General features: G+C 37.0%; 6 protein-coding genes across 7 annotated transcripts; 5 read left to right on the top strand and 1 right to left on the bottom strand.

The window, feature by feature from the left end:
* The first annotated feature begins 2,260 nt into the window (after positions 1 to 2,260).
* On the top strand, positions 2,261 to 6,789 carry LOC130731008 (uncharacterized). Its single transcript, XM_057583186.1, has 7 exons — positions 2,261 to 2,669; positions 3,369 to 3,671; positions 3,784 to 3,992; positions 4,096 to 4,144; positions 4,250 to 4,339; positions 4,578 to 4,640; positions 4,782 to 6,789. The coding sequence occupies exons 1-7, from the start codon at positions 2,502 to 2,504 to the stop codon at positions 6,432 to 6,434; spliced, it is 2,535 nt and encodes an 844-aa protein (XP_057439169.1). The 5' UTR covers positions 2,261 to 2,501; the 3' UTR covers positions 6,435 to 6,789.
* A 1,533-nt stretch (positions 6,790 to 8,322) lies between these two features.
* On the top strand, positions 8,323 to 18,001 carry LOC130731007 (uncharacterized). Of its 2 annotated transcripts, XM_057583184.1 has the most exons (20): positions 8,323 to 8,555; positions 8,642 to 8,907; positions 9,019 to 9,136; positions 9,227 to 9,309; positions 10,352 to 10,569; positions 10,664 to 10,778; positions 11,219 to 11,301; positions 11,923 to 12,123; positions 12,271 to 12,630; positions 13,108 to 13,279; positions 13,554 to 13,745; positions 13,904 to 14,107; positions 14,227 to 14,319; positions 14,834 to 15,048; positions 15,128 to 15,697; positions 15,818 to 15,898; positions 16,000 to 16,085; positions 16,313 to 17,023; positions 17,362 to 17,512; positions 17,600 to 18,001. In XM_057583184.1, the coding sequence occupies exons 1-20, from the start codon at positions 8,411 to 8,413 to the stop codon at positions 17,661 to 17,663; spliced, it is 4,128 nt and encodes a 1,375-aa protein (XP_057439167.1). In that variant the 5' UTR covers positions 8,323 to 8,410; the 3' UTR covers positions 17,664 to 18,001. The 2 variants fall into 2 exon arrangements, with proteins under 2 accessions (XP_057439167.1, XP_057439168.1); XM_057583185.1 differs by lacking the exon at positions 8,323 to 8,555 and having other exon boundaries at positions 8,796 to 8,907; positions 9,016 to 9,136.
* A 900-nt stretch (positions 18,002 to 18,901) lies between these two features.
* Positions 18,902 to 20,167, top strand: LOC130731006 (uncharacterized protein At4g04775-like). The gene is made up of 2 exons (XM_057583183.1): positions 18,902 to 19,566; positions 19,666 to 20,167. The coding sequence occupies exons 1-2, from the start codon at positions 19,342 to 19,344 to the stop codon at positions 19,996 to 19,998; spliced, it is 558 nt and encodes a 185-aa protein (XP_057439166.1). The 5' UTR covers positions 18,902 to 19,341; the 3' UTR covers positions 19,999 to 20,167.
* On the top strand, positions 20,058 to 26,231 carry LOC130726410 (uncharacterized). Its single transcript, XM_057577670.1, has 3 exons — positions 20,058 to 20,063; positions 20,450 to 21,148; positions 23,450 to 26,231. The coding sequence occupies exons 1-3, from the start codon at positions 20,058 to 20,060 to the stop codon at positions 23,624 to 23,626; spliced, it is 882 nt and encodes a 293-aa protein (XP_057433653.1). The 3' UTR covers positions 23,627 to 26,231.
* A 5,165-nt stretch (positions 26,232 to 31,396) lies between these two features.
* LOC130731005 (S-adenosylmethionine synthase) lies at positions 31,397 to 33,977 on the top strand. Its single transcript, XM_057583181.1, has 2 exons — positions 31,397 to 31,553; positions 32,583 to 33,977. Exon 2 carries the CDS (start codon positions 32,591 to 32,593, stop codon positions 33,770 to 33,772), a length of 1,182 nt encoding a protein of 393 aa, XP_057439164.1. The 5' UTR covers positions 31,397 to 31,553; positions 32,583 to 32,590; the 3' UTR covers positions 33,773 to 33,977.
* A 10,856-nt stretch (positions 33,978 to 44,833) lies between these two features.
* LOC130731004 (squamosa promoter-binding-like protein 1) lies at positions 44,834 to 52,430 on the bottom strand. Its single transcript, XM_057583180.1, has 10 exons — positions 51,684 to 52,430; positions 51,343 to 51,527; positions 50,457 to 51,043; positions 49,589 to 49,663; positions 49,394 to 49,501; positions 49,161 to 49,278; positions 48,660 to 48,801; positions 48,352 to 48,496; positions 46,769 to 47,404; positions 44,834 to 45,643 (listed from the first exon to the last, which is right to left on the bottom strand). Exons 1-10 carry the CDS (start codon positions 52,220 to 52,222, stop codon positions 45,197 to 45,199), a joined length of 2,982 nt encoding a protein of 993 aa, XP_057439163.1. The 5' UTR covers positions 52,223 to 52,430; the 3' UTR covers positions 44,834 to 45,196.
* Positions 52,431 to 56,633: the final 4,203 nt, after the last annotated feature.

The following is a 56,633-nucleotide window of genomic DNA, read 5'->3' as shown; positions in this document are numbered from 1 at the left end:
TGTCTGCTGGTTTCTAATTATGTGGGCTTTCATGACTACACTTTGGGCCTTGTATCAAGTTTGTTTTGGTCGCTAGACCGCATGATGTGGAAATAGAAACAAGCAATCTTTGACCAAAAAAAGAGGCAACTCAATTTGAAAAAAAATAATTCTTGCGAGAGAGATTTGAAAAAGACAATAATTCTTACGAAATATAAATTACGTGAGGCACTGCGCGCGCGCACGGGAGAGAGAGAGAGATTTGAAAAAGACAATAATTCTTGCGAAATATGAATTACGCGAGTCACTGCGCGCGCGCGCACGAGAGAGAGAGAGAGAGAAATGTGCTCTAATTTGGAAGATTTTTCAGTATGTGCATCCTATCAGTGGACTAGTGATATTAGCATATTTCTTCTATGTTATTTGTTTAGGGTACCTTTAGGTAAAAGTTTATTCTGTTGATATTCACCTTGTTGGTGAAGATTGTATACCTGTATTTGCTATGTTAATTCCTGATGGTTTTAGGAGGACTTGTGGTGTACCCATTAATTTCTTAGTGGAGAATTTTACTAGCTTGGTACTGTTGGTTTTTTTCCCCCTTTTGTGGGTTTTTCTCACGTTGATCATTCTCGTGTCTCTAGCATATTTATTATTCTTTTATGTGCTTATAATTGTTGTCTAACTGTTTTTCTAGAACTTACTTTAATTGCAATAAGGAGAAAAGTTGATCCAAGAGCTTCTGCTAAATTGTTGTTTATTTTATGATCTGTCATCTTTCCCCAACAGAGGTTTCCTCATCGAATTGTGCACATATCCCAATTTCTTTTCACTCAATGGTTTCATACATCTGTCAGGTATAATGTATTTTTCACGATCACTTAGCCTAACTCCCAACGAATAAATGTTGGGACTTGGGAGTTGTTAAATGCTCATTGTCATAAGTCATTTTTTTACCCTTTGTTGTAAATGGTTAGTATACGAATGCCATATAAATCTCCATCGGTATCAGCTTTAAATTTAGGCTTATCTTTCTTAAAAAAATTCTAGTGCGCATATTTGGAACCCCTGACCCAATCACCATGATGCATGAATAGTGCTCCTCAAATTTGGCTGAATGAAGGAATGCGAGGGTGACAATACTTTCAACCACTAAAATGATAAGTGTCACACTCTTCATGTCTGTAACCCTATCAACAAGGACCGGAATAAGATACACAAACACATCTGTCTTTGTGCAATTTATGTCATAACCATTGTATGTAAATTTTAAATTGTCAACAACTGCACCACGAGTATTAGCATGTATAGGCAAGCAGTCCCGACTGTAGTTCAACAATAAGGCAATGTGTTCAAGCTCCACATAAGAATTTTTCAGTTAAAAAACAAACTACACACATGCAGCACATAACAAACATTGCAAAAGATCAACTAAAAAATAAAGACTCCAACATATTAACCATCAATAAATATCAAAGGAAAATTATGTTTAAGTCCAACATTTAATTAATCCACTATCAAATCGTGTCTAGGGTTAGTATAGGATGCCAACTAAAACTAAATTATCATGATAATTCTTTTTGTCAACTCTTGAAAGACCAGACGACCACGGCGCCTCTAGAAGTCGAGGATAAGCTGTCGTCTGCAAATGTACGTCACTTAGTGGAACAACCGAAAAAGAACACACTCATGAGAACCGTAAGCATAATGGAGACCAATCGACAGATAACACAGTTGTGGAAACCGTAAACATGCACATGAGTTAGTCGAACATTACTGAAAACCACCCAACGACAAGAGAAAAACAATAACTTTATTCATAGTAATGAAACATTATTAGGCTGGGAGCTGGGTAAGCGGGCCGAAGTCCACGGGCTAGCCCACGAGACAACAGACTAATGCGGGCTAAGACCTGAAAAATAAAGGACAATTAACTGCAGGCTAGTGCGTGGCGGGTCTACGAGGGCAAACAAAGGGGTAAGAATCCAAAGTCCACAGGTCGGTCAATGAGACCACGAACTAGAGCGAGCTATAGCCTGAAAAATAGAGGATCGCTTAACCGCAGACCTACGCGGGGCGGGGCGGGCTAGCCCACGTATCCAGCTCTATTTAGACATATACACAATTAGTATTTCTTAAAGTACGCTCACAATATTTTTAACTCTTTAAATAAAATAAAGTAATACTATATTGTAAAGTAATTTTTTTATCCAATCATGCTTTATCACCAAAGTATTTTAATCTCCAATTATAAAGCTAAACACAAACATGATATCATAATTGGTTCCATCCGATTCTTCTCCGAAGTTTCAGTGTCCGGGAGCGATTGATTTATTACTTTTGCCCCACGCTCGTCAAAACTGACGGTTGAAATTATATAAAGACGAAAATCCCCGATCAACACCCAACCGTTTCTTCAAACCCTAGAAATCCACACGATCTCTCTCTCTCTCTCTCTTACTGTGTAATCCGCGCGCGCTCTCGAATTAGGGTTCGTGTTGAGGAGTAATCGAAGAGCAGAAGCCATGGACGATTGTTGTGCTGTTTGCGCCGAGCCCTTGGAATGGGTTGCCTACGGACCCTGTTTGCACCGCGAGGTCTGCTCCACCTGCGTCGCCCGCCTCCGTTTCATTTGCGACGATCGCCGTTGTTGCATCTGCAAGACCGATTGCAACCTCGTCTTCGTCACCAAGGTATGGTTCCTAATCGCCCCCAATGCTTCCGTGTTCCTTCCTCGATTCGGTGAATTCTTTCATATGTGCCTGTTGCCCTAAACGATGAGCCTGTGCATTGAATAGCTTAAGATCTTAGAAATGCCACATTCACATGTATTGTTTATTGTAATTCCACTTTGACGACGTGCATATTGTATCAATTGTTATCTATTCAGAAATTTCTAGCTGTCTTGAGCTATGAATCAAATCGTGAATTTTCCACTGCTTAAATCACTGTCACTTCCATTGTATTTTTTGAATATTTGATGACAAGTTTCAACACGGCATGCTTGCTTTATGGGGTTTTGTTATTGAACTGATGTAATGAAGTGTAGGGTATGTTATTTTAACTTGAATATTTGCTGTGCTTTATTTTTTCATTAAGTTGTTACTTGTTAGTAATGCATCCGGAATAGATTTTTCTCTTTGAAATTATCTACGTCATGTTATTTCTCAACAACCCAACTGAACTAATCTGTTCATGGCTCGGTAGACTGGCTTGGTTAGGAAAGCCATAGTCAAACTCATTTCTCAGGAAAGCCCTAGTTTTCTTTCAAAATTGTAGTTTGTTTTGTTTGCTTTAACCGTCGTGAGTAGGGCTTGATTTGTTAATTTTATATTATTTTATTGTTGCGGCGTTTTGATTCTGTTGATATTAAATTTGCTGCATTTTCCCAGGCTCTAGGAGATTATACAAGGATGATTAATGATTTTTCATCCTTGCCGGTTGAGGTAAGGGAGGGCAAGGTTGGATCGTACTGGTATCATGAGGATACAAACACATTTTTCGATGATGTGGACCAATACAAGATGATCAAGGCTATGTGCAGGCTTTCATGCACTGTGTGTGACAAGATGGAGGAGCAACCACAAGATGTTCCAAGGAGACGAGAGAGGTTTAGGAATATAGGGCAGCTGAAGGGTCACTTATTCCACCGTCATAAGTTGCATATGTGCGGTTTGTGTTTGGAGGGAAGGAAGGTAAATTTTTTATTATTCGCCACCAAATGAATTAATGATAATTTGTATTCCCCCCTCAACAACACACACATATTTGATTGCGAGTCCTTTGACCACCATTTCTATCATACAGGTATTTATATGTGAGCAAAATCTATATTCTAGAGCACAGTTGAATCAACACATATGCACAGGTGATTCTGAAGTGGATGGAAGTGAGAGTGACAGAGGTGGTTTTATGGGGCATCCTATGTGTGAATTCTGCAGAACCCCATTTTATGGGGACAATGAACTGTACACGCACATGTCTACAGAACATTATACTTGTCATATATGTCAAAGGTAACATCTAAGCCAACAATGTGTCCAAAACATGTCTTTATACTGGTCGAAACTGTTAGAACTTAGAAATGTAACACTCATGATATTTGTACCTTTAATGCAGACAGCATCCAGGACAGTATGAATACTATAAGAGTTATGATGACCTAGAGGCAAGATATCTGTGTTGTGCTTTTATTTTACTCTTAAAAGAAAATGGCTTTGCTAGATGTTTCCTGTTGTTTGAACTGAAAGTATTTTAATGTCTTTTGGTGCAGATCCACTTCCGTCAAGATCACTTCTTATGTGAGGATGAGGCTTGCCTTGCTAAGAAATTTATTGTTTTTCAATCTGATTCAGAGATGAAGGTGACTGGTTACACATTACTTATATAACACATTGATCTTTTCCTGTTTCTTAATTTTTTTTTGTTAAATAACATATTTGGGATATGTATGTGTGCAGTACATGCACCTTGTTAATGATTCCCCATGTTTATTCATTTGGATGCTGACTATTTTTATCTTATACTGTAATATTGGATGAGTCATTATTGTGGGGGTGTTCCTTCATTATTGAACCTCTTTTTCCTTGTTTATGGCTTAGAGACATAATGCTACTGAGCATGGAGGGCGAATGTCACGGTCAAAGCGTAATGCTGCTCTTCAGGCATGTACATTGACAAAGATTTCTTTTTGAACTTACTTTTTTGTACTGTTGGTATTCCTAGTTTCCAATGACATGATTTACTTGCCAGATCCTTCCCGCTCCCTTATAGAAGTTAAAGTATCTTTTGTTCTTTCCTTACAGATACCGACTAGTTTTCGATACAGACATGGTAGTGAACAGGACCAACGCCGTGGAAGAGGTCGTACGTTCCGTCGAGATTTTTCTGAAAATCAACTTTCTATGGCCATTGAAGCCAGTTTGCAGTCAGCTAATGATGAGTATCATATTCCATCAACATCAAGTAATGGACAAATGGCTGCTGCTGATGGGAGTGATGACATTGATTCTATCATCCAACCTTTTGAATCGTTAGCTACAGCAGATTCTGAATCATCTGCAAGGTACCTTCAAGCCTTAGGCCACTCAAAGAATGGAGTTCTAGGAGATTCTTCCTTTCCTCCGCTTTCTGGAACTTCCAGCAATGCTCCGCAAATATCCAAAAATGACTTGGAAGGTTCATCTAGTAACACGATGGCAGCACGTTTGCGTCGGCATGGCAAGAGAAGTGTATCTGTTGTTAATTCTGGTAATGCCTGGTCTGTAGCAGGCCGTGGACCTGTACAACCATTAAGCAATCCTTCACAATCAAAACCGTCAACAAACCTTGGTCTTGGAGTGTCTCGCAATTCTGGTCAGATGAAGACGGGAACTAATAGTGGACCTTCACCCTCTGGTCAGATGAAGACAGGAACTAACAGTGGACCTTCACCCTCAACTTATGCTAGCTCCATTCAGGCTACACAAAGAACTTCTCATAGACAATTACCTGCTGGTTCATTGAGGGACGCACGTGACAATGGTAGAATAGTTCACTCTGCATCTGCTCCAAACCTCATTGAGAATAATCCTGTTGAGGTTTCAATTTCAGATTTCCCTCCAGTTTCTGCTGCACAAGTGAGCAAGTTACCTACAAGCAGTCAGTCTCTGTTGAATGTGGAGAACGTTAAGTCTGCTAACAAGTCATTGGTCGATAAGATTCGCAGTGCTCTTGATTTTAATGAAGAAAGATATACTATATTTAAAGACATATCTGCGCGATATCGTCAAGGCACACTAGATACTGGTACATATGTGGACTGTGTGCAGCAGTTTGGCTTGTCTCATCTTGTACTTGAGTTGGCAAGACTTTGCCCAGATCCTCAGAAGCAGAAAGAACTTGTTGAGGCTTACAACGCAACTTTGCAAACAAATAGTTTTCAAGATAATAACTGGGCTTCTGGCAGCAGTAGCACCCATCGCAAGGACAGTAATGTCGGCAAGAAAGGTAAAGGTAAGACTGTAGATGGTGGGGCAGAGAGACTAGCAGATAGTTTTTTAAGTACTGTGCATCAACTACAGTCGAGTTATGAACCTTCAGAAGAGAAGTTGGAGGTCCTATCAAAGGGCGATTACCGCACTGACAGAGGCAAATCAAAGATCAAGCAGCCGATTGATACTAACTCTGGTAGTCAACCTAAGATGAAGGATGGCGGGCAGGCTAGAACATCAAATGCCAGCTTATCTAATCAAAATAGAGAGGATGGGGGTGGCGGGAACAAGCAACGCAAGAAAAGTTCCAAGTTCCTGAGAGTGCGCCTGGGTGATGGTTCTGCTTCGACCCTTCATGAAAACCAACACACCGAAACAGGTCCTGGAACAACAGACAATTTAGAAGAGAACAGGAATGGCACTGGAGGAGGGCTGCCTGTGAGAGGTGTTTGGCGAACCGGGGGTGTTCACAAGCTCTTCTCCTAATTCTGCTTCGCCGCTGCTTTGAAATGTGAAGTAGCAAATGCAAGTGAACTGGCATGCGTGAACCATAGTTGAACTAGTATAATCATAAAGGATCCTATTTTAGCTTTTGAGAGTAATGATATCCATGGAGTCTGATTTGAGTTGGATTTCAAGTATAGCAATCAGGGATATCAATTTTGTTGTCATGTTGGAAGCCAAACCGTTGCCTGAATGGGCTCATTTTGTTCGTTTTGAGGTATATTTGATAAAGTGTTAATAGGAAACTGTAGTGCCTGTCAAGTGTACTATTTACAGTATCAAATATCTTTCGGTGAGTGTTTTGGATAGTTAAATTTAACAAGGTAATGTTGCTTAATTTACAATGTCTTGTATGGATTTCAAGTATGAAAATTAGGAAAATATCACTGATTTTATGACTAAATTTTTCAGAATTTTTTAAATGACAATATTAAAAATGTATCATTTTAATTTTCAGTATTTTAAATTTCGTCATCTATTAGAAGTATAGGTGTAGGTCTAGAAATAGGAAACTCTTTGTAATATTTCATAATCATTTTCAATATGAATTTTTAAAAACTAAAGACTGCGTTTGATTGATCATAAGAAAATAGAAAAAATAGAAAATTAATACATTTTGAGACACTTTGTCACTATAAGTTGAAGTCTAGTGTTTCGCGATGTTATTTTTCTCATTTTCATGTTATGTTTTCTAACAGTAAATCAAACGAGCTTTACTGGTTTGACATGGTCTTTGACTTGTTATGACAAGTTATTTTCTTTTCAATAGCAAATCGATTAAGGCTCATTCTTTAGAATGTTGCTAATGGTATTTTGCTTACCAATGAGCAGAGACTAAGACGATATATGACTACTTCTCCTGCTTGTCCCAAATGTCCTGATGATAGTGAATCCCATGATCATATTTTCAGAGGGTGTGGTGTAATGTCGTTGATGAGGTTTGGAGGGTTTTGGTCCCTGGCAATCTTCTTAGCTTCGTCTTTTCCTTCGACTGGTCTTCTTGGCTTTTGCCTAATCTTTCTGATTTGAGGATTTATAAGTGGAACATTCCTTGGAGCCTACTTTTTGGTGTCAAGCTAGATGCTCTTTGACGATCTAGGAACGAGTTGGCCTTTAATACTGTTGGTAGCTCAATCTCCACTAAAATCTCCATAATTTTCAAGCGTATTAGTGTGTGATGGTCTCTCTTCTAATAACTTTAATGAGTTTCAGCCCTCCTGTCGTTTTAAGAAGGAATATTTTCTTAGATGAGGCCCTCTTCCCGAGTCCTGGGTCAAGATTAATAATACACATGGTTCCTTTGCTCCCTTGGTAAATAATTGTGCTTGTCGGGTATCATAAGGGATCATGAGGATAAGTTCTTGGTGGGGTTCTCGGTTTAATTAGACAATTGCCTCATTCTTCAGACTGAGTTATGGAGGATTATTCACAAGTTAAGAATTGTCATTGTCAGAGGCTTTTCCAAGATCATTGTTGAATTTGTTTCTTAGCTAGCTATTGATTTGTTGCTGAAGGGATGCTATGATCCTCACCCTTGTGCTCATCTTGTCAAGGAGATTAAGGGGTTAGCTAGTAGATGTGCTCATTACCATTGGAAGCATGTGTTTCAAGAGGCGAATTCAATGGTGAACTCCTTTGAGAATAACAAGTTGTCCCCTTTCATGCCTTTGTGGATATACGAGTGTCTTCCTTCTTTTAGTTCTATTCCTTTTATGTTTGATTCTTATGATACTCTCTCTTCGTAAAAAACTAGTTTCCTTTTCTTTGGGACCTGACCCCAAACATAATATATTTTTTCTTCAATTGTTACAAATTAATTTTTTTTTTATAATATTGAATTCCCACCAATGTTACTAGTTATACTACAATGAAGGTAAACCTCTTTCAAGTTCAATTGACTCCTTCTTAAACCCTACCTCCGTTACCGTTCACCGACTGAGAAACACGCGTCGAGGCAAATGGATTCAGCGACCGGAGCAACGGTGGCGGAGGAGGAGCAACACCTAACTGAATGGCGTCTGCACCGTGGCCCCTATCTCGGAGACATCTCAGCTCTCTGTTTTCTCCACCTTCCCAATCACCCTCTTCCTTTCCTCCTCGCCGGTAACTACTCTTTCCCTCGCATCACTTTCAATCTCAACGTGCTTTTTCTTCCCTTCATTCGTTTTCACCCTCAATGCTTCATTCAGGATTGGGTTCGGAAATTCTGTTGTACGATTTAGAACTCGGAAAGGTCATCAGATCCTTCTCTGTATTCGAAGGGGTTCGTGTTCACGGAATCACTTCCAGTAGCTTCCAACAAGAGGCACCTGCACCTGTAACTGTAATTGCTGTGTTTGGTGAAACGAGAGTCAAACTATTTAGCTTCGAATTTGACAATGGCAATCCACAGTTGAAGCTGGTTCATTTGTTGCCAAAGTTTGGTCACTGGGTTTTAGATGTTTGCTTCCTCAAGGTGACTGATTACTCACCATGTTCCGATTTCGATTCTAGAATAATGAATGCTTCTTCTGTTCTTCTAACTTGCAATTTATTCTTCTTAAATTTTGTGATTGCCATGTAGTAGGGTTGTTTACCTCATTCCAATGTGGAGAGTCATTTTCTTGCTGTAGGATGCAGCGACAATTCGGTTCACGTTTGGGACATCCCTAACTCTAATACTGTTCTTAAGGTTCAATCTCCAGGTTAGGTTCAACTTTACTACGGGGATTGGTTCGTTAATGGTTGCTTTTGTTTCCTTTTAATGAGATATACTATTTGTTATTGGATCATAGTGCGGTGTCTTCTGTACTCGATGCGGTTATGGGGTCACAATCTTGAAGTTCTTCGTATTGCATCTGGTACAATATTTAATGAGGTAAGGAATTTACTGATAGTCAATGTTCATAGTTGAGCTTGAATATGCCTAAGTAATAAAAGTCACAAAGATAGTTTGGAATATATTTGTCTTGATCTTTAACGTTCTGCTTCAGTCCTGCAAGTCTCTATTTGATTCTTTGAAAATAAATTATTACCAGATGATAGTTGTAGAGGAAACATGATCCCGGTCTCTGATTCAGCCTATGTATTTCCTTCTAAGACACCAAATGGAATTCTTTCCCTCATCCTTTCTTTTTGGTGAATGCTTCCTGGGCTTAATGTTGACAAAGGTGATAGATGGAATATAGGCATAAAATAAGTTAAAAAATTTTAGAGATCATGCGCTTCATGAGTCATCTTACCTTTGGAATGATATAAATAATCATTGCCTTTTTTGTATAGTCTCACATGCTGGATGTTATACTGGAAGATCCAAGATGGAAAAATAAGGAATTTTCGTATGTGTCATAAGTGTGAACCAAGATAGCTGATTGAGCTATCGATAATTTCTACTCCCTCCTTGTCTCCATCCCTGGTAGCATTTTCGCTGTCATTTGATGTTGAGTCCAGATGCCTAGTAACGGATTAAAAATCTTCTATTTGCTTTCTCATTTATTACTCTAAATTTGGCTTCTGCAGCTCCAGTAGGCCGGTGTCTGGAAAAGCCTCCATATTAATTACCAAACAGAATCCTTGTGCTGCTCCTTGATTTCCATATACTAGTACCAAAACTCAAACAGCAGAAACACTACAACAGTTTTAGTTAATCGTAATTATCATCCTGGTGAAATATATCTTTAATTTCTGTGCTACATGCATAATATGACACTACATGACTACCTAAGTTATTTTTATTTTATCATGCATGAAGGATCTATTTTTCGCACTATTTATCTTTATGTTTTACTGAAAAAGTTCATATAAGTATTGTACTTAATAGGCTTTTGTGTATCCTTGTTAAAATTTCTTTCTGAACTGTTGTTCAATGTGTCCACATTTCTATTTTCTTTTAATTACATTAAAAAGTTTGGTTCAAGCAGATTGTTGTTTGGAAAGTGGCCCCTCAGCGTGATAAATCTTCAAGAACTCAAGAAGACCATGATCATCAGAGCATTTCATCCTCCAATTTCAGCCTACTAAAAGATAAACAGTATGAGGCTGTTCATGTATGGAAGCTTATTGGACATGAAGGTTCAATCTTCCGACTAGCATGGTCATCTTGTGGATCTAAACTGGTCTCTGTCTCTGATGACCGTAGGTGAGTTAGGTTTTCAAATCATATTGTATCAGACTCATGCTCATTCTTAGAGAGTTAATGATACATTTCATGGTCTCTTCTTCTTTTATCACAGTGCACGTGTCTGGACTTTTCAAATTGAAGGGGAAGATTCATTGTGCCATGATCCCATTGCCCTTGTCTTATTTGGACATAATGCTCGAGTTTGGGACTGCTGTATTTCTGATTACGTAAGCCATTCAATGCTGTTCACGATTTGCTCTTTCTCAAGTGAAATAGAATATTTTTTGCAAATAAAACCCACAAATAAATGTGTGGGTTTCATTCATTTCTCACATGAAAAACTTCATCTTAAAAAAATTAGTTTTACTTACATTATTTAATTTCCATTTTTTGTTCACTAAATCATGTTTTGCTCTTCCCCCGCCCAACAAGAAAGGGAAAGTTATTATATAATATCATTTCATAGTTTTTCTAAATCTGTTCCAATCTTATTGTTTTCTGAACTTACCTTGTCCAATAATCACTACTAACATATAAGCTACATTATTCGTGTTTGATGTAATTTATTTCATCTGAAAACCATAATGGGATTTATTTCATCTTAAATTTCCATTTATTTTTACTTGTGGAATTGAAATTTCCAATTTTTAATCATGGTTTTATGCAGTTTATTGTTACTGTCAGTGAGGATTGTACATGCCGTATATGGGGAGTTGATGGTGAGCAGCTGCAAGTCATTAAGGAGCACATGTTAGTTATCAAAATGAATTCTTGATTTTTGAGAATTAAATTACTAATTGCCAATTTTTGGATTTTCTCTTCTGATCAGATAAACATTAAAGATAATTGATTGTATGGAATTTGACGTTCTGTGAACTGGTATCTACAGAAAACATCTGTTATGTTTTCTTGAATCCCTTGGACTCGTCATGACATTCGTGGATCTTATGTTTACCCCCTTAAAGGCCTGGCTCAACTAAATTCCACTTGTTGATTTTTGTTGCTTTTTTCACTTCACTTTAATGTTGCTGCATTAGGTTTAAATGAATCAAGGAATTTCCTGACCTGAATGTTGGATATTCCTACAAACAGATGTTTCAATTCTCTTTCCTAAATGTGAACATTTGTTAGATGAGTGATATGGTCTAAAAGCATGAACAAAACAATGAGCTTTTTTTATTTGCCTCATATCTTGCAATTCTTGTGCGCTACTGCTTCAAAAGAGTCATAACCTGAGTACTACCTGAGTTTTTTTTATCTGTTAGGTTTTGTGACACCGAATCCATCCTTATTATTTCATGTGTTATAAGATTCTTACAGTCTCACTAGTTAGAGGAATTGATGAAATATGTGCATTGTTTGCTTGTACAGAGGAAGGGGTATATGGAGATGTTTGTACGAACCAAACTCGTCACTTCTTATAACTGCTGGGTTTGACTCTGCTATTAAAGTGCATAGGCCTCATGCTTCTTTGTCCAGGGGCTTGGCAGCAGCACAAGGGTTTCCTGGCAGAACAGAGATGTTTTCCATTGGCATCCCTAATGTGGTAGAACATATTGGATTAATGGACAGGTAGGAATATTAAACTTGAGAAGCACAGTTGGGATGCCCGCTAACATGATAAATTTTTGAATTGATTTTCAGATGCCTTTGTCCATAATTAGTTGTGTTTACCAAATTCCGTGTTGACTGGCCTTTTTACCTCCTTATTTGTTGCAGCAAGAGTGAATATGTTCGTTGTTTGCGTTTTTCCTGTCAGGATTCTCTTTATGTTGCTACCAACCATGGTTATCTCTACCATGCTAAATTATGTGACACTGGAGGGGCTCAGTGGAATCAACTTGTCCAGGTCAGCAACAGGACACCTATTATCTGTATGGATTTATTGTCCAAGGACTCATTTAAACTGGATTATGGTGCTGAGGATTGGATTGCAATTGGAGATGGTAAAGGAAATATGACAGTTCTTGGAGTTTCTAACGATGGTTGTACTCCTTCAGTTAGATTGAGCTTTACTTGGAAAGCTGAAATAGAGAGACAGCTACTGGGTACATATTGGTGCAAATCTCTGGGATGTAGGTAATGGATGTGACCTTACTTTATTATTCAATAGTAGTGTCTAAATTATTAATGAGGTACTTTGGGCTTAACCCGCGCACAGACAGATACATGATACAATTGATAAGGTGTCAACTTATCCTTCTGTAGTTGCTATTTGAAAGGCGTCATGGCCTTGCTATTAAAATGAGGCAAAAAAAAAACTCATATTCTACACACTAGTGAAATTTTTATTAGGGAAATGAAATACACCTGTAGCTAATGCAATTCAAGTAATTTCTCTCTGGTTGGTTGACTGACTATAAGATCATACCAAGTCAAATCACCCCATAGTTTTGTTCGTCTTGCCATGCATATTATGTAGTGCGATCAAATGGGAGATCGTAATATGTTACACAAATATAGCTTACTTCATTTGGTTTCTTATATCATTCTTCTGTTTTATTCTTATTTGTTCTGCATTGTCTCAAATTAATGGATGGTGACACAATTGTGTAGGTATATCTTCACAGCTGATCCTAGAGGAAGGTTGAAACTCTGGAGGTTGCCTGACCCTTCAGAATCTGATCTTGAGAGCTTCATGAGGTGTAACAGTGTATCACAAATAGCAGAGTTCATATCGAGTTATGGAATGCGGATAATGTGTTTGGATATATGCTTGGAGGAAGAGGTATTCATCATCTTATATTCTCCCTTCTTTTTGGGGTGAATTGTGGTGTTTCGACATGTTCAGTATTGCTACTTGGTAGAATCTGACTATATCAAAATAACATTTTAACAGAAGTTGAGGTGGACCTTGATATGATATGGCATTGTTCAATAGCTTTTTATGAGCAACAGAGATGAGAGATATATTTTATTTAGACTTTTAAGATGTTATTCTACAAAGATAACAATTTAAAACTGGAAACTCATTTGGAATCTGTACATCCATGGCTTTGCAGGTCCTAGCCTGTGGAGATGTACGTGGTAATATGCTTATATTCCCTTTGCTAAAGGATCTGGTGCTGGGCACATCTGTTGCACCAGAAATGAAAATACCTCCAGTAAATCATTTCAAAGGAGTTCATGGAATTTCAAGCGTCTCCAGTATTTTTGTGACTAGGATTGGTTACAATCAAATTGAGATATGCTCTGTATGTATAACTATTCATCCTTCTTATTATAGTGATTCAGATTTAAACTAGTTTCCAACGCATAACATCTGGAGCACTGTCAATGTTCAAACCTACTAGTGCACATAAGGATGTGCTCTACTTCAATTTCAATTGTTGATTTTCATTCATATGTTCAGACTGGCGCGGATGGTTGTATATGCTATCTGGAATATGATCGAGAAATGCAGAATTTGCAATTTACAGGGATGAAACAAGTGAAAGAGTTGACTTTGATTGAATATGTTTCTATGGATAACGCTCTTGATACATTATCAGGCAGCTATGCAGCTGGTTTTGCATCTGTAGATTTCATAATATGGAATTTAGTTAATGAGAACATGGTACTTTGACTACTTTTTCTCTTTCCTGTGCTAAATTAATGTTAACATTAATCTACCTGTTGCTGTATACATTTGCTGCTGTTATAGCTGTGATGATTAATTACATATGGCACTAGCAGGTGGTGAAAATTCCATGCGGTGGATGGCGGCGTCCTCATTCCTATTATCTAGGTGATGTCCCAGAGATGAAGAACTGCTTTGCCTATGTCAAGGTTTTCTTTTTTCTGTGAACTCTGACTATTGAAAAAAAAAGCTAGCAATGGGAATTTCATTAAGCTTTATCTATCCTAAAGTATATGACTCCTGCTCATTAAATTTTGCTGCTCAAACTCAGAGAGTTGCTCAAGAACATCTTTTTAGTTACTAGTTTGTTATTTTTTAGATCATTTTATGGGTTTGGCTTGAATTGTAAACTCCATAAGATTTTATTTGTTTCAAGGCCTCCCCTTTCTTATTGGTTGAGCCTAACAATGAGGATGGACAGGATAAAGTCAAATAAAATGCCATTTGAAATCTGATTGCCTTTCTGATATGTGCATAATCTTTATATTTTAAAACTTATCCAACCATAACTAAGGGGATCTTAAAGGAACATTTTGTCACATAGTCATATGGTTTAGCTTCCCTTTGCAAGTTATTAGGCCTATTTGGTCCTGCGTGATTGTTTTTTATTATCTCAAACATATTTTTCTAAATCGCGCAAACATGTAATGCCGATTATTGCAGGATGAAATGATACATATACATAGACACTGGCTTCATGATAGAGATAAGAAGATATACCCTCAGAGTTTGCATATGCAATTCCATGGTAGAGAGATACATTCCTTGTGCTTTATTTCTGAAGATATGCTTCTTAGAGATAATTACAAGCATGCCTTAGTTTCCAAATCAAGTTGGATTGCAACTGGATGTGAAGATGGAACTGTGAGGTTGACATGGTAAGACTATTATTATCTGCTGTCTGTAGAACTCACTTGAGTACCTTATTAACACTTACTGTATGTCTGTTTGATCCAGGTACTCCTCTGGTATTGAAAATTGGTCCATGTCAAAATTACTTGGTGAGCATGTTGGAGGATCAGCTGTAAGATCAATTTGTTGTGTGTCAAAACTACACACGTTTTCATCAGATACAACTGATGTACCTAATGGGCGGAGTGAAGTGAATGCTGCTGATAAGGACAAAGATAGTCCGACCTTACTGATATCAGTGGGTGCAAAGCGTGTCATAACTTCTTGGCTACTAAAAACTACGAGTCGGGACAGTAAAAATGATTTCCTAACTGATCATCAGTATAATTCTAAAGGAGTCGATGATAAATTTGTTTCAAGTTTGTCTTCATCAATGACATTCCAGTGGCTTTCCACAGACATGCCAGCCAAATATTCAACTACATACAAATATCCAGAAAATAATGTGAAGAAAGTAGTTGGTGTTGCCGAAAATGTTTCTAATACAAAAACTGATGCTGAACCTGGATCATTGGTTCCGGATAGGGAAATGATGAACTCGACCAGAGATAAGCATGAGGATGACTGGAGATATCTTGCAGTCACTGCTTTTCTTGTTAAATGTGCTGGTTCCAGGTGAGAGGATATGCTTAATATTTACTTCCTTGGTTTTGAATTGGGTTAAACTCTGAAATTAATTTCACTTACAAAAAATAAAAATCTGAAACTAATCTTCCATTTTTTTATATCTTTCAGGATATCTGTCTGTTTTGTTGTCGTTGCTTGTTCAGATGCTACACTTATGTTGCGGGCTTTAATTTTGCCCTTTCGCTTATGGTATTTACATTTATTCCTATTAAAGTCTATGATTATCTTTTATCTGGTTTCTTTTGTTTCCTATTACATCTCTCATGGCTGGCTCTTTTACCTGATGGCAGGTTTGACATTGCATTACTTGTTCCTCTACCGGCACCTGTTTTATCATTGCAGCATATCATCTTTCCCATATGTAGGGCTTATAAAGGTTTGTATGAAATTCCATTCCAGTGATTGGTGGCTAGAGTCATCCTCAATATATAAAATGACAGAAGTTATATGTTAAGATGAATGCGCTGTCCCTTCTCATGTACTTTTTGAAATACTCACTAGAATAATATTAGAGGTCTATTCATGATTCCTCAACTATTTGCTGTCTATGATCTATTTTCCTGCTTTAATTTAATTCATCTTATTCTAAACTTCCTTTTGCAGAGAAAATCCAAGTTGGAAATGTATATATTGCAATTAGTGGATCTACCGATGGGAGTATTACTTTCTGGGACCTGACTCACAATGTTGAAGCTTTTATGCAGTGGGTTTCAGTTTGTGATGTAGAGAAGTTCTTTGATTGTCAAAAACGACCCCGCACTGGAAGAGGAAGTCAGGGTGGTAGATGGTGGAGATCTTTTAGCAGTGGCTTGTCAAAGAAAAGACCAGATAGTATTCTGGTCACTTCCAAACCCAAAGAGGATATCGATAGCATTAGTGAGGCTCCACATGGGACATCTTCAGTGCCAAATGTTTCTGAAGCCATGCATCCAGATCCCGAGTTAGAATTTAAGACTGATAATTCGTGCATGGAAACATGTGAAATACAGCCTCTAAGCCTGTTGCGAAATATTCACCAATCTGGTGTCAACTGTCTCCATGTTTCAGAGATAAAGGGTTGCCAAAGTACCCATAGTTGTCAAGTTTACAGCGTAGTTAGTGGGGGTGATGATCAAGCACTTCATCATCTCGTAGTTGAATTATCACCTAAATCAATAAACCTAGATAATGGGATTTTGGCCCCAGATATCACACATTTGGTCTCTGTACCTGAATCTAGAAAGAGCATCCATTTCCAAAATCAGAGCAAGAATTATGAGATCAAATTCTTAAATTCTGAAAATTTTCCCTCAGCCCATAGCGCTTCTGTGAAAGGTAAGTCCGCATAATTATACTTTTGTACATTTTTTTCATAAATAATAGTTGGCATATCAGGCTTTATTAGTTTGATTCAATGCTTTCTTGGCCTTTCCCGCGAATTTTTTCTGTTACTTCATCGAATATTGTGCTTGTTTGTGAAAAATACTTGCCTGTACCAAATTTGCCAAATATTTTCATCTGCACAGTTGCTAGATATTAAATTCTTTATAGTCCTTTCAATTTGCAAACTATGTCCATGTGAACCACTTTATCAAGTTGAAGCCAAATATGTGAACATCTTGACTTCTAGTATGTCGGTGATGCATAACTATATCATCCATTATTTTTTGAAGGTGTCTGGACAGATGGATCTTGGGTGTTTTCGACAGGGCTTGATCAGCGGGTCAGATGCTGGAACCTTCACCAGCGTAAACTTATTGAACATGCACATCTGATAGTTAGTGTGCCAGAGCCAGAAGCGTTATCTGCTAGGGCTTGTGGCAGGTGATTGTTTTATGTGACAAAAGTTACCAGGTTTGGTCTTATATCACAATGTTTTTTTTTCTTAGCTCTTGCTTGTGCCTTTTGCAGGAACCATTATCAGATTGCAGTTGCTGGAAGAGGGATGCAAATAGTTGACTTTTCAGGATCCTGACACAAAACTGATGACTGGTGTGAAAATGAAGTAATTGTTAAATTTTTTTTTTCTTTCTTTCTCTAGAATAATTTATGGAGGTGCAGTTTCCCCAACATCATTCAGATAATCTAGGCTGTCTATGGTTGATCCATGTGTGGTGTAGTTGTACATCTACCAATGTAATGTTGGGAATCTACGATGTGCAATTTGATTTGATATGATTCAGTGCAACTTGTATTAATTATTTTAAAATAATGTTACAAAATATCGTGCTTGTCACAATCTTGTTGAATCTCTAACAAATAAATGGCAGCAAGTTGTGTTTATAATAAGCTGTGCTAACTTATACCAATAAATACTATAAGATAATTGCATGTTGTCGCATTTATAGAGCTTCATACGCGGAGGCAGAGATTTTACAGTTCAGTCCTGGGTGTTCTTAGCTGCAGCCTGCATGCATGTTTTTCTTTTTTAAAAAAAATTCTCCCATAAATGAAGCATATGGTCCTCTTGCTCTTCACTTTACTTTTAAAGTTTGATTCATTCACATTTCAATTTTTCTTTCATTTTATTTCCACTCACTTTCTTTTTATATCTCTTTTCTTTTCATATGATATCAGATATCATATTTTCATTTCTTTCTCTCTTCCTTTTATCTCTTTTGAAGTGAGTGAGTTTTGAGTGTGAATGGAATATTATCCTTTTATTCTTGTTTTTTTCCTCTTACTTTTTGGCTTTTGGATAAGAGAAGCACATGGTCTAGATCGGTTCATGGAAGAAAGGAATAAATATCATCATGTAGACAATATTCATGGGTTAAGATTAAACAGATTGTAAAGATATAAGTAATCCGGTCTAGTTCTTTTAATTGTTATTCTATCATCCAATCAATTTAATTCTAAATTCAATTTAATCTAATTTAATTTAAAATGATTTTAGTTTTAGTGTTTTTTCTAGAAGTATTGAATAAATCTCTATATAAATAATAAATATTAACAAAACAAACTATCAAATGTTTCATCCTTGAGTCCATGACTATGAATCATAGTAATGTAACCCAACTATAACTTGTGAAACTCTTCAAGTTTTTACTTTTTATTATTAAAAATGTATCCACCTAATTTCTTAATTTTTTTATGTTTCCATATAAAATGATAAAAATTTAGAGGAGTGCTAGCAACATGTTACACACTTAAGAGTGTTGGTAGAAACTCTCAAATTTATAATATAACAAATGATGATTATCTTTAGGCTTAAATACTCTAGGGGTCCCTGAAATTGTACCCCGTAACAAAATAAGTCCCTGAAATTTTTTTTTCCGATTCCGGATCCCTGGAATTGTTTTTTTAATCAGAATAAGTCCCTACACATGTTTTTAGCCTATCTGGCATATTTTTTGCTGACTCAACATTTACACGTGACTTTTTCATTTATTTTAATTACACATGGAATTAAAAAAACTATTTTACTTTATTTTAAATATAAATCCTTTTTTACCTAATTAACCTAACTCTAATTAAACCCACTAACCTAATTAACATAACCCTAAATTCCCAAATCAAAATCTATCAGAACTGAAAGGAAAGAAAGGAAAGTCGAAGAAGGAGAAAGAGAAGCAGAGGTAGAAGGTGAAGGAAGGAAGCGTTAGTGTTCGACGGCGGGAACGGTGGCCACAACGACTTAGGTGAACGACGCGATGACCCAGAACCAAAAGGCATGGAGCGGACACGGTGGCTCGACAACGAGGATGAACAACCAGATGTGCGAATCGACCCAGAACACACGATTCTGTGCTCGATCGTCCAGCTTCTGCACCCCATGCCCAGAGAAAAGTTGTGGCTGTGGCAAACAAGTCATTATGTACAAGTCCAATTCCAAGCTTAATCCTGGAAAGCTTTTTTGGAGATGTCCTGATTGGAAGGTAAATAGGCAGAATTGGTTTCCAAGCTTAAGCTTACAATTTCATCCTATAAATTCCCTTTGTCTACCCCTTTGAATGATCTTTTGGTATGTGTTTCAGGAAAGTAGGACCTGTGGTTTCTTTGAATGGGTCAAAGCTGAAGGTGAAGCTGATAATGAGGAATCCTCTAAAGTGAATGTAGAATTGAAGATTGTTGAGGACCTTACTGAGATGATGGACAATAAAATTGGTAAGCTGAGGGAAGAGCTGCAGGGAGACATGAAGGAAATCATGCAGAGTGTGATTGGCAAGATCATGGAAGACAAGAATGAAATGAAAGACAAGAAGATTGCCAAGTTAAAGCTCAAACTGAAAAATGAGGGCTTGAAGAGCAATGTGTTGTTGGTGTTGTTAGTTTTAGGGTGTGCTGTAGTTTTGGCAAAGTATTTCTAGGTTTGGTGATGTTGTGTAATGAACTTGAATGCAATGTCCCTTGTGTAATGAATGTAGCCATGAATGTAATGCAATCGTTTTTCAATAGCTCCTTATGTAATGAATGCTATGTTCACTTAATGAAATGAATCAGAAATGGTTGTTGGCTCCATTACTCTCTTTTGTTCCATTCAAAAGCTTTGCTCTGTTAATTTAAGACATCAGTAGTATAAATAAAGGCAAAGGGAGCCATAAACAGATCCACCACTTGTAGTACACATAAACAACAATTTAAGAGCACAAGCTTCATGCAATACTTCCAGACTTTAACATTAAGAAACATAATTCAAGTCAAGGGTACATAGAAGACAGCAAGTACCAACAACAATACAAAACAAAATGATTGTCATTAGGGCCATGCCCATTACAAAATGATATTAAGTGGTCCCCCATTAACTAAAGTAAACACTAGTCCCCACTAATACTATTACAAAAAGATAGTGGTGGTCCTGTTGTCCCATGTGCCAGATTCCCTTCTTACTTCTTTGACATCCTCCCTTTATTTCCCTGTCCTTCACTGCCAACAACTTTGGCTTTTCCTCTTCTAATTGTAGATCTAGTTGCAGCATCTTTGAAGTCATTTAGAACCCAATGGCCAATCTCATTGTCACGACCTCTCTTTCTTCCTCCTAGGCCAGACTTAGCAGCTGATCTTGTAGTGGGCTGTGATGTAGCTTTTGGTGGCTGTTGTGGTTTTGGTGGAGGTGGCTGGGAAGAAGGTCTTGTTGGATGTGGTGGTTTTCCAGCAAGTTTTGTAGGTGGCTGGGAAGAAGGTTTTGGTGGTTGTTGTGGTGTTACAGCAGCTCTTGGAGGTGGCTGTGAAGAAGGTCTTGGTGCCTGTGGAGGTTTTGCAGAAACTGTTGGTGGTGGCTGTGAAGATGGTTTTGGTTTTGGTAGTGGTTTAGAGGTAGGTTTTGGGGGTGCTTTGTATTTTGGCTTTGGGTTTGAAGAAGTTGCTTTTGCAGCAGCTTTTGGTGGTGGTTTAGAGGTAGTTTTTGGGGGTGCTTTGTCTTTTGCCTTTGCAGCAGTGACTTCATCATTTGTTCCAGCTCTAGCTTCAAGGCTTGTTCCATCAATATTAATACCAAACACCTGCAAAAAGAGTAATGAGGTTAGTTAATGCAATTTGTGAATTGATTCAAAAATGCAAGTGTATGTATTTTACCTGTGATAGGTTATCTGTTTCAGTTCCATTATCCTCATCAATGTTCTCAGAGATTGGTGGTGGTGGGGGTGGTGGCAGATGACACTTTCTCTGATTGTGCCCTTTCTGGTGGCATCTACCACATGTGTATCCTGATCCTCCTCTAGGTAGTTTTGTAGGGTGTGGTTGTTCATCAGGCTCCCTCCTCCTCAACTTTTTAGGCCTACCAGGCCCTCTTTTGAATTCAGGAGGCAGAATTGGATCCTCACATATCTTTGGCCACATTTTCTCACCATTAATAGGTGATATCACATTCCCATAACATGCATTATATGATTCCTTGAGATAATAACTATGGACATAATCCTCAGGCTGCCCACCAGCATCACAAATACAAGCCACCGCATGCCGACAAGAAATCCCAACCAATTCCCAGAAATTGCATGTACATGTTTGTTTACTAACATCAACAACAAACTTTTGGATTTCATAAATACAATGCTCAACTTCATACACCCCCTTACCAACTTTAAAAGGCTGCCAATTCCCAGAATGGTCAATCTCTCTATTCAACCTTTTCCTAGGTTTGGGCATAACATTCCCTTTCCACTTTTTGCTTTTTTCATTCAAGCTTGCAAACCTAGTCATCAAATACTTTCTGATCCACTCCATCATGGTGATGATGGGTTTATCCCTAGCCACTAGAATAGTACTGTTGAAGGCCTCAGCTAAGTTATTCATTGTCACATCACACTTAGAGTAAGGAGAGAATGCATGCTTACACCAATATTTAGTGGGGATTGCATGAAGCTAGTTGTATGCAGCTTCATCCATCTCTTTGATCTCTTCCATCTTCTCTTCCCAAAGTGCCTTGTATGTTGCCTTTGAAGCCCACATAAGCAAATCCCTTATCTCAGTACCCCCACCAAACTTCTTCTTGAAGTTGCTGTATAAATGTCTCACACAAAATCGATGCTCCACTCCTGGGAGCTCCTCATCAAATACTTGTAACAAGCCCTAGACAAAAATAAAGACATAGGTCAGATGATTAAACAAGTTTATTAGATAAGAGAAAACAATAGAAATTTACCTTTTGTTTGTCACTTATATTCAGACTCTACCACTGCAAATGCCAGTGGGAAGTACTGGTCATTTGGGTCCCTCCCCACAGCTATCAGGAGAATTCCACCATACTTTGTTTTTAGATGACAACCATCAACCCCAATGAAGGGTCTACAAGCAGTGGTAAATGCAGTTTTACAGCCCTCCAAACACATATAAAAAGACCCAAATCTGGGCTCAAGTGTCACTGGAACATATTTCAGCACAATGGAAGCAGTATTTTTTGGATTGACCCTCATTAACTCAGCAGCATAGGACCTCAGCATTGTGTATTGTCTTACTGCATCCCCCTCAACTCTTTCCTTAGCTATTCTCCTTCCATTCCAAGCAGTTCCCCAAGTAACACCAATAGAGTGTGTGGTCCTCATGTCATTAATGACATCCTTCACTGCAATTTCTCCACCAGCATTTTTCACCCTGTCTTGTATAGCTTCTGCAATGAACTTAGAGCCTGCATTCTTGTTATTAAAGACTCTTCCACAAGTATGGGTTGAAACCAGTGTCTTTATCCTATAAGTTGAAACCCCTCTAATCTTGGCACAGTAGACAAGAAACCCACAGTCTTCTTGTTTGCATTTAAACCTCACCCTCTCCTTATCATTCTTCTTGAACATAACTTCCTTCCCACTCAACACTGAGTGTTTTAGGATAGCTTCCTTGAACTCTGTGGTGGTAGCAAATTCCATCCCCAACTTGAACACATAGTCTTTGGTCAAATCTTCCTTCCTGAACCTTACATACCTCATGACCTTCCTCCCATTATCTTCTTCACCACTTGAGGGGTCACTAAGCAAATCATCACTGTAATACTCATTCTCCATATTATGCTCATCTCCTTTCTCATTCTCACCTTCAGCCAATGCCAACACCCTCTCTATGTTCCTCCTTGAAGGCAGTTTTTCTCTTCTTCCAGTTTCAACATTAGCATTAGTGTTTGTGTTTGGCTCATCCAAATCTTCAAAGCCATCATTGGGTAAGTCCTTACATCTCTCAGTTTCACTATCTGAGATGTCAGATGCACTAGGGCTAGGACTGGACCATGAAATCCCAGAGTCAGATTCATATATGGAACAACTATCATCTTCCATTACTTGTTTGCCTTTATTAATTGAATCCTCACCTGGTGTCCCTCTTCATTCATCACAGAAGCAGGTTTTTCCACTGGCATTTCAACATTCACAGCAGCAGCAGGTTCTTCTTCCACTGGCATTTCAACATTCACAGCAGCAGCAGGTTCTTCTTCCACTGGCAACTCCACTGTATGTTCAAGGTAGACATCCACCTGCCTTACCCCAGACTGAACATACCTTGCAATTTCCATAGCATCCTTGTCCAGGCATATTTGCTTCAGGTCAAGATCAAAGCATTCTTCTCGCCTTTTCCACCAAAGCTTATAGTGATCATCAGGATAACCAAGAAAACCCCGCACAAGGTCTCTGACACAAAAGAACGAAAACAGATCCAACTCCACTCTAGGTACTTCACATATCTGACCTCCAACATACTTCATCGGTGTGTCGGAAAACCGACCCTTGTGGTGGAAATGTATGTTGAAATACACTTGTTCCATTCCTGAAATAGCAACAAGAGCAGCTCACTATACAAAATGAAACAAGAGCAGCTCACTATACATAATGAAACAAGAGCAGCTCACTAAACAGAATGCACAACCATAGCAGCAACAACAAGTCGATATGTAACCTAACTTTTAACAGCAGCTCAAATCGTTCGAATACCGTGAATGACATACCTTGAACTTTCGATGGTTACAGTCAAAGCTTCGCTTGTCTTCACTCGCAGAAGGTTCAGGATCAGTCGTTCCTCTTCACTCTGACTCCCTCGTGTTCGTCGTTCCTTTTCACTCTGGCTCCCTCGTGTTCGTCGTCGCTCTCCCTCTTTCCTCGAATTCTGGATGATTTTGGTTTGGGAATTTAGGGATTTTGGTTTCGTTTGGGAATTTTGGTTAGTGGTTTTAATTTAGGGATTTTGGGAATTAGGTTTAATTAGATTTAGGTTAATTAGGCAGATAGGTTAATTAGATTTAAATTTAATTTATTATTTTAATTTTAATTCCATGTGTAATTAAAATAAATGAAAAAACCACGTGTAAATGTTGAGTCAGCAAAAAATATGCCAGATAGGCTAAAAACATGTGTAGGGACTTATTCTGATTAAAAAAACAATTCCAGGGATTCGGAATCGGAAAAAAAATTTTCAGAGACTTATTTTGTTACGGGGTACAATTTCAGGGACCCCTAGAGTATTTAAGCCTTATCTTTATTCTCGACATAGTTTATAAGCATTCATTGGCAATGTAATGCACAGAGCAAATAGCAATATATGTTTTTTAATTTAAGAAATCAGAAATGTATGGTTTTTTTCTACCAAAAACTGACTAAAGCTAATTTTCCGATGTAGCAAAAAAAAAAAACTAACTAAAGCTATTACTAACAGGAATATTTAGGGACCTGCTTAAGTTGACTAATAGTATACTAGATATCAAACATTGTCAGCCGGGTACACAAAATAAAAATAAAATAAGATATAATATATGCCTATGGAAGATAAACGTACGTGATCTTGGATAGTACATTTCTCTTAAGTAATGGCACCAGCTGATAAAGAAATATAGATAATTTAAATGATGCTTCATAAGATTAATTAGAAATAGATTATTAGTAGTTGAAAATATGTAGTTTAAAAAATTTCAATATAAAGAATCGATGTATTTTATTTCCCAACTTCTCCCTTTCTTCTTTCGTCTTCTTCTCTTTAACAATGAAAATGACAATAATGGCGCAATCTCATTAGTTTTCCTTTTCATCTAAAGGGTATATTTATAATAAACTTAAAACTAAATTAGCTTGTGCTTGAAGGGGAGTACGTTAGAATATGAAAACAATATAGGTGAATTCTGTGGTACCCAGAATATTTTTTGGGTGTGGTACCTCATGTATTATAATTCTGTTATTTTCTTGTAAAGGATAGATGATTTATTGTTTCAATTTTTAAGAACTTAAGTTCAATGACTTTATGTAGCAATAACATATTGTTCTTAAGTTTGTTTATGTCCTCGAGGGTCAACTCAAGCGGTAAGAGTTATGAGACATAAGGTTTTGGTGGGATGAAGGGTGAATATCCAAGGTTCGAATCCTGATGAGAGACTAATTTATTAACATTACTAACAACTAACATTTGACTATTAAAGAAATGAAAACAATATCTTTATCATATTTTAGATTATTTTATCATATTTTGAGTTTATTTTAGGTAATTTAAATTATTTCCTATATTGAATTCTATCCTTGTTTTCTTATAAATCAATCTAAAAAAATAATCTAAATGACCTAAAATAAGATAAGTTACTCGAGAATATGATGACGATATTACAAGACATACTATATTTGTCATATTCAAACACTCAGCCTCAAGAACTAATGATAATGCGCCATAATTGCCATTGTCATTGCCATACAGAAGAGGAGAAAAGAAGAGATACCATTGTCGTTGCCAAAGAGAATAAGAGAAAATAATAGAGTGAGAAGTAGACGAGCTCATCCTCGATGTAAATCTTTTGGGGGAGCGATCTCCAAGCGGTGGTGCGAATGAAGGAGGAGATAACCTTATAGTGTTGTCAGAGTCCTAAGAGGATGTTCTCAAATGGCGGTGGGGCATGTGTGCACGATGGTGCCCGTTGTGGTAGGAGCCCATGACTGCGACATCACTGTCACAGTGAGAAAGAGGTTGTGGGAAGAAGAGGCCGAAGGAGGACGGAATAGGGAGAGGGAGAGAGGAGATAGCGTGTGTGTGAGAAACAATGTAAAGAAATGAAGAAGAGGAGGAAGAAAGAAGTGGAATGTGGTTTACATTGTGAATGATTCGTTTAATTAAAAGATAAAATATTTATCCATATTTTTATCATTGAGTAGACTCCTAATTCTAATTAAATAAGAAAACAAGGAAATAAATCAATTTAGAAAAAGTCTAAATTACTTAAAATAAGATAAAATACTAAAAAAAAATGTATCTTTATCATATTCTAACAGTTAAAATCATGAAAATCTCATTTAGAGTGTAATTAGATTTATTTAATTTTTGGGTAAGAGAAAACTTTAGGGCAAGAGAATGATGTTATGATCTTTTGTGATTTTTTTAAATGACAAATTTAATTTGAGAGCTTATAAATCTGTATTTTATGTACATGTGAGATGTGATTAATTATTTATATCATCAAAATTTTAAATATTAAGCAAACCTGTATACAGAAAAAAATAGTAATATTAACCCATATTATTAGTTTAGTTGACGTCAGTCTATAACAGGGATGGGGATAAAAGTATACAGAAAAAATATTCAAAAAAGTAAAGAAATTTTTATTAAAAAAGTATACTTGTATATATTTAATATAATAAAAAGATTTGCATGTTATTAAATGAATTTTGGCTTGTGTGTTGTTGAGAATTAGACAGATATCGTGTGATGGGTGTAAAGTGCGCCTTGCCTTAATGGTGGATTGGTGGCACTCTCAGTCACTCACCAACCGCGTGCCGGTCTACCCAGCTTAGCTTCACTCATACTAATATTAATTACAATAAACTTTCCTAATTAATTTATTTTTTACCCTTTTTTCCATCCTTAATCATTTTTAAAAACAGATTATGAGAAGCACACTTGACTGGCTATGACCCACACATTGGGTAGTGGGTTGGTTGAGTTCTAACATCTCCAATTACCAATACTCATCTGTTCGATTTGGTTGGTCACCAACCTCAATTGCCATATTTCAAATTCCATGAATGCATGAATAAGGTGTTTCCACTTGAAAAATGTAAGATACTACTCTTCCGTTTTTATATAAGTATCACTATTTTAATCATTATTTATTTATCATTTTTACAATTTCAAGAAAGTATTATCAATTATATCTTTAGTTTAATGGCAGTAGAAATTGTACCCTTAATTCAAAATACAATTTTGTTCCTTAATACGTCTGCAACAACATTAAAACGACACTTATACAGGAATAAATGGAGTAATTAAGATGTTTGAAAATGTCTTTTTCCAGCCTCAATCGCCTCCTACTTTTAGGATTTTCTCACTGTCTTTAATGGTCCACTTTTCATTTAATCATTGATGTTAATTGACGTAATCAAAACATCATGTAATTAGGGCGTGATACATGAGTGATTAATGCACGATTGATTGCTTGAGTCAACAACAATAAAAATCGTATTCCACCAACTTCATCTTATTCCACCAAGTGAGGTCGGCTATATGGATCACACTGCATCATTGAGCTCAATTAAAAACAAAATTATGAGGAATACTATTGATAATGATCAATGAAGTCATCTTTAGCAATATCTTTTCAATATCAACCGCTTGCGAGTCAAATCACTCTAAATTAAGTGGTCCATGATTATGATGGGACAAAGTCCTAGAAGGACCAAACTTTGTAAAAGCGAAGCATGCCTGCCTATTTGATTTGTTGTTGGATAAAATTACATTGCGAAGTAAAATGAAGTTTGACATAATTATGTTTGATAGAATTAAGTTTGAAAGAATGAATTTGTGTTTGAGAATGATGTGTAAAAATAAGTTAAAAAATGAATGTTGTTTGGACAAAATATAGTGAAACCACTTTTTTTTTGTGTGATTATGAGAGTGTAACCCACTTTTAGTGATAAAATTAATAATATAGTGATAGATATAGATATATTAACATAACAGTGAAGTTTCAAAATAGGTCATATTGTAAATGAACACTTAATACATTTTTTTCTTAACGAAAAGTAATTGTAGTATATTTTTTCTCAAAATATATTTTGAAGATAGAAAACACACTTTTACTTGACGGAAAAACATCCAAACAAAATGACGCATGTTACAATGCAATGAATGCATGTTGACACACTAACCTTTTATGGAAACATAAAAGTTGGAGTTACTAAACAGGCTCAAAGTGTATTGCGGAAAATGTTTTCTTCACACCTCATTTTGAGGTGGAAGGAGGTGGAAGAGGAGAGAGATAGGAAGAAAAGAAAAAGTAAGAGAGAAAAAGTATGAGATGTGATAGATGATAAGAGGAGAGAGGTAGAAACAAAAATAGGTGGAAATGAAGTGTTTAAAATATGAGGTGTGTATATATCATTACTCGTGTATAGGGTGGTCAATTCTTATATGAGGACATAACCACGAAGGCCCATTGATTTTTTAGAAGTGAAGCATGCCTTGACCTAATGTCTTTGTCTTTAGATAGATTCTATTGGTTCACTCTTTCCATAAACAGATTTATATCTAAGATTTGCTTAATTAGAACATTTAACATATTTAGGTCGCCATATGTTTTGTTTTCAGTGGAGTGAGTCTCTTTGAAGAAGTCTAATATGTTTTTGAACTCAAATTAAATCAAGTCACTCGATCTAATGAGATGGACACTCGGCTAGAGAGGATGTTTCGCATATTTCTTGCACGTCATGAATAATATTAAAGTAGGGTTTGCTTAAATCTCACCCTCTCTTGATGACATTTATTAGGATCCCTGATCTGCTCCTCCCACTAAGCAATTCCCCAATCCTCTCCCCTGTTTTAGAAAAGCTCTTTAACTCCCCCTCAAAGGCTCAAACTGTAACACGGATTGGGGATCCTCTGATTATATATAAGGAGGGTCCTTAGCACGTAATATAACATGTTCATTCCAATTTCCAAGCTACCTAGCTCTAGACTTTAAATTTTAAAGTGAATTCAATATCAATCAACCATCTATCAAAATAAGTTGATAGCCGGCTAAAACTACATCACTTGCCTATTATTAATATTGAAAAGTAACAAAGTGCCTTGAAGTAGTTGCACTACCCAATTAACTACCTCCTGTGTATAGTGACGACTAACACATAATTATCATCCATGGCCGCCAGGTTAATTTTATTGACTAAAAAGTTTTAATTTTGCCATGAATTTGGAACATTCAACTAAAGAACACTGCACAACGTCAGATCTCATTATTAACCATCACACTCCTGCCACGTTTACCATATAATTTTGTCTTGATCCCATTTTGAATGGACTTTTCTGAATTTACTTTTTATAATATATTTATTTCCTAATTTCCACAGGCATGACAAAGCAAGAAGCTAGTCATATTCAGCACGACAAAGTTAATCAATTGAAGAGTCAAAATACATTGCGTCATGTTTTACCATCACTAAAGAAGCCATTAGTTCCATTTTATTTGCTTGAAAAGTCAATATCGACATTCGGTTGAATTTTCAATTTTATTTGCTTAATTACATTTACAGCTTGCTGTTCAAATTTCAAATTCAATAAAATATTGATGTAGTGGTAAGCAAAGCTAAACTTGTAAGTGTATGTCAAAAAAAAAAAAAAACTTGTAAGCGCAAATTCAAATTATGGAAAAGAGATATATAACTGTAACTCAAACAGATGACCACATCTATAAAAAAAATTCAAATCAAGCACATGTTGGCAATTTAATTATGTATTAGTTTATTTAGTTATTAAAACTTTGAACATAATTAATTGGGTTAAATATATATTTTTCACTATAAATAGCAAATTGAATAATGTTTCATTCACACCTCTTTTGGAGGTGGAATGAGGTGGAATGAAGAGAGAGATAGGAAGAAAATGAAAGTAAGAGAGATAAAGTATGAGATATGATAAATGATAAGATGAGAGTGATAGAAATAAAAAAATGTGGAAATGAAGTGTTTTGAAAATGAGGTGTGTATATATCATTGTTGATAACAAATTATTAGGTTTGGTCCCTCAATTTTTTCTTTGAATTACCTGTTTAAGAAAAATACTTGTTTTAGTCTCAAGAGCACCAATTCCTAAATGAAAAAGTTATTTTGAAAGACATTTTTTTTAGTGACAAAATTGTATTTTGAGTCCTCAATTTTAATTTTCTCCCTCTCTCACAAACTCAAACTGTCAAATATGTATATTTTTAATTTTTTTAGACCAAAACCAATATTCACAATTTTGTAGGGCCATAAACATATTTAGCCCTAACTTTTTTTCTTTATACTGTTCTGACGAGCTCATAAGTCATCTTGCTTGAGGGCATCCCTGCCGACTAAAAGATATGCATAGAGGCATTCGCCATAAGGTTGGACTGGTGACTCAGGAAGAAATGTCCTGCCCGAACAGCGTCCACTCGGTCCCCTGAAAAGCGATACATAGTGAACTAAGGTGACAACCAAATGCCATCTTCTCGATCGGAAGTCCAACTTAATTAAGGAGCTTCCCTCTCACTTGTGGGGCTAACTACCACGAGTTTCAACTTATAAGTACAATTTATGTCATTTATTTATATAACACATTATTCATTCTTATACTTATACTTGAGTTTTTACTGAGTCTCTAGGATTCCCTCCCAACAGTTGCCCTCACAACGGAAACTAGAGCTCCGTCGCGACCTCAGGACAACAATCGCATCATTCTGTCATGAATTACTATCGCGGCCTTGAGAGACTCCATTCAGATTCTCAGGGCAAAAAAAAAAAGATTCTCAAGGCCGAACAAATATGCTTGGAGGATTTGGATCCCCTCATGTGTTAATCTCACATGATATGATCATGTGAAGATCTGAGACTTTAATTATATTTTAATGAAATATGAGTCATTAATAGATATATGGAGAGAGAAAATTCAAATTGTGCGAGAAATAATACTAACCATTAGATTTCATTAAAAGAAGTAATTAAAGGTATAGGTCTTTCACATAATATGATCATGTGAAATTAACACATGAAGGATCCAAATCCGTGATTGGAAAGTATATTTAACCCAAATTTTTTTTTCAATTCTCTTAATATCTATTTTCCATCATTTGTGATTAAAGTAATCAAAATATCAAATAATCAAATTGAAAAGAAAAAAAAGCACAAAAAGAGAATGTGGCATGGGGCAGGAGAACGGGATCTACCCACCCCACACTGCCACCGACACGACACGACACGCTCTCGATACCGGGTTGAGTTGGCGAGTAACCGGCAGTATCCGGTTGCTAGAATCCCCACTTCACCAACTCCTTGATTTGTGCGTCAAATCTACCAAGCACACCGCATGTTCCGGTGACCGGTCATGTGGGGCATTGGTTAGTATAAATAGCGAGACAACTGCGTTCTTCATCAACCTCAGTCATTTGCAGTTTTCGGAAGGTCTGGTCTGGTTCCAGCGAGTGTCTTCACCTTCAAATTCTCAACCTCCATTGCACTTGCTCCAGGTTCATTCATCACTCTTCTCTCTTGTACCTCGTTTCTTTGATTCTGTTTTGTACGATTTTGTTCATTTTGTTCTCAATTATCAATGGCATCAACATCATCTATGTACTGTGTCCTCTGGTAGCATTTCATTTCACGGACAAGTTGAAATGGTTGCTTGTCTTGTGCTGACGGTTATAGATCTGAATCTTAGTTATGTTTTTTACTCATTTTTAGTTGGATTCGTCGGTTATGGTTCTGTTTGTTCTATGATTGTGCTTTTTTAACTGTTGTCGTTTGTGTTAATCAAGTGCTATTGTTTGTCTCTTCACTCTCTTCTCTAGAATTTAAGGATCTGTTACTGTTAATTTTGGTTTATATCCGAGATTTCGTTTTTTCTTGTTCTTTTTCCCGCCCTGAATTGACCTTGGCCTTTTGTGTTCTAGATCTGATGGTTTTCGGCAACTCTATCTCTTGATCTAGTTCAATGGTTGCTAATATCATGTTTTGGTTGCTAATTTCCATGATTTTTCATTTCTATTTTGTTTGTTCGTTGATATGCTAATTTGACATGCTTATTGAAATAAGTTCAAAATAGCTGATTCTAAGCTTAAATTGGGGCTAATTTTCTGTAAGAATCTTGATTTACATTTCGAAGAGCATGGAGAGGATTATTAAATTAATACTAATGTTGTTGAGACTCTTACTTTGCTTTCATGTTGCTTGAAATCCAATATTCTGTCCAGCTTTTCATCTTGGTGGTCAGGGAATCTTTGATCTTGATATGCTTTGTTACTTTCTTTGCTAGTTTCAATTATTCTGTCTGGACCAAAAGCCTTTAAATTATTCTAATCAATCTTGCGGGGGAAGTTTCCAGATTTGCTTTTCAATTTGTTTAGAAGGATGCTGAGCTTTAAGAGCTATTCCTTTTGTGATTTGATCTCAAATCTCAAATATCTTCTACTTATAAGCACTGAGAAAACTTGTTTTTCTATTATTAAGCTTTCGTGCTTTATATACTGAACTCTTTCTTTTTTTGCTGCTTTGTGTAGCTTGAGAAATGGCAGAGACCTTTCTATTCACCTCTGAATCTGTAAACGAGGGTCACCCTGACAAGCTGTGCGACCAGATCTCCGATGCGGTGCTCGATGCCTGTCTAGAGCAGGATCCTGACAGCAAGGTTGCCTGTGAGACTTGCACCAAGACTAACATGGTCATGGTCTTTGGAGAGATCACAACCAAGGCCAACGTGGACTATGAGAAGATCGTCCGTGACACGTGCCGTACAATCGGATTCGTGTCTGATGATGTGGGTCTTGATGCTGACAAATGCAAGGTCTTGGTGAACATTGAGCAGCAGAGCCCTGATATTGCTCAGGGTGTGCATGGCCACTTCACCAAGCGCCCTGAGGACATTGGTGCTGGCGACCAAGGTCACATGTTTGGTTATGCAACTGATGAGACCCCTGAGCTCATGCCACTGAGCCATGTCCTTGCAACCAAACTAGGAGCTAAACTCACTGAGGTTAGGAAGAATGGTACCTGTGCTTGGCTGAGGCCCGATGGCAAGACACAAGTCACCGTTGAGTACTACAATGAGAACGGTGCTATGGTTCCAGTTCGTGTCCACACTGTCCTCATTTCAACCCAGCATGATGAGACTGTCAGCAATGACCAAATTGCTGCTGATCTTAAGGAGCATGTCATCAAGCCTGTCATCCCTGAGAAGTACTTGGATGAGAAGACTATCTTCCACCTTAACCCTTCAGGCCGCTTTGTCATTGGTGGCCCTCACGGTGATGCTGGCCTAACCGGAAGGAAGATCATCATTGATACTTATGGTGGCTGGGGTGCTCATGGTGGAGGTGCCTTCTCAGGCAAGGACCCTACTAAGGTTGACAGGAGTGGTGCCTACATTGTGAGGCAGGCAGCAAAGAGTATTGTGGCAAACGGCTTAGCCCGGAGGTGCCTTGTTCAGGTTTCTTATGCTATTGGTGTTCCTGAACCCTTGTCTGTCTTCGTTGACTCTTATGGAACTGGAAGTATCCCTGACAAGGAGATTCTTCAGATTGTGAAGGAGAATTTTGACTTCAGACCTGGAATGATGACCATCAACTTGGACCTTAAGAGGGGTGGAAACAGGTTCATCAAGACAGCTGCATATGGACACTTTGGAAGGGATGACCCAGACTTCACCTGGGAAGTTGTGAAGCCACTCAAGTGGGAGAAGCCTCAAGCTTAAGAGCTGTGAAGTTAGTCTGTCCCGTCAATGGTTATCTTACTAAGTGTGGGTGAATAATGTGTTTAGTTGTTGTTGCTGCTGCTCAATTTCTAGGTCTTTATTCCATCTTATCATACCTAAACTGCTTTATATTTTTTTTTTCTACATACAATTTTTCATGTTACCGTGTTGGTGCAATGAAAGTTTATTTGAATTTTGTCCCAAATTATTGCAATAGAAATTTGGAATGGTGGTCGTTTTAGAAAATAAAATTATGGGAAAGTGAAGAGGTTAAGAACTTCACCTTAGACAAGACAATTTAATCATTTTATCGTGTTAGTATGCATGGAAAGTACTCCTACTAATGAGTTGCTATTGCAAAGTGAGAGTGGAGATTATGAAAATTATTATTCTTTTCAAAATAAATTTGTAAAACTCAAATGTTCATACTCTAAAATTAAATAATGGTTCTTTTTTAGTGACTTTAAAATGTTATACCAGACTCAAGAAGAACACCAAGATATGTTGCTAAAGTGAACATTGATTTGTTCTTTATCTACATTACAGAAAGAACCTACAAGAGCATATTAGATTAGATAAAGATAAGATGAGATGATGGGATATACCTCCCTTTGGAGGTTTTTATCTCCCTCTTTCTGGTCGGGTTTGCCTTCCTTTCGGTCTCCCTTTGTATAGGGTGAGATATGTTCCTTTCTATGATATATAATACTTTTTTCTTTCAAAATAAATAAGATGATGGTAGATAAGTAATAACAATAACTCATATCTGGTATTTGGATTTAAGTATTGTTTAATCTGTTTACGTTTGAGTGTCAGTCCTTTAACAGTTTCAGTTATGTTGGACTCTTCAAATTCTCTTTCACTCTTCTTCCCTCCCTCTTTTTTTATATCTACCATTCATCTTTGCCTGGCTTTCACGCACTATCTTTCGATATTTGGTTCGTTAGAATCTTCAGGCAATGGAAAGAGAAAAGAAGATGGAGAAATGAAAAAAAGAGTTTCTAATTTCTAATTAAAAAAAAACTCATAATGTGCAACATCATGCAAATTTCTAACAACTAGTTAATAAGAAATGCTATTGATTTGTTCACACATTTAGTTTTTTTTTTTTTTTTCTCTCATGGTTATTCTTCCGGTTGTAATTGAATTGGCTAGCTAGTTGGAGACTTTGACTATTTTTTTACATAGGAAAGTAACAGCAAAACTACACTTACAAATCATGATAGACAAGTAAAAAGGTAAACCATCCCGGAAAGTTTGTCTAGCCAATACATATGCAATTATATTGAGGCCCTTTATGAATGTGAGATGAGGAAACTATCCAGCTCCAACTCCACATATTTCTGATCCTAAGAATAATATCATGCAGCCAATGGTTTTGGACATCAGTGTTACCAATAATAAGCTTCTATGCAATACACAAGATACTTCATTAGGTACCCTAGCTCCCAAGCATGACGCAAGTCAACCTCAACCATAAGGAATAGATGTCAAAATTACTCATCCCTGCGGATAAAAACCCGTGGTGTATAAAATTAAATGCACCCACAAATACCCGAATTTATTTAAAGAATATTTTCTCTACTCATTTATTAATGGAGCGGGTATGAAAATTGATATGTATGGATACCTAATATCTAATATGCCCTAAATAAATATATGCTAAATTTTCTTAATCTCTTTATATGTAAATTATTAGTAATTAAATAAATGTGTATAAGTTAAACAATGTAGGGTTGGAGGGGTAGCTCACTTGGTTGAGCTAATGGTAGAAATAGGTGTTGGAGATGGAGGTTTCAGGGTCCGAACCCTGAGAATGAGCATTTGTAATTACTAACAACTAACCACTAACATTTGCCTATAAAAAAAACAATGCAAAATTTTAATATGTTTGTATTTGAACTTAATATTATAGAATTATTATTATTTAAAATTATTTATTTATCTTACATTTACTTTTAATTAAGTTTTTTATATATCTACGGGTACCTATGGATACTGTGAATATTCTATAACCCGTTAAAAATTTACTTGATGAATATTCATGTGGGTATGAAACAAGTATGATGTGAATTTTTACTCACGGAGCGAGTGACAAATACGTACTATTCATATTCACTCCTACCCATTTAGATCCCTAAGGAGCATCTCTAGTTTACTCCACGAAGCTATATAATTTTAGGCCACTAACTGTTTGGAACCAGGAGAAAAAAATAATTAAATAATCAACTCAGAAAATTAACATGGTTTAACACGCTCTACTTAAAGTCAGCTCTACAAAACATTTTGTTACTCAACCACAATTTTTTATAGGAATAAAATTGCAAACTCTCTCTATACAGTTTAAGGGTTCATTTACTGTGCACAATTTTTTCTTTGTGCAAGGTTACACAACCCTAGTAAAACCTTCTACAGCAGGTGGTTCCAGTCTTTTTCATTTAAAAATAAATACAAAATGTATTTTCAGTTTTAGCTCATATGTAACAGAAATCATAATTAAAACCTCATACTTCATCTAATTCAACCTCTCCACACCACTCCCAACCCAGAAGTTACCACCACCATCACCGATACCAACCTAATTTAAACATCATCATCTTCATTTTTTTAAAAAAATATGGATCACGTAATCAATTTTTTTTTAAAACAACAGAAATTTGATATATTAAAAGTTGCCAAATTCTGTTTCTGTTTTGTTTTAGAACCAAGCTCCATAATGATAAAACGCAACAGCACAGCAAACTAAGCTCCACACATCTTCCCAACTTCTAAACCAGACAAACATCAAAGAAAATTTTGCATTCTTGAAACTGTAATATCACAAAATCCAGATTTAATATACATTCTTTAAACTCTACATGCTCAGATTCAAGAACAAATACATCATTCTTCAAATTATAGAAAATACAGATTCATACAACTAAAATCTAAACCCCCAATCCAGGACTCATCAGTTACTCTCACAAACCTCAGATCCAAACTCCCAACCCATAAATTATACAGAATCGAAGGGAAGAAGAAGCTGGGTTTGGTGTTTGAAGTCGAAACCACAAATGCACAACCCATAAATCAGATCTGTCGCAGAAAGGTTTTGGCGACCCAGATCTAACGGGCTTGGTCGGCGGCGGGAAGCTTTGGTGAAGGTGTCGTCAACCTCCCTCAGATCCCAGAAATGGCTAACCGAAATCCCCTCCCCAATTTGAAGATCCACCATCCCAGATCTGCAAATCTGAACATCGTGCAGTTTCAAGGAATCACAACCACACCGCGCACGCCGTCAACAATCCCTCTCGGAGAAGCTCGGCACACTGCGAGATAGACGATGATGGTAGGGAAGATGGGAAGAGGGGGTATGAGGAATGAAACATGATGACAGGGTCCAAATTGGCTCAGGGTAAAACTTGTTGTTATCAATAATAGATTTGGGGAATTTTTATATTTTAAGAAACTAGTAGGCCAGAACATAATTTAGTAAAATAAAAAATTCAAAAATAAATAACCTGGGAGGGAACCTGCTATAGAAGGTTTTTCTAGGGTTGTGCAACCTTACACAAGGAAAAACTTGTGTACGGTAAATAAACCCACAGTTTAAGGACATAATTGCTAGTCCAATACACCCAAGTGAATAGAATTTTTATGGTCAATGAAGCTCAAAGAAACTCTCTATATTTATAATAACTCTCCACTTCTTTCTCCTACACCCTATTCAATGTGGAAACAACAACTTTCTATACTTCTTTCTTTTTCACACTACTTGATGAAGGACCTCGATGAATATTCATTTTGGCTCAACATATCTCACTTCCTCCAAAATCTCACATTTCTTCACTTTCTCATCGACTTCATCATCCCAGAGTAAAAGATTATCGCCATACCTGACCATGTCTTTTAGAATGAGCACTCTTCAATTTTTCTATATTCTCCTTTAGGCTTTTCAGACCCTCCATGAATTCTGGACATTTAACTTGTGTGCAACCAATCTCTCCACAATAAAAACACTTGAATTTACTCATATTAACTTCAGAGATTATCCACATGAAAGTACTCATATCTATTCGATGTGGGACTTGACTAAGCACCAACTTTCTCTATTTTGTCCTTTTCACCCTACTTGATGTGGGACCTAGATGAATACTCGTTTTGGTATAACATATCATCCCTCCATCCAAAGTCTCACATTTTCATTTTCTCATCAACTTCATCATCACAGAGTAAGAGATTATCATCATAATTGACCACGTTTGTAGAATGAACACTCTTTAATTTTCATATCACCTCCTTTAGGTTTTTCAGATATTCCATGGATTCTGGACATTTAAATTGTATGCAACCAATCTCTCCACAATAAAAAAACTTTAAATTACTCATATTTAACTTAAATGATTATCCACATGAAAGTACTCATATCTATTCGATGTGGGACTTACTACGCACAAACGTTCTCTATTTATTCACACTACTTGATGTCGAACCTAGATGAATACTCTTTTTGGCATAACACATCCTCCCTTCATCTAAAGTCTCACATTTTTCATTTTCTCATCAACTTCATCATCACAGAGTAAAAGATTATCTTCATATGACCACGTTTGCAAAATGAACACTCTTCAATTTTCCTATCTTCTCCGTTATCCTCTATGAATTCTGTACATTTAACTTGTATGTGACCAAATTCTCCACAGTAAAAACATTTGAGATTACTCATATCTCTTGGGTGCATTTTACGCCATGTAAATGATATTGAGGTGAATTTTATCTTGTTGGAAAGCTAGAACAAATATCCACATATATTATGAACATTCCAAGAGCTAAATTAGATGTTTACTATGTCATTTTTGCTTCAACATGTTAAGATAAAGGTAAAAGATGACTCATATCTAGAGTCGTAGATGTCCACTTTGTATGAAATTAGTGGCATTCGAAAGACAATGTTTACACATACAATTCTTTGACAGGAATCAAGACCTAATTCCAATGCTTGGATAGTCAAAAAACATGTTAAAGTTGTCAAGAAAATTGAAATTTTACATCAAAGTCAACCATCGATCAACATCTTTTAGTTCCACATTGCCAAGACTTGTCTACTCTTCCATCTCCTTCACCTATATAACGGGAGTTCCTTCTCATGTTTCATCACTCAAGAGAATCTAAGACTAAGGTCTAAGATCGACATTTATCACAAAACTCGCATTCTATTATACATTTTTTGTGGTTGTCGTTACCTCATTTCATCTTTGTTTTTATTTTATTATTTTATAATCTGTATTCATGTTTACATCATTTGGTATCATTGAGCCTCTTTCTCCTTGGAGATATATAGTTTGAAGATCTACAAATGGCTAAATCGAAATCATGAGATGATAGTCTTCATTTTTCAATTTTCTATAAGTTTTTGTTTGTTTCTTGCTAGATCTAGGCTTGTTTCATCTAGATCTAGAGTTTTTCTTTCATTTGTTCGACGGATTTGTCTTCTTTTTATCTTAATAGATCAAAGAATGAACGAAAACTTGCTGCTCTTGTTCATATTTCGTGATATGTTCCTCTTTGGTCCAAACCTGCTAGATTCTTGTAGATCTAGTTGAGTTGTGGATAGATCTATAATTTGTGAGCAATTTAATCAGTGAAAAATTGTTTAATGCATGAGTATTGGATTATATTTCGTGGGTGAGAGAACTGAGATTTATGTGCCTCGTTCTTGATTTCATCACATGTTCTTCATGAAATTTGTCTTCTAGATCTAGATCTCCTACTTGCTTGTCTTGAATATATGAAGACTGATCCTTCATCTACTTGTTCTAAGACTCAATTTGATATATAGATCAGATTTGGATCTTCATTTTTGAATTAGATGTTTCAAATTTCATTACCTGCCTCTTAACTGTTTGATGAAAGTGTGTAATCATCTTGCTTAAATCTTAAAGGAACTATGGTTATTTGATGATTCCTAATGGTACAACCAATTGATTTCTTGATTTTCCATCAAATAACTCACTAATATATAAATCTAAGAATATTGTGTTTATTTGTCTTCTCTCCCATTTCTTGTTGAGTTTTCCTAGTATTCTCTCTTCATTTCCATCTTTTTTTGTTGTAGTTATCCTTTTGGGCTTCCTCGAGCTTCATCTGGCCTTTTGCTTATCAAACTCTTGAACTTCCAACTCCAAGTTTTGAGTTTTGCATTGCTTTCAACATATGTGAAACTTTGCTTGGCTTTAGTGAAGTAAATCGAGTTTGCTTCACATCCCTTAAATGCTTGCGCAAGTAGAGAAGTAGGCTCATTGGAACCAACAAATAAAACTCAATCAATGTAATCAAACCTTCTTCACTCACTTGTTTTTCGCAAAGTCGAATCTATACACCACAAAATACTTTGTTTTATAAGGACAAATTTCACCAATGAAAAACTTATAAAACAAACTTATAGATGATGGTGAAATTTGTCCTTATAAAACAAAGTATTTTGTGGTGTATAGACTCGACTTTGCGAAGAACAAGTGGGTGAAGAAGATTTGTTTGCATTGATTGAGTTTTATTTGTTGGTTCCAATGAGCCTACTTCTCTACTTGCGCAAGCATTTAAGGGATGTGAAGCGAACTCAATTTACTTCACCAATGTCAAGCAAAGTTTCACATCCATTGAAAACGGTGTGAAATTTAAAACTTGGAGTTGGAAGTTTAAGAGTTAGATAAGCAAAAAAGTACGAGCGAACCCCAAAGGATAAAACTACAACATAAAAAAGATTGGGATGATGAGAGAATACTAGAAAAATCATCAAGAAAAGAGGAAAAAAGAGAAATAAACACAAGATGAAAAGAGAGACGAGAGTATTAGCCATTTAAATGAAAAACTTTGCTAGTGCAAAGGCAAGAGAATTCTAGTCGATTTGGATGACCCAATTGTCATCTCAACTACGATTGCTAATGTAGAAGTTTGACGAGTTATGATTGCTAATGCACAAGTTTGACGAACATCCTCATCTTCTAAAGCTTTAGACTCATCTTGTTCAAAATCACATGTTAAATAGAGAGTGGTCTACTGTTTGATCACTGTTACTCTCAATTCTTCTAGATGGTAGGTGTGTATGTGGAATTTTCTTGTTTCAAGCCAAAGTGGGCTCTTGCGTTAGGAGCGAGTTAAAAATATAATCATTCATGTGTCATAACAACCGATGTCAGAATCAATGGTTACAATCCTAATAATAACTCGCACTTGATGGAGGATTGTTAGAAATTCTTCAAACATGAGTAAGAAAACAAAAATAAATAAAGAAGTCTTGTATTGACTAAAAAGGGGAGTGTTAGATAGTATATAAATGAATCATATGTCCATTGCCTTAAGGGAACTTAAGGGCAACCCAAAAAGAATTGAACTTCTAGTATTTGTAATGGTGGTACCAAAATGCAAACTAAAATACCCCAGAGTAGATAAATGCGGTAATATACCATTTGTTTTCTAGCAAGTTAACTGTCAAATATAATTTTATAACTATCCGGGCACCTTAATATACTTCCTGATTAAATTATTACTTTTAATTTTTTTAGATATAAAATGTTAGAACAAAGAGAAATCATCATCGGACTATCAGATAGGACGATAATGACATGTTGGGAAGGCTAGGCAAGACCCACTCCTGGGTAGGAGCGCCGAGGGAAGCACCCCTAAACTACCCGCCACGACGCAGTGACATGCTGAGGAGGCCAGCAGGGGCCCACTCCTGTGTAGGAGCGCCGAGGGATCTCCTCAAGGAGAGTTGCCTACCAACTGATATTTTACAGACTCCAAGGAAATTCGAACTCTCAATCTATAGAAAGGTCAGTGTTGAACCCAAAACCTGAAGCCAGTGGTGCCAATCCATGTTGACAATTATTACTTTAAATTTGATGGGAGAACAATCTCATTAAAATCAAATATAATATATAACTATCCCGACACCTTAAATTATTAAACAGAGTCAAGTTTGAATTTTGCAATTTAAAAAGCTTCTAAGGATGCCTAACCTCAACTGATTCAAGTTTACCAATAACTATAACGATTCAAGACATTTGGATCTTACACCATAGAGTAGGAAAGCAGAGGAACTAAAAAAAAGACAATATAAGAGGTAAAATGGGAGTTACTTCATAGCAACAGGTAGGACTGTTCATGGTTCGGTTCTTTGCTTGAACCGAACCGAACCGAACCTGAACCAAAATTTTGGTTCGAGAGAACCGAACCGAACCGATATAGTATGGTTCGAACCGAACCGAACCGGTTACAAATTTTGGTTAACCAGTTCGGTAAAATATGCATATTTATAGATGGTTCGAACCGAACCGAACCGATATACTATGGTTCGAACCGAACCGAACCTGAATTGGTAGTTGATATTTTGGTTCGGTTACCGAACCGATTTTTCAATTTAGGTTCGAGTTCGGTTCGGTTCTTAAAGGTTCGGTTCTTAAACGGTTCGGTTTTCGGTTCGGTTCTTGGTTAGCTTCGGTTCTCAGAGAACCATGAACAGTCCTAGCAACAGGGGTTACAGTTGAACAATGCGGTTATAGACATGGGTCGGGCTCAGGCCCAGTTACGATGATGGGTCCACCCAAAAAGAACTTCATTTTTAAATAATGTATAAGAGAAAACAATTTACCAAAAATATATAGGTTAAAAACAATTAAACTAATCCGTCACAAATTTGTTGGTTTGATGTGGAATTAGCGACGGATAAATTCCCTCTCAATATCTGTCGCTAATTTCGTTTACAATGATTTTGTGGTGGATGTGATTTTGCCGTAAACTCGCTGACAAATACTTTGTGACGGATTTATTTCTGTCGCAAATAAGCTTTCAAGAATGTTGTGGCGTAATTTGTTTCCGTCGCAAAAGTTATTGACAGGTTATTTTCTGTCGCAAACTGAGTGACAAGGATTCTGTGACAAGTTCGTTTTCCGTCGCTAAAAACAAATTTCTCTCTGCTTGTTTTTCTGATAAATAGTTTTTAGATTGAAGTGAGTTATATTTGCTTGCGCTTTCCTGCCAGTCAGCAGAGCAGGGTGAAATAACGGAGTTGACGTTAAGCTACAACGTTCTGAAAACCTTCGCGTGATACATCACCTGTCTCGCGCGCTTATGGAAAATGAGCTTTCCATTCACTTTCAAACCTGGATTCTTCGACATCTACTCATCTCCACTAACCCCGTGCAATGTAGTGTGCTTCTCAAGGTACTGCGGAATGTTTTTTGAAATCCATAGAGGGAGTAACTAACAACCAATTATTGGAATGAGCACTAAATAAACTTCAGACCACTTACAACCCAACTGATTACTTGCTTCATTATCCATGTTTCAGAAGCAGAAAAATAAACTTTAATTGCTTTTTTTTTGCAGTGATAAAGTACCAGGACAAAGACTTGAGTGGAAATTTACCATGTCGTGATAGCTTTGAAAATAGCAAGCTGGTATTTCCTACTACCATGAATGGGCAGCACCAGCATGCCGTGATAGCTAGCTGATTGATCTTGAAGGGAAAATATTTATAGTGGGTTTTCTTTTTCTATTTGCTGCCAACCGGTAGCCACCCACCACCATGCCGTGCACATTCAAATTCGTGTAAATTGAACTACTGCGCCCACATTGTAATGTTGATATATATGCATTGAATTGAGGCCATTTCATTCAATTAAGGAGAGAAAAAGAGATCGAGTTAGAGGGCCCAACATGATATATGTGTTATGGCAGACCGAAATAACCATATAACTCATAATTGTCTTAGGTGAGTTAAAAACCCACAAATAAGTGAACATCGTGCTGGTCAACTAGTTAGGATGACCAAAAAGTAAAGTGGACTTTCATCAAAAGATAGTCTGATCAAATAAATGACTAAGTAGAAGCTGGTCTTAAGACAGTTTAGTAAAGGTTAAGTACGTACTCTCACTACTACACGACTCAACCACTATAAATACAAGTTTGGTCGTTGTGTAAGTCAAGTATTACTCATTTTTCTCATTTATTGTTCTTCTAAGAGTGTCTTTTACAAGTAACTCCCCTGTTATGCTTCGTTGGGGATATTCTACACACCACAATGCTCTCTACTTAGCACCACCACACCTTGACACTACACCCAAAAATGTTTTCCTCCTTCTTCGTCATCCATCTTTAATTTACCACTATCCACCTCTTCCTCCACTGCCACATCTACCGGCTCTTTTGCTTCCGCGCCTTCGCTTCTGCCATGCTGCCTCCACTTTCACTACATATATCTTAGCCACCTCCGCTGCCACCATCTTCCTCTCCCACATTAGTTTTTTGATTGTTTGTTTTGTTGTCATTGCAGGCGCAATGTTACAATGCTCTCTACTTAGCACCACCACACCTTGACACTACACCCAAAAATGTTTTCCTCCTTCTTCGTCATCCATCTTTAATTTACCACTATCCACCTCTTCCTCCACTGCCACATCTACCGGCTCTTTTGCTTCCGCGCCTTTGCTTCTGCCATGCTGCCTCCACTTTCACTACATATATCTTAGCCACCTCCGCTGCCACCATCTTCCTCTCCCACATTAGTTTTTTGATTGTTTGTTTTGTTGTCATTGCAGGCGCAATGTTAGCCTCCCTAGAAGCTGCATAGATTGCAATTCCAACAGAGCGAAATGAATTGTAAGAGTTTGGAGCGCTGATTAAAATAGAAAAACAATGTTTCACTCATAAGTGAGCTTGTTTCATGGGTTTATAGGTTTTTGTATGGCTTTAGTGTTTTAACTTCATGTATCAATTAGATGTATCAACTTGAGTGAACATATTTTGTTCTTAATTTACTTATCTAATTACATTGCAGTATCGTCTTTTGAGATTTTATTCCCACATGATATAAATGCCACTAGGCAACCCTTTGAGTTTTAATCTGAACATATTTGACAGAAAAGAAAAAGAAAAAAAAAACACCGGACAGTCATTTTATATATATATTTTTTTTGATAGGCAAAGAATTGTATTACGAAAGAAGTACAAGGAGTACTTCAACCCAATACAAAAAGAAAAAAGAAAAAGACAATACAGGAAAATAAAATGAAATCAAACAAAGATATAACCAGACAGTCATTTTATATGATTATCAATGTTCTTTATTTTTGTTCAATACAAATATCATTTAAATACGCTCGTTATTGTTGCTACAATGCAAAACTGAAGGTTACAACTTACAAGTATTACACCATCATAGAAGGATTCTACCAAATGGGGTTTGAGAAAGAAAAATAAAACCAAATCCACACACGCAGATGCAGTCACACAAGGAACCACATCCCTAATACATATGTAAATATCATTACACAATTTAGCCAATACAAAGAAACGCTCCTGCTGGAAATCTCGGTCATACTCATACAGTCTAAACAACGCATCCTATCACATTACATTGCCTATCAAATTTGTAAGTTAATTACCTCAGCTTGTCCCGAACTCCAACGATTCCCACCTGAAGGGTCGGAATATATACAGAACTTCTGGTGAGCTTTTAAACAGAAGAGCCACACAGACACAAACTGCTGCCACGGCCACCATTGACAGCATTGCAGGTTTGTACACCAAGGACCTGCCTGCAGCAGTTCTACAAGATAACTTAAGATCACAAAGTTTGCAGAGCTTTTGGACACTTTTGACTTCAGCCTTTCCAATCTCAAAGCTAGTGGACAACAACTCATCTTGTTTCTCGTTTGCATTGAACCTGGTCAGATTGTTGGGAATGTCAACAACCACATGAGACCCTACTTGTCTCTTGTTGATTTTCTTTTGCACCAAGTGAATGTAAGTATAATGCCCACGTAAACGTGCATAATCTTCAGGTGTGGAGCCAGTGCTGTCACGAGCAGTCTTCCATGCTTCAACTCCCACCTGAATTAAAAAGTTATGATGAAAAACTAAATATCACTAAGATAAACATAATACTCTTGGTTTTCAACTTGACATGAAAATGTTTTTCAAAAGGGGATCATCATAGAGGCCATTTTCAACTATACCCAGGGCGTGATATTATCAGTGGCACAAGTATATACAGGACTGTTTTGTACCAAGAAGATGCTAATAAATTCAACAAACCCAAGTTGTAAATAATTCAACTCAAGGAGTAGAAGCGTGACAACAATTCAAATAACAGTTATAATGCAAGATTTGGGAAATAATGGGCTATAATCTATGAAGCACGGACACGGGCGGGAACGCCGACACGGCTTTTATATATATATATATATATATATATATATATATATATATATATATATATATATATTAGAGATAAATGATAATATATATATTGAAAAAAAGGAGTCAAAGTACAAAAAGCAAGAGGTTATAACCTCTGCAACATAAAACGGTTACAGGAAAGATACAAATGCAGAAATAAAAAGAAAACAGAAGCAACAATAGCAGATAGATGACATGAATGTGAAGAGCCAGCTTGTGATTGAGCCCAAGTCTAGAGCATGCACGATTACATAGAAAAAACAGGATAGTGCAACTATGAAATCAGCAGTCCAGCAAGATATATATATATATATATATATATATAAACATGATAATATGTTCACAAGACCTGATTTGATAAGGTTTTTTTTATTTTTAATTAGATAAAGTTTGTTTTATTTTTAATTTATCTTTTTTTTTAAGTCAGAAAATAATAAAAAAACAGTCCAAGTGTCCCCTATATGTGTCCAGCCACAAAGGTGTGTCGGCTCAATAAACAAGCCGTGTCCTAGCCGTGTCCGAGCCAAGAAATAATAATTTTTTATTCAGACACGCCCCAGACGTGTCCGACACGTGTCCGCAACGTGTCGGCGGCGTGTCCGTGTTGCCCGCGTGTCCGACACGCGGACACGCCTCTGTTTTGAAGTGTCCGTGCTTCCTAGGCTATAATCTGTGCAAGAATTAAATGTAGTGAAGATCCAAATGGAATCTACAAGAATGTCTCACCCCTGCTAAATAACTCGATTCTTAATTTAAGATAGAAGAAAGAAAGTTTACCATGCAAGGATCATTAGTTAAAGCATCCAGTACATCCTCAGAACCATCTTTCCCAGCTGCTATGTGGAGTGGTGTCAAACCAGCAGGACCAGCAGCATCAGGTCTAAACAAGAAGACCTGGTTCTTTCTATCAACAAGTTCCTTGTCTTCAGGTCCTAGTTTATCAGAAGTACTCTCAGGAACATATCTCAAAAGTAGCTCCACCAATTTCCTGCTATTTCTCCTTACAGCTTTATGAAGGAGGCCGAGCTCTGAAAGTGCAAGAGACAGGGAAAGGTGATCTCCTGTATGCACAGCTCCATCAAGCAGGAGGTTCAACAGTTTTTTAACTACTGCACACCAATCATGTTCCACAGAGAAATCCAATAGCGAATTGAATCGATTTAATGGAAAAAGATCTTCGCTAGAGTTCAAGTGAACCATCCGAGATTTCAATTGGCTTCTGTGGAGAAGCCAACCCATTTCATGAATGAAATCCATGGCTTGAGATTTGGCTTTAAGTTTTCCAGCCCCTTCAATATCTGGATCAGTATCATTTAATTCTAGTAAAGGCTCAAGCACACAGATTTCAGAGCAAACATCCTCCTCCACGATAATGAAAGGAAAAAAGCTGCTGCTCAACCCCTGGTCCTCAATCTGACATAATTAAGAAAATAAAAAGTAAAGCTCAGGTACATAACATTGATGCAGATTTGGTTATATTCAGCTCAGAATATGACAAATTTCCAAGGATACATCTAAATGTCGATAAAAATTAAATGACAACATATAGATCAGGACATTGACAACACTTTAAGTAATCAGTGTGCATGAAATTACATAAAAGTAAAAACTATAAACCATATAATAAGCAATACATATTTATTACTTTACACTTAGCATAAAGAGCGCAGTATAAGTGGAATACAATATCAAAAACAGATATCACATTCAGGTATCCTTCTTAACCTCACCATACTTTCCTTACTTCCTCAACCTACTTGTGTATGCAGCAACAACTTCCATCTCATTTACTAATACTATGATTAGCGTATTACACTATATGACTATCAGTCTTAGTAACCAAGAAATCTATAAAAAAACAATCAAGAAGGTAGTTCAAACCACCACTACAACATATATGACTCCCATTACACCAAAATGAAGGTATGACTGGTCCTTCATCATCCTTGAAACCAACCGTGGGGAGGGTTTTGTTCCTTCCCTAAAAATTTAACCTAAGAAGCCAAGAATGTATAAATATTACCAGTTGGTCCAGTACATCGAGATTACAATTCAGGATATTAGATAACCAATCTAATGACTAAGTATAGACATTCTCCCCAACCAAAAGATGATGAATCTTTCATTGAACTTAACGCATAAAATCCAAGGACATAATGCAATGAGGTTTTGTTCTTCAGCAGGTGTAGTGGTCCTCTTAGATGGCCTATCAATGAAGAACCACTACCAGAAATCATATGAAAGACCTTTTTCTTGATGTTGTTTTATTCTATCCATTGATCATCCCTAATGGCCAGTTGCAATTATGTAAAATATATAAAATTCTAAATATATAATTTGTGAGAGCAAACAAAGAGCACCTCAATAAATCCTCTTCCATTCATCACAGGGACAGAACATGAAAACTGGATGCACTGAAGCTCATCAAGATCCTTGGAGTGTTGATCTGTAGACTCATTAACATCTTCACATGCCAGATAATCCCCTTCTATAGCACACAGTAACCTGAAGGAATAGGTTTGAGGTTCATGTGCTATAGCAATATATAACAATATATACACACACACATACAAGTATTAAAGAGCAGGTCCAAGACACTTTCAGAATTTTGCATTAAGTTTACATGAGCAGTGTTTTTGTATTTCACATAGCAACAGGTAAAGACTACCTAGTGGCGGGGCGATTCAGGTTGATACCCTTAACAGAAAATTGAGATGTCTTCGATGCTGGTACAGCAATTGGACTAACACTTAAAATCTTGCTATAATCGTGACTTCTGAAAGGTAAGGATGTATCTATAACAACCTGACCTGCAGCAGAAAATTTGCAGTAAGAAACTATTCATATAAATAAACATCATTTATTCTGATTGATATGGTGGTTGCTCTGTGTACTAAGCATAATAATAATGACGGCTATGTGGATAAAATTAGATCAGCATTCAATCAAGTGCATCAAATCAACTTATGTGGCAATGGCTTGAAATAGATGTCGATATAAGACCTTGATGTATAAAATTGGTCATAGAAAGGACTTTTGACTTCTAAGCAATTAATGTAATTTGATTGCCAAAATCATGGTTGAAAGACTTAATTGAATACTTCAACAAAATTTCACTCCTGTTCTCTTAGCAGCTAGACAAGACAACAATAGAAATATTGGAAAATACCATTGAAAACGAAGGCTATCTGATGTTGCACCCTTATGTGAACCCATCCAGTTCTCCAAAAAGGATCATCTGAGACATCCAGAAGCCTATTCAAGCTGGAAGTCAGATCATAGCAAAGCTGTAGGAGGAAAAAAAAGAGAGGAGAGAAACGTATAAGGTCAAAGAGTGTCCCTTAATCACAGATATGATCACTGGCGCACACGAGTGAGTAGCTTTAGAAGGAAAATGCTTACCTCTTCCCAGACAGCCTCAGCCTGACGCAGATAAATAGTCAAAATGATACAACCAGGCCGTATATAGCTCTCAATATCAGTAGGACTTTGGGATAACCAATCAAGAATCTGGAACCCAAAACCATAGCATGATTACATTTTAAAGGAAGAAATAAACAACAGTTACTCTTAAATGCTTTAAAAAACTAAATGTACCTGTGATCTAAGTACAAGAGGAAAATCACTTGGTTCTTTACCAAAGAGTTTGAAAACAATACGATCCGTGCGACTCTAAATGGTAGAAACAAACAAATTAGTTATTAAATGATGACAATCTCAAGATTCTATAAATGTAACATAAAAAGGCAATAAGGCTTCATTCATGCGAACACCGGAAGGAGCTAGAACCAGAATACAACTTCATACAAGAAAATCAGATATCAAGTAGCCAATTGCAACACAAAAATCTCTGCAAGCAAAAAAGCAGTATCATTTCTGACACCTATGAAACTTCCACATGGTCTTTCTTAGCATAACAACTACTGGGGACTCAACATCATATGACACCCTCAATTCATATGAATGCTTTCATATCTGACTGATACGATCTGGCCACCCATAGTGAAGGTTTACAGTAGGAAGGGAAAGAAGACTGCAGGGGATCACAACCCTGAGCCTTTTGGGGTAGGTAAGATTGGTTACTAAAGTTAGAAGTGAAACTGAATTGGCTGGGGTAGCCTGGAACTCTGAAATTCCAGAAACCCTTGTGTTCATCTTTCTTTCTCAGTTCTTCCACAATTTGGGGAAATTCTGATTGATTTAATCAATTTTCACATTCAGTTTCCCTAGTTCTTATCGAATGATGATCAAAGGAGCAGTTCAAAGTCATGCCACCAATCATGAATGACAGATTATGGAAGCAACACAAAGTCTAAGAACCACAAACAAAAGCAGTTGTTATTACTGAAAACTATCCTCAATTTCTACGGAAAGTCACAAAATCCCAATCATAGGGGATGAGTAATATAAGCATTGTGCGCAACAGCCAATCCAGAACATTGGAACTAGAAGGGGAAAAAATTACCTGGGCTTCTCCACTGGAACTAGAAGGGGACTGGGCAGATCCAGAATCTGAATTTCCACTTGTTTGAGGTGGGCTTGACTGCTGAGAATCCTGTTGCATCCATGGATAATCAAGAGAGCTAGTAGCCAGATTTGCAGAGACAGGCAACCTTTCTATGTCTTCTATGCCATCATCTGAGTCAATATATATGTCATTCAGATCAAAGTTATTCATCTTGGTCTGTCCAGCAGTACTATCTCTGGCTTCTGAGTAAGCCGGAGGGCTGTTTGAAATGCTAGGCTTTGTAGAAGACATGGTTTGTTGATCAGCAGCCCTAGCATCCTGTGCATGCATCACTTGATGGGGAATTTCACTAATAGAAACTGTTTGCTGCTGTCTAGTAACAGATGGGGAGCCTTGAGAACCATTTGTGAATAGAGTGGAAACCGTCCCAGCTTTCCCAGATGAACTCCCTTCTTTCAATAAATTCTCTTGTTCCTGCAAAAGGTTAGACAAGTTCTTGCCTCCTTGTTCACCATTCTGATTAGCAAGACTTCTTAAAAGATGAGTTAGCAGATCCTGATCTGTTGTTTGATTTGACCTGTCAGCTATAATTCATAAAAAAAATGTCATTGTTCATCCCAAAATCACCTCTGTCATAAATGAAATACCAATTAAAGAGAACCAATAAGAGAAGATTCTCATGAAAAAAAAATCACTTAGCTACATATATAACTAAATACACATGATCCCTTGGACTGTTTCTCCATTAGATAGTAAACAAAATCACTTAGCTACACATTAGATAACCCCATTCATCATCATTTCAAACAAGCATCAACCAACATCATATAAATATGATACAACTAGGTTCTACAGCCAGATTTAAAATCAAATAAATACTTACATTGCTGCATATTTGAAAGTATCTTCAATAAACTTATCAACAAATAACCACTTGTCTGATCATCATTTAGTGAACTTCCATTCGGAGCAGCATCTTGATTCGTTTTCCTCCTCCGTTTATTATGGCCCGCCAAACGCCTCCGACAGCTTCTCTTTCCCTCATCAAACTCTTGAAGCAAGTGAAACCTGTTAAAAAAATGTCAAGCAAACAATAGAATAATCAAATCCAAACTCCAAACTTAGCAACCTTGTACTGAATTTAGATACATTCTTTCACCTATTCCTTGGTCTCGCGAATTCGGAACTCATACAATACAAAAACAACTAAGAACATGAACTCACCTACTACATTGTTGGCAGAAGCGCTGCATAGCGTTTCCCACAAGGGCTTGAGTAGCCTTGGAGTGCACCTCACAAACTTTATGACGCCGGTGATAATCTTTAGCGACGGTTAGATCTGCGCCGCAATCCTTCACCTGACAAAGGGCTCGATTCGAAGCAGCTCCTCCGCCGGCGACTCTACTTTTCTTCCCGTTACTCCCTTCCCAGCTAGAAATTGTAGCAAGATTACCACCACCAAGCTTCAAACTAAGGGTACCAGCAGCATCCTCTTCATGCTGAATAACCCTCCTCTTCCTCTCCCCTTCGTTTCGAATCCTGAGATCCGCCTCATCGGAGCAGGAAGAGGAAGTGTTGGAGTTGGATGAACCAGGGAGAGGAGGCAGGAATTGACGGTGCTCCGGCACCGGAGTGAGCTTCCTGGCTATGAAAAGATCACCGTCCCACTTCCAACTATTCAAATCCCACTCCATCGTCGACGACCTGTTCCCCAAAACAACCCTCGGATCGTACAGAGATTCGGCGCCAAATCTAGCTTCCATGACTATCAATCACAACTTGATAACTCAATGAAGAAGATGGAATCTATGAACTAATCAACCATAGTTGTTCCAATTATGGAGAATCAGTCAACAATTGAGCAGAGAAAGAGGAAGAAGAAGGTGAAGCAAGCGTGAAATTCGGAAAGTGCGCTGGGAGAGATGAATGTGAATGTGAATTTGTTAGCGTGACAATGAAAGTGACTTATCTATCTATGGTGGAAGGTATGGTACTGTGATGGTGATATTCTATGGTGCGTTCTTGTGTGGTGTGGCCTACCCTACACACAAAATAAAATTAAAATATTATAAAAAATAATAATGAGTTGGTAAGGACGGAACACTTTCGTGTTTGATTCCGGTTGTCGATGCTAAATTATAAGCGACTTGTGGTCTCACAAGAATATTATGGTTTGTGTTGGTGATGAGTGACGAGCAGTGGCGGAACCATAAATTTTGGGAAGCCTGGGCACATTTTATAAAGTAGTCCCTGAATTTTTCCCTTACCTTTACATTTGCCCTTTTTTTGTTTTTTTTTGGGCCTAAATTATGATCTGGGCCAAAGAAAAAAATTTTTTTTTGGCCAGAGCCTGGGCACAGGCCCAGGATGGCCAGGCGGTACATCCCCTCTGGTGACGAGCCTATTCAAATTTTTCAAATTTTTATTCATGATACTTAAAATGGGTAACTCAGTTGGCAACGCAGGTTGAGTGTGTGAGAAAAGCTCTTGGGTTCGATTTTCACACAATATACTCTGAATGAGAGATGATGACTATTAAATGTGACTAAATCTCGAATCTGGAAAGAGTGATGAGATACCGGATGTTCATACTAAAATTTATATTCATGATATGATGGAAAAAACTCAAAAAAGTGAGGAAGGAAAGTGGTGGTGGTAGGAACAGTAGATCCACCCGCAAAGCAGTGTGGTGGGCCCCAGTTGTCTGTCAGTTTCTGTCCCTCCGTTCTCCTACGTTACAAACAAAAAAAGATGCATTTGCTCTTCCTCTTTCTTCTGTGCCAGGTTTTCCTACTGCTATAGAGTGGATGATTCATTTCATTCACTGGATTGGATTGGATTGGACTCTTCTTCCATCTAATGTGTTCCCCGCGTTTCGTTAAGTAAACGTCACAATCTTCACACCATCTCAACCCAAACACATGCAACTCTCACTGCACCACGGCACGCATTTTTACTCACTTTATTTACCAACAAAACGTTACTTACAGGTTAGTCAGTTACCATTACCATACTCTCCTCTCCTGTGACTGTGATAGGTTCCTCTAAAACACTTTGCAAACATAACTGAACAAGAAGATGGCTTCTTATTCACCTTTCGATAGTGGTTTCATTTCTTGATAATTGTTTAATATTTGTTTGTCTTTTTCTAAGATATATTTGTTTTTTTCCATAGTAAAATTCCTAGATAACAGGTGCAATATGAAAAAGGTGCAAAGTGAAAGGAAAATTGGCCTTATTATATTGTATGGTATTGACAATTTGACATGAGGTGTTAGTTGTTTAATTATATAATTATCTTAATCCTTGAAGGTGCTCATCGATTACTGATTCCTTTTTTTTGGATTTTTATTAACAAATATTCTCAATATGCTTTTCTTTGATCAATATATAGAGCTGTCCTCAACATTTCCCTGGCATAGGGGTGAACGTAATTTTGACTATGGAGCCTAATAATTAAAAGGGTCCAAAACTAAAGTCGGGGAGTTGAAAATCAACGCATCAATCATTCACGTAAATGTATTGAACGAAATTTTGTTGAGGTCAATTAACCGCCAATTTCTTTTAAAATACTATTTAAATGTAATGTAATGTGAACTAACTTACATTTTAATTTATAAGAAGAGTTACAATTTAATTTTTATTTTATATTAATGTTAATGTCAGTTTAAACGATCCTCAATCAGAACTGTAGTTATTAATTTTGACTTGCTTTCATACAAAGACATAAAAATAACCACAAGAAGCACAAATCGATATAGCGTCAAGTCAATAAGTCTGCAATCCAAATTGGGTCCGAACCCTATATAGTTGATCGTCTATTATATAAAGTTTTACTTCATCTGTTCATAATTATAAGACCATCATAAGACAACTGCGATCATTAAGAAAATCATGTAATATGTTAATTAAAACATGTTTGGTGATCAGGATAATGAGACAAGATAGAATAATATAATCATATCCTACAATACATATTGCAGGAGAAGTTGAAAGAGGTGATACAAAAGAATAGTGTGGGTTAAGTAAGGAAGGAGTGTTTGGATGTTGGGAGAGTTGTGTGTTGAGTATAGAAAGGAGGAAAGCTCATGGTTGTAGAAGGTGAGATTGAAGTGAATGAAGGACGTGGGTGTAAATACAAAGATTTTCCACCGTGTTTGCAGGTAAGGCACGTAAAGGGTCTTAATCAGCTCTAGTAGGATGACATGATTCTAGTGGAGCCCTCTAAAATTAAGGAAGCGGGTTATAGTCACTTTTAAACTTTCTTTAAAAATGAGTATTGCAGTCACTCTAAGCTCCATTATATTGTGATAAATTTGAAGAGATAATCTGTTTTGGATAAGCATCACCTTGATAATTTAATGTAAAGAAAAGATTATTGACTCATTTAGCGTCACTATGCTAAATATGTCATACTTTTGCTTTATCCGAGTGATGTAAAAGTTAGCATTAGTGAAGCGCAACTAAGTTGTGACAATCTTTATTTATTAAGTATTGGCTTAACCGACTAAAATTAGGTTTGATCCCTGTGTGACATTTGTGGTATTTCGTATTAGCTTGAGTTGGTTTTGGCCGATGTTAACTTTGCATCATTCACAACTCCGATGCATATTGTCCATTTAATTTGTTAGGGCATTAGTATCATCTTGTTCACTTTTGTATTATTTTTGTTCACATTTGCATTTGCATTATTTGAATGACCATTACAACTATATCCTCCCACATGGTGAGAACCCACAAATCCACCTAAAGCCGAGTAAATATTCTCCTCTGTTCCTTTTAGCCATGTTCTCAATGAGAGAGTGACCAAACAAAGCACCACACACACACAAGAAGTGGAGCACCGAACACAAGACCAGAGAAGCTGCTGGCAGAAAACCAAACAGAAAGATCTGTTTAAATGGCAAACGTACAAGATCAACATGACTCGTGGAAACTGTTGGAATTTCAATCGAATTTCTGTTCTGTTTTGGGTTTTTTAAGTTATAATTAGAAATAACATGCCAATATAATTATGTAGTTGTAGACTTGTAGTGGCATAACTCATGAGAATAATCTCACAACATGCATGAATCTGCTTCGTGCCCCTACTAGCTGACACCCTTTGTTTTATATCAAGTTTAAAATGCTTGGGGCAGCAGCATTATTGCTATGAACATGTTCTCTAATTAGTGATTAGCGATTATTGGCATAAACTCACATTGCATGACAATAACATAGATTCATTGTCGGTTAAATTGGTTTCCTTCATAACCATCCACCAAAACTGTTTTGTCCCTCTTCAGTTAATCATGGTTATAAGAGACTCCATTATATGACAATTGGGTCTGGTTTTAATGTTGGCTTAAATAAGTTTTTGGTCCCTAACCTTTACCAAATGCTTGGTTTTCGTCCCTCGCTGGAGTAAAGGTGGGTTTTAGTCCCTAACCTTTGTCAAAAGGTTTGGTTTTGGTCCGCTTTTGGTCCCTTCGGAGCTATGGGTCAACGCCGGAGCTCCAGTGGCCCATGTGACATGGCCACGTAGGATTAATGAGCTGATGTGGATTTTTTTTTCATTTAAAATATTAAAAAACATAGTTAAACATCAATATTTATTGTCCCTAATTAACCTCCCTAATTAATTGCATATATTATAAATAAAAACATTAAAAATTGGAAATTGAAGACAATCTTGAATTTTCTTCATCTCAGCATTCTCCAGCAGGGCATGCAACCTCCAATCCAATGGATCTAACCCCCAAAGCCTCAGCTTTTCTCCGATGGGAGTTGGGTTTGGAGCCCCACCCCTTAGGCTTTGCACCCCACTAAAATAGATACGGAATTTAAATTTCCGTATCAATACGGAAAATAAAATTTCGTATCTGTTTTAGTATATAATGAGTGGTTGAAAATGTGACACGCATGCTTAAATACAGTACGGAATTTTAAGTTCCGTATTCAATATGGAGAATACGGAACTTTAAATTCCGTATTTGATAAAGTGGGGTGCCAAGCCCAATAGGTGGGGTGCCAAACCCAACTCCCTTCTCCGATTCATCATCCTCTCCCGGCGACTACGAACTCAACCCCGACGGCCACCAACAACCACCTCCTCATCTCACCGAAACAGAGCCACCACCACAAGGTCCCAGTCACGGCCACAAAACCACCGCCAGACCCTGTTCTCCCATGGCT

This window comes from Lotus japonicus, chromosome 1, assembly GCF_012489685.1.
Source record: "Lotus japonicus ecotype B-129 chromosome 1, LjGifu_v1.2".
Taxonomy (NCBI): Eukaryota; Viridiplantae; Streptophyta; class Magnoliopsida; order Fabales; family Fabaceae; genus Lotus; species Lotus japonicus.
Note: the sequence above shows the minus strand (reverse complement) of the source record. Positions and strands in the feature narration are given on the sequence as shown.

Coding starts and splice junctions, on each gene's coding strand:
- LOC130726410 (XM_057577670.1), top strand. Junction 21,149..23,449: donor CCTGCAAAAAGAGTAATGAG/GTTAGTTAATGC, acceptor CATTCATCACAG/AAGCAGGTTTTTCCACTGGC.
- LOC130731004 (XM_057583180.1), bottom strand. CDS start 52,222: ATGGAAGCTAGATTTGGCGCCGAATCTCTGTACGATCCGAGGGTTGTT. Junction 49,664..50,456: donor GTTCCAGTGGAGAAGCCCAG/GTAATTTTTTCC, acceptor TCTACCATTTAG/AGTCGCACGGATCGTATTGT. Junction 48,802..49,160: donor GATAGCCTTCGTTTTCAATG/GTATTTTCCAAT, acceptor TTTCTGCTGCAG/GTCAGGTTGTTATAGATACA.
- LOC130731007 (XM_057583184.1), top strand. CDS start 8,411: ATGGATTCAGCGACCGGAGCAACGGTGGCGGAGGAGGAGCAACACCTA. Junction 10,570..10,663: donor TCTGTCTCTGATGACCGTAG/GTGAGTTAGGTT, acceptor CTTTTATCACAG/TGCACGTGTCTGGACTTTTC. Junction 14,320..14,833: donor ACTGCTTTGCCTATGTCAAG/GTTTTCTTTTTT, acceptor CGATTATTGCAG/GATGAAATGATACATATACA.
- LOC130731008 (XM_057583186.1), top strand. CDS start 2,502: ATGGACGATTGTTGTGCTGTTTGCGCCGAGCCCTTGGAATGGGTTGCC. Junction 4,340..4,577: donor AATCTGATTCAGAGATGAAG/GTGACTGGTTAC, acceptor TTTATGGCTTAG/AGACATAATGCTACTGAGCA. Junction 4,641..4,781: donor AGCGTAATGCTGCTCTTCAG/GCATGTACATTG, acceptor CTTTCCTTACAG/ATACCGACTAGTTTTCGATA.
- LOC130731006 (XM_057583183.1), top strand. CDS start 19,342: ATGACCCAGAACCAAAAGGCATGGAGCGGACACGGTGGCTCGACAACG. Junction 19,567..19,665: donor GGAGATGTCCTGATTGGAAG/GTAAATAGGCAG, acceptor TATGTGTTTCAG/GAAAGTAGGACCTGTGGTTT.
- LOC130731005 (XM_057583181.1), top strand. CDS start 32,591: ATGGCAGAGACCTTTCTATTCACCTCTGAATCTGTAAACGAGGGTCAC.